This window comes from Lissotriton helveticus, chromosome 8 (assembly GCF_964261635.1).
Source record: "Lissotriton helveticus chromosome 8, aLisHel1.1, whole genome shotgun sequence".
In the NCBI taxonomy this organism is placed as follows: domain Eukaryota; kingdom Metazoa; phylum Chordata; class Amphibia; order Caudata; family Salamandridae; genus Lissotriton; species Lissotriton helveticus.
In genome coordinates, this window is record NC_136069.1 from 91,431,877 (window position 1) to 91,503,965 (window position 72,089).

Here is a 72,089-nt window from a genome sequence, read left to right on the forward strand (position 1 = left end):
AAAATTTTTGCCGAGCCGGCTCCCCGCTCGATACCTAGAATATCCACGTCCGCAGCCCGAATATTCGGGCTTTTTTGTGCATATTAGAATACTGGAATTGACAATTCCGCTGTACTTCCTTGGTTACTCCTCTATTAGGGATCTATGCCAGGTCCAAGAAAAACAGAGTCACATCACGATTTAGAGACTTGGAATTGATAGTTGAAAAACGCTTAATTACGAAAAGATGGAAGCATGCAGACCTCCCAGAGACAATCAGCTAGAAATGATCACTCACGATATGGGCGCAGGCGGAAAGTCCAACGTTGCATAGGGGGAAAACGTCGCGGCTCCGCAGATACCCCATTACGCAATCCTGGGACACATTACTCACAGCCTTCAAAACTGAGGGGAGCGGGGAGGATGATGATACCCAGCCAGCCGATATGCAACTCGCACACTAGGGATCCCAAGCCACACAGGGTATGGTATTAGTGGATGGCAGTATAAATTATTGTGAACACAATACATAGCTGATGACCGGTATAGTAGCCCCCTGCCCCTGACTACACAATTACACAAAGATGTCTCTTAAACATCCATATGGGTCCAAGTCCCACCTTAGCGCGCCACCATATTGTACTGTACAAGATACACACTTCCAGACTCAGTCGTGCAATGATTATTCTATTTGTTCTTCCTTTTTCTTTCTCAATGGCACTTTTTCTTATTTTGTTGTTAGATGTTGTAGTTTAGATAATGTATGTCTTATTGCCACATTTCCATTTATCCTCGACTCCTTTTTCTTTTGCACACTCTCCTCTTTGAAATGCTGATACAACTATGCATTAATGTCTTTTATTTATACTAATGCCATGAACACTAGACACCAATGGACGGGCTGCACCTAAATGTGCGAGCATATGGCATTGATGCTTTTATATGAAGGCTAGAAACTGGGGAGTAATAGCATGGACAGGAAGCTACACGCCATGATTCACGGGCCTTTTGGGTGCACATAGATGCATCAATGTATGTTATAAATACTCTTCTGCAACACAAAATGGATATGGAAGGTATTATTGTTGTGTTGTTTTATACAGATTTGGATTATGTTTCAGGTATCTCTGTATTGTCAAGCAATGTATGGATTGGTAAAATAAGAAAAGACCAATAAAGATATTTAAACAAAAAAAAATCTGACATTTGGTATTGGTTTCATTTATCTAAAGTGTTAGAGTAGTTTGGTCCTTGTTCAACATCCTCAAACTTGGGACGGACTCCAATACCTCCCCTCTTTCCTAGATTCCCTGCGTGTCTTCTCATACTTCCATGGCCCGCTGACACTGCTGACCTTGCAAACAAGGAAACTCAGAACGCCAATGCCCAATCTCTTTACAATAGGTACATTGATCAGGGGACAAATTTGCTTGAGGGAAAGGGTATACATAGTACGATCGTCTCGTTCACTTCACCTAAATGGTGAACCATACGGATGTATGACGTTATAACGCATACTTTTACTCCGCAGACCATTACAACGCGACTTTTACACCGCATACCGTTACAACGCATAGCGCCTTGGGGCGCTGGATAGTGGTAAGTATAATTTACTATTCTAACTCCAGTCCCCGTGGACCCTAGGGAAGGTGTTGGATAGTAAATTATACTTATTCCCTATCCTAGAGCGCCCCCCAGCGCAATGCGTTGTAATGGTATGCGGAGTAAAAGTCGCGTTGTAATGGTAGTGCGGAGTAAAAAATGCGTTGTAACAGGTGTATACCGAACCATACACTTGAGCCAACATAACTTTCGTCTTTAAATCTTTAACTTTCTTATCTTCTCTACCTTTCGCTTCCAATTTCTGGCGCTCATACTATTGGGCCATAGTCAAAAGAGAGACTGGAGAAGACGTAGTCTAAGAACTCTCACTAGCTTTTAAGCAACTAGCTATTTCCGGCATCAAATTAGCATCAAATTTATCAACAAACAAATGCTTACCCGTATCATCGGCCAGTGACTTACCACTAAATTCATTATAGTCTCCTCAAACCTCGTAAAGAAATCAGAGACGAACTCATCCTTTTTCTGTTTACAAGATGCTAATGTAGTCCAATCTATTTTCTTGGGGGGTATAAGAGTTTTTAACTTAGTTACAATAGCTTTCGGAAGATCTAATATCTCCTGTGGAGGTTTCTGCGCAGGCTCCCTTTCCGCATCTATTTCTTCCAAACGTTTTTAAGTATCACCATTTGCCACATTATCGTCTACTTTACGTATCGTTCTCCACATATCAGGAGGCAAAATCAGCCCAAAGAACATGTCAATATCTGCTAAAATCATAGTGCAGGAGCTAATAGCTCCTCCCACCTCCTCATAGAAGGCAGCAGGATTTTTCTGAGGATCAGGCAAAGCAGCTTTAAGAGCCATTATATCTGCTGTACTCCAAGGAGTATAAACCCAGTTTTATATAAATTTACCTTTTGCATCAACCGAAGTTTTATCATCATCTGTTCCCTGACCATTCGGAAGAACATATAGTGGCGCTGGTTCACGCATTGGTTTCATAGCGGACTCACTCACAGCGGGTGTCTTTGTGTCCACTGGAGCCTTCATTGTTTCTGTCTGGCACTGAACCTGCTCTGCAGCGTTATCCTTTTTAGCTAAATGTTGTTCCTTCTGTAAACGCAAGGTCTCATCTCGTACTTTAACCAACTGTTGAATCATATTAGATAAGCCTGAAAAAGGGAAAGTCCCCTCTGTTAATCGTTTATAATCAGAATTTATATCATCTAGCAATGTTTCATTAGAAATATGCCGTTAACCATATATTACCTCCCAAGCAAATTTCTCTACAAAATAAAACTGCTCTAGTGCTGACCACTGTTGAACCATAGTTACAAGAAGTGTTGCAGTCTGAAAACAGCAACCTTCCTCTCTGGCAGTAGTTTTTATTGTTTCTTTTACTTCTGTAGTTAAGGCAGAGCGAGTTTGTCGTCCACTTTGCTCATATTTGTCCCTCCGGAGGACAAATGCTCCTCGTCAGAACTCTCCTGCTCATTGGCACTAGAAAATACATGCTGAGTTGGAGGTTGTTCTAATAGGATGCAATCATCCTGAGGTTTATTAAGTATAGGAAAAACAGAGCGCCTAATAGGATATTGGCCATTTATCACTAATCAACGCTCCCTATCTTCAAATTTTTTATTTTCCTAAACTCTTAATTTTTTTATTCTAGCGCTTTTTGATATATCGTTTTCTGTTGTTGTTATTCTGCTATAGCTTCTGCTCTTTTTGCTCCTTCTAGCACTTCTTTCTCCCATACAAGCACACAATCAAACATATCCTGTCGACTTTTCCATTTAAATAAACACTGCTCTACATGTTGAATCTCTGTAAGATAGAGTGACCCATTTAATGGTCATTGTAGGTCAGACTCTTTCTTTGTGTATTTGTTCCACAGTGTGCCATACATTATGGAAGAAATACCATATTTAATGCCCATATCCCTGTTAGATGTCCCTTCTGGTGGACCCGGCTGGCTACTTTACAAACTGATTGTGGAACCACCCAAGCAGCAACACCACCCACGGAGTGTGAAGCAACAGAAATCGTACGGATATCTCAAAACAGTATGACCCACAAGGTTACTCTACAATGTCATTTGGAATCGCTTTGTTTTTGCTTGTAATCTTGAATATGCTTTCCTTTTTCCTCCCGCAAATCTTATGTTGTTCCAGAATTGATTCTGTTTACTACGTCCTTTTTGAGGACTTGAGTTATATACCTACTCGATTTCCGTTTGAGGTAAGCGGCCTTTGACCTTGTGGGTCATACTGTTTTGAGATATCCGTACGATTTCTGTTGCTTCACACCCTCATCCGGGTAGACCTTTAGTCTTATACCCTCCCCTTGTTATTTTATCCAGAGTCTCCACACACAGACGTTACGTCCGTTTCCACTGGTCCTTGGCCCTGTCGGGTCAGAAGTATCACCGATAGAGCGGTGAGATTTAATCTTATTTACGGGACGGGCTTCTATTACAAGACTTACTTTAGAGATACACAGCCTCTTGCTCTCAGAGGCCAGGAGAGTCATGGATCTTTCTTTTAATTTGTGTCTTACAGACCTCTCAATTTGTACCTGTTTCGGTACAGGTATGGCCTGCTAGTTTTCATATATAAATTTTTCTGGCAAACAGGTCACTATAATCACGATCACTCTATCACCGTGTTTCACCAGGCACATTCCTTGTCTGTTAATTTCGATCAACATATAACCACTTCTTCACCTAAGCACCCTACTCACAGCTATTCAATTCTTTCTTTTTCTCCTTTTTTCCCCTCTACCATCTTGTTGGCATTTATTTCTTCAGAACACTATAGTTCTTTATCCTTCAGGATAATAATACTATTTTAGCTCTTTTTATTCGCACTTTCCTTTCTTGACTATAACCCACGGTACTTGTGTGTATATTTTCCCTTTGGACATTTTTAAGAGATCATTATGTGTGAGTTATGATTGTTTTTATACTATACAAAGGTACTTTCCTTATGTTTTTCCACCCAGCCCTGAAGAGTCGTAGGCAGACTGTGCCATACGTGACAAAACACGTGTTGGCTGGTCTTTCCAAATCAGAACAATAAAAGACACAACACCAATGCTGGATCCTACCTGTTACATATCATTTACTTGTGTTGTTTACTAGCTTTTGTCTTTACAAACACTGTCTACCAAGATTACTCTATTATATGTTATTTTCTGAGTGTGCATGGGCATTGTGTTTAGTACATTGCCAAGTACTGACTCTGTTAGTACTTGTTTTTTGGGGTATTATAGGGCTTTTTTCCCTCGCCCTTCCTGCACCTCGCCACAATAGACACCTTATACGTTGATTACTAGCGTTACTTTTAAGCTGTGCGCCACCTCCTAAAAACCCTCGCTCTGTTTCATACCACCCACGGAGTGTGCTGAGAACAGACATGCTTCAAATATATGTAAAATATTACTGTTTCAAATGATCATTTCAAATGGAGAAAAATCTCCACATTACCTGCCTTCACTCTGCAAAGTACGAATCAAACAAACAAAACAGATTTTTGGCCAAAACAAATCAAAGTTGTCACTTTAATGACCTTACCAAACGACGTCTACAACACCAACTCCGACCTGCCAATCTCTGGTCGACCTAATGGTCACTACAAAGGACACTCCAAAGGATAGCCCCAGTCGAGACCGATCATCACCCTCAGGGTCAATATCGGAAAAGTCAGAAAAGTCACGTCGGTCTGCAAAGACAAGGGTCCCCTCATGCAGGGTACCTCCTCAGTAAAGTTTCAGTCCTCCGTCAAGACCACTCCTTCGGACGTCCGCATCTCTGATGGGGCCCCACGTGTTAGGTGCCATCTGTGGAAATTTGCTTTATGCATAAGCACACGGGTGCAGGGGCCACCCTCTAGTCCATTGGTCCGTAGACCAACAAATTTTAGATCGGCACTGGAGTCGGAACAATACCAACGTTTATTAATCACTCATGATCCACATCCACGCAACACTCTGAAGCGTTGCAGGAGGTAGCACAATGAATACACAAACATCAAGCTTTTTATACAGTCTTTGTTGCAATGCAAGCATGCAGCCATATATGAAATCAACAAGTTTAAACACAGGAATAGCTATTGACAAATAAGGACAGATGGATGAGCACATGGTCAGCAAATTGGGAGGGGGAGCAAAATGTTTACAACAGCAGTAAATGGTTGACAGTTGACATCTAAAACCAGGTGTTGTACTCGCAACTACAAAACCCTTTCCCAGCATGTATGGCACTTTAGCCATGTCCGGAGAGGTCAACTAGAGTTGATGACACAAGCAGAATGAAAAGCGGACAGCAGGAGACAAGTGAATCATGAAGCACACAAAATGGACGCTGCCGCTAAAATGGTTGGCGCTTATGCCAACATTAGTTTCACGTGTTTTTCACAGCGGTACATTCAGACGGTTAATTTCCACTACCACGGCGGTTGGAATACTTTTCTGACAACCATCCTAATCGACCCCTAAGTTATGTATGGGAGGTGGCCACAACTCCCTTTTGTAGGATACCTATTGCCCTGCCTACATCTGCTTGTGCTTGGCTCAGCAGTAGGAGGGCAGAATCTTGTGTTTGGTCGGCAACAGTCATAGTTTGTGGTCCGGGGCTAGAAGAATGGTACCAGGAGCACTGAGTGCCACCCGGAGGAGCTTTACAGTGCATGGAATCATACATCCCACACTGTTGATGGTGTGGAGGTATGATTCCAACATGTACAATACCAAACACGACAGGGTTCATTGAAGCCAGTTTAGAGATGGTTATCTCTTAATGACGCATGGCCACTCCATGTAGCTTACTTTCTGCTGCATTTACAACCCGGGACAATGGACTCTAAATGTTTTAGGGGTGTCCTGCTGATGCAGGGGCAGCCTCACATTCAGAACCGATCACCCTGCCTCCAGGGTTGATAGGCCTGCCTTAGGGGTGACTGGTAAGTTTTAAGAGCAGTGACCTCGATATAAGGAAACCTTTCATAATTGGTGCTAGCACCAGCTTACACAGGCTGCAATGGAAGGCCTGTAGTTGCAGTTTGAGTGGACCCTCATGGATGGCATAATACATGCTGCACCCCATGGGAGACACCTGTTGTGCCTATGCCCTGGGTACCTTAGTACCACATACTAAGGACTTAGCATGGAACACCAGTAGCCAATCTGGAGTGTACCTAAGTACTCACCATGTCCAATTTAGGGAGAAAGCAAGGAGAGTAGGCCTGATTAGCAGGATCCCAGTCAGACTAGTCGGTAAAACATAATGACACCAGCAAAAAGTAGGGGTGATCATGAAAGCAGATCCTACTTTCCAACAAGAACTGAGAGGTAGAACAATACTTCCTCCAGATGACAATGAAACATTGGCAATATAACAAAGAGAAAAGGAACACATGCTGGTAAAAAGAAGAGATAATACCTGAACAGTTCAAGCTGGAGACCTGCTTCCGCTTAAAGATCCAGGGGCAGATTTACAAGCCCCTTACGCCTCTTTTACTCCACTGTTGCGTCTCTTTTGTGACACAGTAGTGGCGCAAAGCCAGCGCCATGCTGCGGGGTATTTACAACATGTGGGCATTCAGGCGCGGGGGCGTTCTGGCGCACGAACGCCTTCTAAAAGTGGCTGAGTGAAATCTACAAGATTTCACTCAGTCACTTTTAAGGCCAAGCTGCGTCAAAACCCTGCGCCTGCTTGAAGCAGGGGTAAGGATTGATGCAGCATGTTGTGAATAGGGGCACCCCGAGCCTTGCTGGAGCTGCGCAGCGCTTTGAATTAAATGAGAATATAAATGCATGAGTTAAAATTCTTTGTTTTCTATAAATCTATTTGCATTAAAAAAATAAATGAGTGAATAAAAACAGGTTATGCTAGGAGAATTTTCTTTAAATGAAAATTAGATAAATTATAGAATAATTTTTTACTAGCAGATCCATTGACAAATAATGGTGGTGTGTCTGAATGAATTGTCTTGTTGATAAAACCATGGTAAAACAAAAATCTGCAGATGTACATATTATAAATAGTTAGTTTAATTTAGACACTCTGCTATGATCCAGCAGCTCTCCTTTGAGTTTCACCAATCCATGAAGTAGAAGAGAAAGTGTGTAAGAGTGACTTGCAGTGTTATGGGCCCCTCTGATTAGTAAATGTGTGATATATCACTTCAGGGAAAGGTGACGAGGTCTTTAGAAATTATTTCTGGAGTAGCGCTGCATCAGTAATTTACTTGGTAGCAGAGCATTGGTTGCTATAGAATTAGCTAGGATAATGTATAGAGACATGTATACAGGATTTGATGTACAGAATTATGACTAACTTCTGTTGAGTTCGTATTACGTTATATGTAATCCTGAAAAGGCTTCCTGAAAGTGTGGGAAGCTGGTTACTCTGTCTGCAGGCAGAGGAAGTGAAGCAAGTGAAGTCGCACATTACATAGTCTGTTTCAAAAAGTAGTGTTATTGTCGTATATCACAGTGGTATCATCGCATATCACAGGTTTAGGGACTTTGGGCCAGATATAGGTAATCCCCGATTACCGATTCTTAAATACCGAATCCTACCGATTCGGTATTTAAGAACTGGCAATCGGGATGTAGGTATATTTACCGAATTAATTACCGAATCGGTATGATTCGGTAATTAATGAATCGGTATTTACCGAGTCTGTAACTGCCATTGTTTCCTATGGGCCTTGAGGTAAATACCGATTCGGTAATTGGGGGAAATATTGAAGGGTGGCAGTGTGTCACTTTGACACCCTGTTGCACCCCTCAACTGTGCATGGGTGGACATGTTGCTGACATACATGCCCTTAGGGCATGTATGTCTGCAACATGGCACTGTGTAAAAAGCAAAAAAATATGCTTTTTAAATGGTTTTCTTAATTTACTACCAACTACTAGTTGGTGGTAAATTAAGAATTCTTAAACCCTTGTAGCACTGAAAACAGTGCTACCTACATCTGAAATTACAGAATCGGTAATTTTACCAATTCGGTATTTTACCTAATCGGTAAAATTACAGAATCGGTAAAATTACCGATTCTGTAATTTTACATGCCCCTACATACCAATGTCCAAATACCGGTCGGAAACGGCCGAAAACCGGTATTTTCGGCCGTTTCCGACCGGTATTTGGACACCTACATCTGGCCCTTTATGTGTGAAAGGGTAAATGCATAGCGAGGACAGTCTATAAAATCTTAGCCTTCAAGTACAGGGATCATTGTGTATCCTGGTTTAAAACGTACTGCTGAGAGAGTAATAGAGCTTAACCCGAGCTTGAGAGAAGGGTAAGGTAGAGGGATGGGCTACTTTATCGGCGAGTTTAAAAATTCTGTGGTAGAGATGGCGCTGTCTACTGGAAATACAGTATGGTAAACAACCTTTACAACGAAACTTTTACAACGAACTAACATTACAACGCAACTTTTACTACGCAAACTATTACAACGCATTGCTCTGGGGGGCGCTCTAGGACAGGGAACAGGTTAATTTACTATCCAATAACCTTCCCAACTATCCACTGGGACTCGAGTTGGAATAGTAAATTAAACTATTCACTATCCAGCGCCTAAAAGCATTATGCGTTGTAATGGTATGCGTTGTAAAAGTTGCGATGTAAAGGTAGGCGTTGTAAAAGTATGCGTTGTAACGTCATACATCCATACAGTATACTTGTGCGACTGAGAAAACTATCACTTTGATTTAGCGAAACAGATGAATGGAGTTGTTTTATGGAGTTACTAACCAATGAAGTTGTATAAAAGTATAAATATGGCTTCTCGATAATCCTTGTAAAGGAGGGGTCAGTCGACGCTGCAGAAACTGGAGCACTGATCACGTCAAAAGTGTCACGCAGGGATTGGTTGTCGTGACCAAGACAGAGTATCTGCTGACTGGTGCATCAGTAAAAGCAGCGAGTTATTGGTTAAGCACTAAGGGCCCGATTCACAGAACTAACTTAAGACAAAATCCTAAACTTACTACTTTTGGTATTCACAGAAGTTAGGATTTTGTCTTAAGACAGACTTAAGACAGACTTAAGACAGACTTAAGTTAGGATTCTGTCTTAAGTCTGTCTTAAGTCTGTCTTAAGACAAACTTAATACAAACTTAAGACAAAATCCTAACTTCTGTGAATACCAAAAGTAGTAAGTTTAGGATTTTCTCTTAAGTTAGTTCTGTGAATCGGGCCCTAAGACAACGTATCTTGTTTTAATTGGTGCGATAGTGTGAACCGCGCTGTGATAGGCTGGTGTTATGAAGCAGTATACGGAAGAGTGCACAATCTTTTGGAAGACAGGAAATTATCAGAAAAAATTAGTTTTATTATGGAAAAGAAAAGGATAAACCTTCATGGTTTAAGAGATTGAAAAACGTATTCAAGAAAGACAAGGCGATAGAGAGGGAAAATTGCTTCCTCCGCCAAAAATGCCTGCTTCTTACATGATGACGAAATATGGCTATCATACATGCATTTGGCTAGAGAATTGGGCTAGGTGTCCCAGAAATGATGGTGCGCTAGCATTTCCAGAAGTAGGATCTTTTCATTTGGCAGTTTTACGAAGTTTGAGAGAAAAGATGAAGAAGCTTGAACCGAGACCTAGACCAACTCAATTTGAAGCCCTAGTTGAGTGGGAAGATGAGATGTATGAATTGGAGGAAGAAAGTTTGAAGATTTCAAAGGACCAAGAGGCAGATTGCGAGGATTATGGAAAGAAACTCACGAGAGTAGAATGGGTCGCAAATCGGCCTACCTCATTAATATTAATGAGGCAGGTCGCAATTTGCGACCCATTAGGGATCTCAAAAATCACAGGGATGGTGGCCTGCTGGCATCAGTACACCACTATGTCTGTGATTTATTTTAAATAAAGCAATCTTTTTTTTAAATGCAGCCAATTTTCCTTAAAGGAAAATGGGTTGTATTTAAAAATCAAAAATGTGCAGTTTTCTTCATTTTTTAAGAGCACGCAGTAGTCCGTGGGACCACTGCGCGTTCTTAAAAAGCATTTTTATGAGCATTCACAAAGGAAGGGACACCTACCTGTTTGCGAATGGGTTACCACTGACTTGAATATGGTGGTAAAATGTGAATGTTTTGCGACTGAATTTCAGTCGCAAAATATTCCAACATACCGCTGCAATTCAATATTAGGACGGGACCTCCTAAACACGCCCCTTCCTAATATCGAATTGGTATGTATTTGCCGTTCCAAATTACGATTCGGTAACATGTTATCGAATCACAAATTGGAATTCATACATACCAAAAAACATTTTACTGGTCTCAAACGGCCCAATTCTGAAAATCAACCATTTGCGAACGGTAAAATGCATGATTCATGTGGCCCATAATGCAGATCAGTATGGATGACATGATTCCTTGCAGCTCTCATTGTCATGTAACATTTCCTTACATTGATTTACACATGTGTATGATTTATTATCTCTGTGTACTGTGTGTGAAAAGTGTGCTCTGACACAATACATTGGGGTTATAGAGAGATGAGGTGCACCGATGGAGGGAGGTAGCGAGGGAATCCATGGAGGAGGAGGTCATGGGCAGTGGGGCAGAGTGCCAACAAAGATTGCCATATTGGGTGCCCCTAATGCAAAACTCAGCCCTCGGCGTTTGTTTGATCTGCCCTGAATGCAGAAAGTGACACACGGTGCCAATCACCCATTCACATTTAATTTTCCATGGTGCCAAGTCACCTGACTTACCTCTTTACTTAGATCACTGTGAACGCTCCAAACTAAGGGGCATATTACCAACAAGTAGCGATATTTATCGTTAAATAGACTTTGCGATGATTTTTTAATCGCTGCCTAACGCTGCATATGTTAGCGGAGAAAACATGCTATTAGCAACGTTTTTCTCCATTGTGCTAAAATCTCCAGCGATATCGGCGAAATGCGTGAATATCGCTGAGAATACAGCGATATTCACGCATTAACGACAACATGCTCTTAGCCATGTTATCCACCTCCCATTGGATAACATGGCTAAGAACTGGTCTGGGCAGGCGTTAGTTGTTGGCGATAGCGGGAATATTTCCATCGCTACGCCTGCCTTGCTAATAGGCGATAGCGACGTTAGCGACTGCTTTCAGTCGCTAACAGGTTGGGTACACCCACTTTGCATGTCATTAGCGATAAATATCGATGACATGCAAAGCGGGCCCCAAACCGCTTGCTATCGCCTAAAAGCTGTCACTAACATCAGTTAGCGACAGCTTGCTAATAGAGCGATAGAATTATTGCCGCTTAGCGGCCAAAAACGGCCGCTAAACCAGCGATAATTGCCTATCGCCACCCTTGGTAATATACCCCTCAGTTTTTTATTGTTCATTCAAATGGCCTGAACGGATGAAAATAATATACAGCTACCAAAAAAACACACTGTGAAATGGAAACCAGGCCTGCTCCATAAGGTGAACTATAACCATTGGTAAAATAAAAAGAAACGATCTTTAAAAAGCATATTTGATCCTGCAGTTATCGAAAAAACCTATATATTATAACTCTGAAAGCTACAAGATTTTAAAATAAAGCTTCTTAAATACAAATTCCACATGCACCTAATGGCACACTCCGGTTGTATATTTCATCACATTCCACATTTTACAATTCGTGCCTGGCAAATTTGACATAGTGGTATGCACATTTTGACTAACATCCACACTCTCTTCTCTGCCGTCATATGAGAAACCTCAGCTGATTCTAGCTTTTTATCCAATATCACTGTGCATTCTGGAACTTGCAGTGTTGTTGCTTGTGGTGTGCCTGTTCTTTGTATGAAGGAAGCTTGCACAGACCTTGCCTCTGCTATGCCTATTATGCACCAGGACAGCATGCATTACAGCTATGTGTGCTATTTCTCTTTTGTCTGAAGAAACTTACGTTTGTGCTGCTTGTGCATAACCTGCACGAAGACATTTTCTCTCCTTTCAAATGCTGCTACCTGCTAAATACATTCTGTATGTGTGTGAATGAAGGTTTCACTACTGCTACCTATGAACAGCTTCTTGTGAATGTGAGAAACTTGAACTGCTCCTGTTGATGCTGTGCCTGTTTGAGTGAGAAGTTTGCTCTATTGCGGCTTTGGCTATTGCATTCTATTGCAAGTTTTAAAAATAATCCTACAAAACTTAGGCATAGTGTCATAAATAACCCATTGAGGAGAAGTATATGACAACATTTAGGGTGTAGGAGGTAAGACTCAAGAATGGGGACATAGAAATGCTAACAAAATAAAGAAGGAAGAGAGAAGGGAAGGAATAGTGAAGGAAAAGGAACAATGAAGTGGAGGTAAAATGAGAGAAAATGATTGGGGAAATTAAAAGTGAGAGGAAGAAAAAAGAAAAAGAATGGAAAAGACCTGTATGGAAGAGAATGAAAGGAATGGGGTAACACATGAGAAAGAAAGCATACGATAATGGAAAGCAAAATGGATATAAGAAAGGGGGTAATAACTAAGAAATACAAAATGAGTAAGAATTCGGAAAGGAAAATGAAAGTAACAAAAATACACAGCGAAAGGAAGGGACTGGAAAAGAACAAAAGTTGGAGGAAAAAAGTAAGGGGCAGAAAGAATAGAAAGAGTAAGACCAAAGGCTGAACAATGGCACAGAGTTTGATCAGGAGCCTGAGCCCATGAGCGAAAGACTGTGCAAGAGTAGGTGGTAAGTCCGAAAGGGAGAGCAATATACATTGCAAAGTGATAAGTAGTTTAGACTCGATCTGCATGGATGTTACATGATGAGTGAAGTTATGGAATGTGAAGGAAAGATGACACAAGTGTAAAATATAGAAGTAAAAAGGGTAAGGAGTAAGGGAAGCTGAAGTTGAGTGAGCTGAAAGGATACATTTGGAGTAATAAAAGTGAGACAGAAACAAGAAGCAAGTAGGTGCATGGGAATGAGGGAAGTATCTGTGAAGGAAACAAGTGTGATATGACTTTGGAAATCAAGAGAGGTAAAGATGGAGGTAGTTCACAAACTGGGGATGCAGTAGCAAGAAGATGATAGACAGTGATGAGAGTAGGGGTGAAAGGTGATAGTGAGAGAATGAGAAGAATAAAGTGAAAAGTACGAGATGAACTAAAGAGAGATAATTAGTGGTCAAAGGAAAAATTCAATGTTAGATGGAGGGATGGTATAGATACTAGAGAATGTGGTGTGTGCAAGTTTAAGGTAAATATGAGAAGGGAGAGGAAAAGTGTTAGGGTGGCAATAAAACTGGCAAAGATAGAGGTGAGTGCGAGAGGTTAGAGGTATAGGTTAGAGAATGAGAAAATCAGAGTTGAAGGTAAGCAGCAAATTGGAAGAGATAGAGTGACCTAATGGGAGACAAAGAAACACAGGAGAAATAGACGAGAGGGAGAAATTGTTAGAACAAGTAGGGGGAAGTGTGGAGGGTCATCACAGCAGCATGAAAATGAGGGACACATGCTTGTGTTTGAAGAGGAACCTCAAAGAAATTGATTAAAGCGGAGGAAAGAAGTGGAATTAATAGAACTGGGAGAGAGAAGAGACAAGGAAGGGGTGGACATGGAAATTGGGAATGATAGAAATATGAGTGACAAAGGTAAATGACAGGAGTGCTAGTGGGAGGAAGGCCAAATTATGCTGGAGAAGGCTAGCAGTGCAGGAGGAGTAAGAGATTGGGTGAACTGTTAAAAGTAGAGACGGTGTTGAAAGAATGAGGGCTAAAGATTAGAGGCTGTCTGGGAATGATTGATTGAGAAATGTGAGAGATTAAAATGACTGGTAACATGGAATTTTCAATAGCACAAAGGCACCACTTTTGGTCACTACTAACTTTGAAATGGTTAGTCCTACGACTGCCCTTCATGTCACCAAAAGCTGCTTTAATATACCCTAATGTCTTTCTGACTGCAGAATTTGTTGATCTCCTTAAAGCCATTCTTATCAGTGAAAATCCTGTCATACCTTTGAGGTAGGTTATGAGGGTGAGGTACTGTAAACCAGCGGGTGGTAGTAGAGTGATCGAATAAGGGGGCACCCTTGCTGTACATTGCAGGGGGCCCCCTAAGGTTTTGTTACGCCAATGGCTGGAAGAGATATTAAATAGGAGACCACCACCATATCAACCAGGTTCTATATGGACTACTCCAAATGCTCCACAAATAGAGGATAGATTTAATAAAAGCGCAAAACAATTTTCAAATTTTAGAGACCTTCCAGAAAGATTAGAAATGAGATATGATTCAAACACACCAGTGATAGAAACTAGACTTACTGGTACTCCTAAGCAAAATGATGAAATTCGAAGAAGTGTAGCAAGAGTAGAAAGACAAATTGAAGAAAAACCAAGTACTTCTGAATATATACGTTCTACAAATGAATTAACCGAAAAGATACATGAATTTACTAAAAATATAGAAGCCGTAACAGTCCCAGTGACAATAGGTCCTGTAATCCAGTGTTTGAAAATCAGAAAATAAAAGAACCGACTTTGACGATTCAAAGAGTTTACAAAAAGCAAGAGAAAAGATTTATCCTGATTTGTCTGAAATTAGGCGCACAAGTAACACAATACCGCCTGATTTAACTTTTAATCAGAGCTTGTCGTATAAATTTCCAACCGGAGCAGAATCTGACTCTCCGACACCCGAAAGAAGTGTAACACAAACCCCAGTAGGACCATCGGAACAAGAATTAAGTGATTGGCTTAAAACTCTGAAAGTAAAATATCCTGAACCTAAAGTATTAGATGTGGCTAGATTAAAAGCTGACATGGAAGAATTAATTATTGGAACAATTGGAACTGATAGACTAAAAACATATCAAAACGATGAATTAATGTTCATGTGCAAAAGTATTACTTGGAAAGCTACATCTGTACATGACCAACTGGAGGGGTTGGCTAATGAATTTGATGTAGATTTTGCAAAGAATAAAACATTACAGAAATCTTGCAGAGTAGATTTTTCAGAAAAAGACATTGAAAATATGAATACTGCAGGAAGATTAACCCAAATAAAAGAGCTAATTGTTTTACTAAGAAAAAGGAGAGATGTGAATAAATGGAAAGTAAAATGGGAAAAGAAAAAAGAAGAAGCCAGTGATAAATCTACATTAGCGTTCCCAGTGAGAGAAAGAGAGACAGTAGTAAATGAATTTCCTATGAGAGAAATACCAGGACGAGGATATGTACATGTTCCTTGGTCTAGACAGGACATATTATCATTTACTAATGATTTCCCCAGATTGAGAGAAAAAGCAGCAGAATGGTATCGACAGGTAGATCGATTTGTAAAAGTTTCAAAGGTACTATGGGAAGCTCTAGATGGATTGTTTGACATAGTAGTACCAGCAGATTTATGGTCTGAGTGCAAAATAACAGTGAACTGGCCGAACACTGAATATCCTCGAGACAGAGTGACCGGTGCTCCTTCACCTGAAGTGATGCGTAAATATGAACAAGTAATAGTGTTTTTGAAGAATAAAATTCCACCAAAAGAGACAGACTGGGTTAAAATATACAAGACTTTGCAAGAACCGAAAGAATCAGTACATGCATTTTATGAGAGACTGTTGTTAGTATTTAAACAATATAGTGGATATGAGGAGCTGAGCGAAAAAGATATGAGTAATTTTGTGTATCGATTTGTGTTCGGATTAAGACCAGAAATAGGAGACTTGATTAAGCATAATTTGATGGGAGGGCAGTCATGTTCTGTGGAGGAGGTACTGAGACATGCTAAATATTGCAGTGATGAAATTGAAGTTAAGCAGAGAAAGCTCAAAGAGAAAGCAATGTGGGCACAATTGAAGGTAGCAGAACATCAAGTAGCACAATTGGAAAATAAAAATACAGATGCGAGTCAAGGAAAATTAAAAGGAAGTCTCAATAAAACTAAATTAGTAGGGGGCGTGGCTAAAGCAGCCAACATAGAGGACGCGGCTTAGCAGAGCTCCGTCCCGCCGTTCAATTATCCGTTAAAATATCCTTCCTCCCCCGCACCCGAGCATATCCCGATATTGTGCGGTGCAGCGGAGGAGGACCGACAGGCACGGAGCGAGTTGGAGCCAAATTGCAGACTCGGAAGGTACCGCATCGCCTCTACAGAAAGAGCGGCCTGCCGGGGAGAGTGGTGCCGGGGACCTCGAGTTTGGAGGCGCCCGGAGTGGAGGAGGACCGACGGCGGCTTCATTTGCGCGGCCCCTGCGGCGCCGCTGGATAGATCGGAACCGTGGCAGAGGGTCCAGATAGGGGCCGCGCTGCCGAGACTGGAGTATTGGCCGCCAGATTGGCCGGAGGCGGAGGCGGCGACCCAGAGGGACGACTGGGGCCCGGAGGTGACGTGTGCACGACGGCGGACCCCTGAGGCTACGGAGACAGCCGAGAACTGTGACCGGAGCGGAGGGGCGAGTACAGATTCCCCGGCGGTCGGGTCGGATCGCGGGAAACGAGACCTCACGTGGGTGAATGTGCCTCTCCTTGCGGTGGGTAGCGACGGGGGCGCCCTGGGCCGAGCCATTGGGACTAATTGCCTGTATCTAGAGCACTATCGGGGCTGTGTTGGCGCTGAGTGCTCCGAGAGACACATTGTGAACTGGTGGCGAGCTTCGCTGAACCGACTCATCGGCTATAGGTGACCAACGCTGGGCCCTGATAAACAGACGCTGAAGCCCCCTGGCATACAGACGCAAACTTGAGAACTGTGGTGAGCCTACGGGGAAGGTGCCAGGGGCAGACATTGGGAGTCGTGGTTTGCGGTGGGGGCCTGGATCGCGGGTCGCCTGACAGTCTATGCCTGGAGATCGGGTGATGTGTGGCTGCCAGGCCCTGGAGAACGATATCTAAAGGAGGGGGGCCCAAGGTGGCGTGAGTCTGGAGCCACGAAGGACGCAGGAAGTGTCCCGTAGACGGTGAACCGTGACCAGAGGCGGGAGCGGCAGCTGAGCCTCCAAACAGGGGACTATTGGCAAATTCACTGGCCCGAGTGGGAACTCCGGGGCCTCGGGAAGCCATCAGGCCCAGAGTCCGGATAATGCAGCTCTCCTAGCTGCGATCACCCAATCTAGAGACATGTTAGATGCCAAAATAGGGGCCGTTGGGTCGGACGTTACGCTGCTGCGTCAAGACGTGCGGAATGCGGTGGCCCGTATTACAGACGCGGAAGCCCGGATCACTGGAGTGGAAGAAGATATGGTGATCTTAAGGAAAAAAGTGGCCAACATGGAAGGTATACAGAAGGGCCTGGCGCTCAGGGCTGAGGATGCCGAAGGACGGGCTCGGCGCAACAACCTACGATTTGTTGGCTTTCTGGAAGACTGCGAAAAGGGCAACATGGAGGCCTTTCTCACAGAGTGGTTGGAGGGCTGGCTCCCGCCGGAGTCCCTCTCCCGCTGCTTTGTCATTGAACGGGCTCATAGAGCGCTAACTCAGAAGCTGCCGGTTGGCGAGCGCCCGCGGCCGGTAATAGCCAGACTTCTTAATTATCATGATCGGGACACAATACTGAAGCAAGCCCGTTTGAAAGAGCCCCTCATGTACGATAATCAGCGGATCATGATATTCCCAGACTATACAAAACTGGTACAGCAACAGAGGCAGTCCTTTACAGCGGCCAAAGCCCGCCTGAGAAACCTAAAAATTCAATATGCCCTGCTTTACCCGGCTCGCTTACGGGTGGTCTTTCAGTCACGTACTCAATTCTTTAACTCTCCTGAAGAAGTGTTTGCCTGGACTTATGAGACAGTACGAGTTAGACCACATACCCCGTCGGCCCGAGACTCGGATTCATCCTCCTCGACGGTGCCGCCGCGGACCCCCAGATGTTCACGAAGCAGAAGCAACTGGAGGTCTTGCTCGTTGAAACGCTCTCCTGCTAAAGGGGGGAACACAGTGGAGGCTGCACCACCGGACGCTCCGAAGGTGGATCCGTGAGGGGTGATGGCACACAGGTTACCCCCTCAATGCTGAATCGTGCACCGCAGCAATGGCAAGTGACAGACATTGATGGCCTGGCTGGAGATGAGGTACGCCTTCAGGGGCACCACTACTGTGCGACAGACTATAGACATACAGACATGGGATGTGGGTTGGGTGGGGAGGGATGGACTAAAATGCAGACAAGTGCCTCAAGTTAGGGGAGGTTCGATCTTTTAGGGGATCAGTTGGGGTGTTATTGGGGTTGTTGGTGGGGCTCCATTGGGATAGACGGTCTCAGGTCTCCCGTTGGGTCTAGAGATGTTCTATACCGCGACAGGTACTTCAACGTTGCTGAGGTATGGGGTGGGGGAAAGTCGGGGGATTGAGGACAAGTTGGGGCACAGTTTGCTGAGTGGGGTGGTTTTGGGGCAGGGGAGGGGGAAGGGGGGACTGAAGACTAAAGGGTGGGGGGAAAGAGTTGCTTTGCACATGGTTGTCTCGAATGATGCTGTTGGCGCGTCCAAGCACAGAATGTCCATTGCTGCATACGCTGCTGCGTTTACGCTTAGATGGCGGTTGAAAACATTGAGCAAAGGCCCACTGGGGCCTTAATGAAAATGATGAGCTGGAATGTGAGGGGCATGCTTGATAAGATTAAGAGGAGTGCAGTGCTATGGCTGGGGAAGAGAGAGAAGTTGGATGTCCTCCTATTACAAGAAACACACTTACTGGATAAAAAAGCACTGGGTCTGCAGCTATATGACTATGACCAGGTCTATCATGCGGGATTTGTGAGGGGATCTAGGGGGGTAGCGATTTTGATGCACCGTAGGTTGTCCTATACCCATAAGAGACAGTGGACCGACCCACAGGGTAGATATGTTTTTATACAGGGGACGATAGGCACTGAGACATTAGTAATTGGGAGTGTCTACGCCCCGCCCCCGCTCCAATGGGCACTGATAGAGAAACTGTTTACTGTATGGGCTGAAATTCCAGAGGGACTGGCAGTGATCGGAGGGGACTGGAATGATGTCATGCACTGCTGTCTTGATCGGCTCTGGCCGGGGGGCAACCCCACTGCAGATACTCCCACCAAACTGAGCGATATGGTGCGGGGCATGGGCTGGGTGGATACATGGCGATACCTCCACTCCTACGAAAGAGAATACTCCTATGTTTCGGCGGTCCACCACTCGTTTTCGAGACTTGACTATGTATTTGTCCCTGCTGATGTGGTAAGGAGAGTTGCCTCGGTGTCCATACTGCCGCGGGGTCTCTCTGACCACTCTCCGGTTGTGATTGAAGTCACATTAGACAAGAGGAGGCAGCCATTTCGGTGGCGCCTTTCCGCCTGAAACTTGCAGCAGGAAGCCTACCAGCAGCATATGGGGGCGGCTATTGCTCGCTATTGGGAGGAGAATTTGGGTACGGTGGCGGACGTGAGAACGGCTTGGGAGGCCCTGAAACCCACACTGCGTGGAGTAGATATAGCAGCGCGCCGGAAGCGGAAAGAGGAGATAGTGAAGGCAGCAGCGACAGTAGAGCTGCTAGAAACTCAATGCGAGGCTGCGAGTCACCAGGAGGGAGTGGGGCGGCTGCTTCTGGCACAGCAATCGTACGCGTCCCTATTACTGGACGAGGCTCGGCAGGTCTGGTTGGCAACCAGAAGTAGAATATATCAATGGGGCGACAAGTCCAGTACAATGCGCCACCGGCTCTGCCAGAGCACGTTTCAGGCGCATGAGCTGCCAGGCCTTAAAGATGACACCGGGGCCTCCATTTCAGACCCGAAGGAGCTGGCAGATAGCTTTGCTCGCTACCTCGCGGCCCAATATGCTCTGCAGGAATCCCTCCCGGCACTGAACGTTGACAAATTCATAACTGACCTTCCACCTCGTGCACTCCCAGATGACGTGCGGGAGCGGCTTGAGACCCCACTATCGGCGGAGGAACTAGGTACAGCCCTGGGGGAGCTTAATACCGGCAAGGCCCCCGGGCCTAATGGGTTCCCAAGAGAGTTTTTTAAACGATATCATCTCCAGCTGGGGCCCCACTAAAGGGCTGCCCTGGAGACGGCGATAGAAGATGTCCTCCTGCCAGCAGACTGGAGGCATGCAGAAATTGTAGTGTTCTGCAAACCTGGACGGCCCCCGGACCGCCACGAGTCCTACCGTCCAATCTCGCTCTTAAATATAGAGGCCAAAATCTTGGCCAAGGCCCTTGCAAATCGACTACTTCCGTATATCACGGACCTAATCCACCCAGACCAGGCCGGCTTTATGCCCCAGAGAGCGACGAGGCACAACATTAGGCACGCGCACGTGGCGGTAGAGGCGATGAGTAGGACAGGGGATCAAGCGGCGCTGCTACTGGCAGATATTGACAAGGCCTTTGACTCCCTGAGCTGGACCTATCTATTCGTGCTCCTTCCGCGTCTAAATCTAGGGCCGCATTTTATGTCTTATATTCGACTGCTATACACCGACCTGACGGCCATGGTGAGAGTGGCGGGAGAGACATCGTCGGCCTTCCCAATAGGGCAGGGTACCTGACAGGGGTGCCCCCTCTCGCCGTACCTGTTCGCCCTGGCTATGGAGCCGTTAGCTGCATGGGTCCGATTAGATGCGCAGCTGCTAGGCTTTGAGTGGGTGGCGGGACCTTCAGATAGAATCGCATTATATGCGGATGATGTTCTGTTCTTCCTTACAAATGTGAATCGGTCCGGGCCGCGGGTCCTTGAGATTATGAGAATTTTTGAGGAAGCACCGGGACTATACCTGAATCTACGGAAGTCCACGCTTTGGATGCTGGGCGATTGCTCCGGGATAGGGACATGGGCATCGGTGCTGCAGATGGCGGCTGGGGGTCTCAAATACCTAGGGGTGTTTTTGACGGCCTCGCCGGCTATTGCTTGGGAGCGTAATATCGTTCCGGTGTGGGACAAAGTACATGAGGAGATGAAATGCTGGTCCCGTATGCCCCTTAATATTTACGGCAGGTCAGCTATATTTAAGATGGTTGCCCTCCCCCGCATGCTTTACCAGTTACAGAATCACCCGTACCCGATCAGATCGCAATGGTTCAAACAGGTTAACTCCACTCTGGGCCATTTTTATGGGCCGGGGGAGCGTCAAGAGTGGCTTTACGTACCTGTTTTTTGTCTACATATTGTGGGGGGTTGGCAACGTCAGATATATTGTCATATTACCAAGCATCACATCTCGTGGTATTAAACGACTGGTGGTATGGAGACAGGGGGCCCCCGGCCTACGCCCTTGAGAGGTACGTGATGGACCCGGATACGCTACACACTATTTTGTACTCGGCACGGTTGAAAAGGGAGCTGCCAAGGGCAACGCAGGTGGTTTTTCAGCTCTGGCGACAAGCACTGAGTCGCATGGGATGGTGGGGGAAGCTAACGAGGGAGACCCAACTCTGGAATAATGGGCAGCTGCCGACGCTGGCGTCGCTGCGGGGCTTCAGAGGCTGGGACTCGATAGGAATTTCTGCACTGGGGCATGTCTTGAAGGGCACAACGCTTAAATCTTTTCAAGAACTTATCGAATAATTCAGTATGCCCCGCACACAGTTCTTTAGATATCTACAGTTAAGGCATGCCCTCACACCCATACTAGAAGGACTAGATACCTTGCCAGAATTTAGCCCAATAGAAGCGAAGGTGTTCATGGGGGACCTGGGGGAGAAGAAAATATCCTGTATATATCAGACCCTGGTCACACACTGCTCTTCGGATCTGAAGCCTCTATGGGATTGATGGGTGAGAGATGTGGGGGAACTGGAAGAGGAGGATTGGCGTGAAGCTCTTGAATCCCCTAGGGGGGCGGCTATTGCCGTGCGCCTGCGCCTAATACAGTTTAAGTACTTACACCGTACCTACTATACCAGAGAGAGATTGTGGAAGGCTGGCCTGATTGAGTCTCCAATGTGTTTGAGATGTAGCCATGAGATAGGTGACCTCCTGCACACAGTGTGGGGCTGTAGTGGCCTGGTGAGATTTTGGACTGGAGTATGGAACTGTCTGTCGGGAGTGCTGGGGTGGGACCTCCCTCGTACTCCAAAATTGGGGCTACTACACGTCCTGGAAGGGGTAGGAGGTAACATTTACAAAAGACATTTGCTCCTGCTGGGCCTTACGGTGGCAAAGAGGGATGTTGCTCAGGCCTGGAAGGACCACAGGGCCCCCACGGTGGTTGGATGAAAAAGAGGGCTTGACTTTTGCATGGGATTGGAACGACCAGTGTTCGAAGCCAGAGGCTGTCCCAGAAAACATTATAGAATATGGAAAAGGTGGGCGGACTACAGGGGCCTGTGGCTTGAGCCCCCAGCACCGGCGGGAGGTATGGAGGAGCAGGTGTGATGGACATATGGAGGCTAAGATGTATAGACGGTTTTGTATATAACTATTCTATGCAGTATCGGAGAGACGTTGTGCAAAGTGGGGGAGAGAGGGGGGAGAGAGGGCTTGGGGTGGTTGGGGAAAGGGGTGGGGGTTGGGAGGGAAGTTCTTTATTGATAAATAAATCACTGATTCTGATGTACTGTACTTGCTGCAGCTTCTCCGGGGTACGGAGTGCTGTGTCTTCCATGCGATTTCTCAATAAAAAGAGTTGTTAAAAAAACTAAATTAGTAGTGAACATGGAGGAGCTAAAAAAAGTACCCTTGTCATAATTGTGGCAGGATAGGGCATTGGAAGAAAGACTTCCACACAGTGTAAATCTACATTGATACCGTGCAGAGACAGGATTCAGCGGAGGTGAGCAGGTAAACCGATCGCCCAGAGTGAATGTGAGTCCTCAGTATTGATTACAAGAGGAAGGCGGGAGTGAGTCAGATGATCGTTTCTGAGGGTGCCTGAGAGAGGAAGAAGAGTGTGTGTTTGGAGCTACTCTTGAGGTAGATCAGTCTGGTTCGTTTGTGAATGGAAAAGTGAATGATGGAAAAGTAACTTTCCTAGTGGACACTGGTGTGACCCGTTCTCCTGTTAGATCAGTGCAAGTTCAACATCTTCCTCTCTCGGGAGAGCAGATCCAAGTTGTTGGTGTAGCTAATAGGCAAATTAAAACCTCCTTAACAAAACCAGTTGAAGTAGAAATTGGAAATTTCAAAGACATGCACCGATTTGTGGTGTGTGATAGTAGCCCCGTAAATCTGTTAGGCAGAGACATTCTATGTAAGATGAACTGTGCCATATATTGTTCACCAGATGGCATAGAGCTCCAAACCCCAGATGAAGATAGCTTATATAAAATGACCATGTCAATGATAGAATCCGAAAATAATGAATTATTTCCTGTGTTTGATAGGGAAGAGATACCTACTGAACTGAAAGAAACAGTAAAAGAGCAAGTGTGGGATTTTACAGGAGAAGAGATTGGATTAATGAAAGATGTAGATCCTGTGAAAGTTTATGTAACGCAAACATTCTCCAATATTTAATGACAGCAGAAGTCATTGAAGCAATAACACCGATAATAAAAAAAATTATTGAACAAGGCATTCTGAGAGAAATAGAGAGCGGTCCTTGTAAATCACCAATAATGGGATTGAAAAAGCCAAATGGAACATTTAGGATTGTGCAAGACCTTAGAAAAATTAATAAGATCGTTATCCCATGTTGTCCGATTGTACCGAATCCAGCTGTGTTTCTATATCAGATTCCACATGATGCAGAATGGTATACCGTCATTGATTTGTGCAATGTATTCTTTACGGTTCTATTACACCCAGAAAGCCAGACAATATTTGCGTTCCGGTTCGGAGATCGCATTTTGGCATGGTGCAGAATTCCTCAGGGGTATACTGAAAGTCCATCCATTTTCAATTAGCGGTTAAAGAAATTATTAGAAGGTTTGAGCATGCCTGGAGAATCTGTATTGGTTCAGTATATTGATGACCTGCTAGTGCCATCAAAGACAAAAGATTAATGCATATCAAATACTGTTGCATTGTTGAACTATTTGGCAGAGGAGGGACATAAAGTGTCCCCATCGAAATTACAATTTTGTCAGAAAGAAGTGCAATATTTAGGTCATAAGATTGCTAAAGGAACTAGACAAGTCACCGCAGAGAGAATCAAAATGATACAAGGAATGCAACCACGAAAGACACAAAGACAAGTTAGAATGTTCCTAGGAATGGTGGGTTACTGTATACAGTGGATTAGTGGATTCTCACTAATAGCAAAACCCTTGCAGAGGTTAACAAAAGCAGACATCAAAGACCCTATTGTACTAAATAAAAACTAAAATGGAAGCATTTGAACAGCTAAAAACAAGCTTATGTGAAGCTCCAGCGTTAGGGATGCCTGACTATGAAAAAGAGTTTGAGCTGTATTGCAGTGAGCGAGAAGGATGTGCATTGTCAGTATTAATTCAGAGACATGGAAAACTGAGGAAACTAATTGCATATTTTTAAGCTGTTTTGGATCCAGTTACAAAGGCTTTGCCAGGTTGTTTGAAAGCAGTAGCATCTACAAGTGTGAGTTTGGAACAGAGTGAAGAAATAGCGATGAGATTTCCTTTGAGGGTATATATACCTCATTCTGTAGAGACTCTTCTTACTAGGACAAAAACACAGTACCTTACTAACAACAGGATGACAAAATACGAGAAACAATTCTAGGTGACAATCTCCCGATGTGTGAACATAAACCCATCCACATTGTTACCTGATGCTATGGAAGCTGAAGTAAGAAATGAGGTTGATCATAAATGTTTGGATGTTCTTGAGTATTGTGCCAAACCAAGACCTGACATTAGAGATGAGCCATTGCCTGAATCTGATTATGTGATGTTTGTCAATGGTTCGTGCCTGAGAACAGAGGAGGGTGCTTTGAGTGCTGCGTATGCTATATGTACGGTAGCAGATGTCCTGGAAGCATCGTGTCTGAAAGGAATTCATTCTGCTCAAATAGCGGAATTGATTGCTTTAATTCGAGCATGTGAACTAAGAAAGGAAATAAGAGTTACCATAGAGACTGGCAGTCAGTATGGATTTAGGGTTTTCCATGATTATGGGCAATTTTGGTCCCAAAAAGATTATTTGACTTCTGTGGGATCCCCCATCAGAAACGCTGAGTTTGTAAAAATGTTTATTGATGCTATTCAATTGCCTGATATAATTGCAGTGGTTAAGGGCCCGATTCACAGAACTAACTTAAGACAAAATCCTAAACTTACTACTTATGGTATTCACAGAAGTTAGGATTTTGTCTTAAGTTTGTCTTAAGACAAATTTAAGACAGACTTAAGACAGACTTAAGTTAGGATTTTGTCTTAAGTCTGTTTTAAGTCTGTCTTAAGTCTGTCTTAAGACAAAATCCTAACTTCTGTGAATACCAAAAGTAGTAAGTTTAGGATTTTGTCTTAAGTTAGTTCTGTGAATCGGGCCCATAAATGTGCCGCCCACAAGAAGGGAGACGATTATATAACCAGAGGCAATAGGTATGTTGATTCCATTGCAAAATACTGTGCTAGAAATCTTGCATCCATAAATCGGGACAGAAAAGAGGAACATGTTTCAAGTCCTTTAATGCTAACCACAGTAGTTGAGACTTGGCAGGAAGTGAGACAGATGCAGGAAGAAGCTAGTGAAGAGGAGAAAAATATTTGACTAAAAGCAGGGTGTAGACAAAGAGAAGAAGATGAAATCTGGGTATACAAAGATGAAAGACCAGTAATGCCTGATAGCATGATTTCAAATATGGCCCGAATGTACCATGGTCAAGCTCATGTTGGGAGGGACGCCATGATTAGATTGTTCAGACAAACATGGTATAATCCTAAATTCAGAATTATTGCTGAAAGCCTGTGCCAGAGGTGTCTGGTTATGTCAGCAGTTTAATCCAAGGAGAAAGAAAATTGTGAGCTTGGGAACCATAGGTCGGGAGGGAGGTCCTTTTACACGAATGCAGTTAGATTTCATCGAGCTGCCACCTTGTAATAGACTCAGATATGTACTGGTGATTATTTGTCTGTTCTCTCTGTGGGTCGAAGCCTTCCCTACCAGGAGAAACGATGGAGTAACTGTTGCAAAACTACTTTTGCGTGAGATTATACCACATAATGTTTTTCCAGTGACAATTGAAACAGATCGTGGAACTCATTTCCAGAATGAGTTATTTCAAATGATTTGTGAAGCACTGGACATTCGTCAGAAACTACATTGTGCTTACAGACCAGAGGCTTCAGGGGTAGTTGAACAAGTGAATGGAACAATAAAAAACAGAATCGCAAAAATGTGTTTGGCAACAGGACTGAAATGGCCGGACGCATTGCCACTTGTTCTGATGACCTTAAGAAGTATACCTGATAAAAAGACTGGCCTGAGTCCACATGAGATTTTGATGGGAAGAGTGATGAGACAAGCATTTGTACCCGTTGATAAACTGTTAACTATTAATGATGACATCATACTGGATTACTGCAAAAATCTGTCTGACGTGGTAACTTCTGTGTTCCATCAGGTGGGAAATTAGTCAAACATGAAAGAGAAACATCCAGCTCATGATCTAGTCTCTGGAGATTGGGTTCGAATAAAGGTACATCTAGGACCAAACTGCTTAGTGCCTTGCTGGCAAAGGCCAAGACAAGTCATTTTGGTCAGCACAACTGCAGTTAAATTTACTGGAGTAAAAAGATGGGTGCATGCCAGCCACACCATCCGTGTGGCTGAACTTGAAGATCCACACGACGAAGGTGAAAGCACAACTGATTCTGATTCTGAAGGAGAACCAGAAAGAAATCCAGATGCTGAAGCTCGACAAGAACGTCGACATCTGGAGGTATCGGATGCTAGTCCTGCATCTGAAGGAGAAGGTGAAACTGTTGAAATACCAAATGTTGAAGATCGACCTGAAAGTCGAGATTTGGTAAGAACTGATACGGGTAAGGACATTAAGCAAAGTGAAAATATAACTGGTAATCAAGAGAATACTGAAGAGCAGTCAGAAAGCTCTGGAAGCAGGAACCAAAATCCTGACACTGGAAAGGCGGAAATAACTCACGACAAGGATGAGATTCCAAGTGCCAGTTATGGAGATGTTTCTAACAGAGTGAAACTGCTAGGTAAATAAAAACCTGATTTTGAGAAAGATACAGACATTATAAAGTTCATCATAACTGAAACTGTTGAAAATACTGAAAGTGAAACTGATGACAGTGGAGATGAAACCCAATTGAGAAAGAGTTCAAGGAAAAGAGCCTGGAGAGTGGAACATAACACTACAGAACCAAAGATAAAGAGAGATAATTGGCCTAAAGAAAGTCATGGACTGAAATTCAAATTGGTTAAAAAAGCAAGAAAACCAGAAGATCAAGTAAATGAGATAACAAGTCAGAAAGAATTGTTGGGAAAAAGAATAGATGTTGTTCAAAGGCCAAAAACAGTAAGGAGACCAAACCAGAAATACAAATCACCTGAATGGACTTACATGATTTTGCATCCTATTGAGGAAGTAAACAGCAGCCAAGAGAACCTGAATTTCACAAATCAGGAAAAACAAAGTGAGTAAAGAACCGAGACTCAAAGAAAGAAAGGAGATATTTGATCTAAAATCGTAAGATAAAAGGTGAGACTTGAAAAACTGGTATAAGGAAAACACTTAGGGGGTCATTAGGATGGGGGCGGACCTTGTCCGCCCGCCACCCTAACAGAGATCGGGACCGCCCGCCATAAGGGCAGGGGTCCCGTAGGGGGAATTAGGATGTGCCCGCCACAGTGGCGGGCACATCCTACATATATATCATTGTGGCGGGCGGTGCACTCAGCACCGCCCGCCGCAATGATTAACATGTCAGCACGCATTTGCATATGCAAAGCGGCAGGCACTGCACGGTGCCTGATGCCTTGCATATGCAAATGTGGGGGGTACCATAGGTACCCCAATGTCACCCTTCACTTCTGCCATCACCTGGGGGCCCCGCAGGGGGCCCCCGCAGCAATCGCCGCCTGCCTTTCCGTGGCAGCATTGCCGCCACGGAAAGGCCTCTACATATTGCCATTGTAATATGGCTGGGGGTGTCCATTGGACACCGCCACCATATTAATCTATTACCGCCGCGGTCGGGAGTACAAAGAATTGTAAAAATCGCTGTGAAAAAAAACAAAAAAATGGCTACTAATGATGTAACTACGAAATGTTCTATTTTTAGAAAATGGTGTAAAATGTGGCTAATATGTACAGGACTATTAATATTAGTATGGTTGATTTTAGGTATTATTATTCCCTTTAGAGAAAATTTTGAGAAAATGAAACCAAATGGGACTATGGATGGGAGAAGTAATGAATTAAAACCTGATAAAGTACATGTGTATAAGCCAGAGATTCATCGGGATAGGTTGATTAGCGACTTCTACAAGAATACTTTTTCAAGATTATTATCTGAGTATGTTGAAACTATGGATGCTAGTGACTGTTATGTTTGTGTAAAATTGCCCGCATCAGTGTCAGAGGGGGGGACTTACCACCACCTTCCACTTACATATGGAATTAAATGCAGTGTAATAGCAAGTTTGTTTTACCAAACAGGAAAATTAGAATATTATTATTCAAATTCTGATGTTTTTGCAACATTGAAAGTCATAAATGCAATGAACAAAGTTAAACCTGCAAAAGTTATGGGAGGATTTTTCTTAGTAACTCAAAAATGGACTCATGAATATGCTTTTAGACATGATTTGACTTGTAAAATGAGGAATGAAGAAAAAGCATTTTTAGATATGGTTGAGGAGAGAAGAATAGTATATAACAGACATGAAAAGATGAAGCATACTAAATCAACATTTTTGGAATCAGAAGATGAAAAATTGGATGGAAGAAATATAATTGTAGCCATAAACATAGATACCCCATCATTAGGAAAATGTTGTATTCGTAGAGACAATACTGTGTATGAAAATTATTTTGTGGGAGCGAGTCAATGTGAAGACACCTATCGTATAATAGGGGGTTGGGGATTTAAAGGAGGAAAAGATACAATTTTTCCTGGGATTTATTTTATTTGTGGGAACAAAGGGGCATATTACCAACCAATAGAGATAATTTTTGTCTCTAACTTGTTTAGAGACAAAAATCATCGCCACAAATCGGCGATTTTTATCACAGATAAACCTTGCTATTAGCAAGGTTTATCGCAAATGCGATAAAAAACGGCCGCAATGCATGAATATCGCTGAAAAGTCAGCGATATTCATGCATTATCGAGCAAATGCTCTTAGCCATGTTATCCACCTCCCATTGGATAACATGGCTAAGAACTGCTCAGGGGCAGGTGTTAGCTTTTGGAGATATTCGCGCTTAGCGCGAATATCTCCAAAAGTTGGTAATAGGAGATAGCGATGTTAGCGGCTGTTTTCAGTCGCTAACATCTTGGCACGCCCACTTTGCATGTCATTAGTGATAAATATCACTGACATGCAAAGCGGGGCCCAAGATGGTCACAATCTCCTATTAGCTGTCGCTAACTGGTGTTAGCGACAGATTGGTAATAGGGAGATAATTTTCTCACCGCTTTCTTGGCTTTTAAAGCCAAAAAAGCGGAGATAAAGCCCCTTGATAATATGCCCCAAAGCTTATTACAAATTGCTAGATCATTGGTATGGCACTTGTTATGTAGGCCTGATCTTTCCTAAAATTTTCCATGTAGATAGAGGTACTAATGGAATACATGAAATAGGTAAACCTTTAAGTCGTAGAAAAAGAGACAGTGTAGCAGAAATAATAGGTGACATTTTTGGAGCACTGATACCAATAGTGGGGATATCTTTTAAAGCAAACAAAATTTGGATCTTGGAGTTACAAAAATGTCCATCTTGTTTTAGGCCGCAAAGGCCTAAACGAGAACTATCATAGAAACAAACACAGTTTAACGTTAATTATTGAATTATAACCTTTCTGTTTACCTCCTCCCTTACTAAGGTATCCCTGTTAGTTATTACCTAGCAAATAAAGCCACATATATATGCGTGATTTACTCACCTGTCTTCATGTTTTTGCCACAAATAAACAAACAGAAAGCACATTCATGCCGCTCCATACTGCACTTCAATCTTGTTTTGTCTTTGTTAAAGGACACGAGTAAACTAGAAATAATAATGAAAATGGTGAAATTCATTGAGCTGACTGTGAGGAAATCAAACAATAAAATGATGCGGTTATGCTCATCCGCCCCTTGGACTGACCAATCAGAACTATTGAGAACCCCATATATTTCAGAATTCAGATAGTTTAGTTAGTGAAAAAGGGTATAAAAGAGTACGTTCGAACTTAAGAAAAAACTCTCTTTTCCGATTTCCATCTGCGTATCCTGACATGCTGCCGGAATTCTGAATGAATCCTGAGGCGTAAGAATCTTGGGGCCTCATTTATGAAAAGTGACACATCGCTGCGTGAAAACAGCGATGCGTCACTTTTCACTGCACCCTCCTTGCGAGACCAATGATGCGTCATATTTACAGTATGACGCATCATGGTGCAAGGAGTTACAGATACGTCAGTATTTCTGACGTATCTGTAAGCGCAAAAGTCACGCATTGCTGGAATGTGTCACAAAAGTGACGCAACTCCAGCAATGCGTCCTTTCACATGGGGAAAGACCCATGTGAAAGGGCTTGCATCAGTCTTACGCCGGCTGTGAGGCAGGCGCAAGATTTTGATGCAACAGCATCCTAAAAGTGACGCAGTGAAATCTCATAGATTTCACTGCGTCACTATTACGAGGCTTTTTGCGGGGGAACGCCCCCTCTGCATACATTATACCTAACGCAGGTATAATGTAACGCAGGGTTTTAAAAAGTGACGCATCACTTTGTAAATAGTGCGCAACAGGAGTCATTTTTTACGCCGCCGATGCGTCACAAAAAGTGACGCATCGGAAGCGCAAAACTGACGCAAGTCCTCATAAATGAGGCCCTTGAAGTTTTTCTGAACTCAAATTTTTTTTTTTCAGAACAAATTTTATTGTCGTCGAATTGCATATAAGACACTGTCCCTCAAAACATCGAAGGACTAGCGAGCAGAGAATAAGTCATCGCGTACATTCAATTCAAGCAACATTTGATATTAACCCTCCCAATATCCAACCCACTCCCCTCTTCCCGGATCCCACCCCCATCCCCGCACAGTGTCTACATAGTCCATACTCGGCAATTAGCAAATCAGTAATAGTGTGTACTCCTTTTCACCCCGGGTTCACTAGCAATCGTACTTCATCAATGTCTTGTGGTGCAGGTTGTTCCAGCCACAGCCCTCTATAGTCCACCCATCTCCCCCATATCTTAAAATGCTTACGGGGACAGCCCCTGGCCTCGAACACCGGACGCTCCAGCCCCATGCAAAATTCCAACCCCCTCTTCCACACTTCCAGCAAAGGGGCCCTGGGGTTCATCCAGGCCCGGGCAATGTCTCTTTTGGCCACAGTGAGGCCCAGAACCAGCAGATGGCGTTTATATATATTTCCCCCAACCTGTTCCTTTATATGCAGGAGGCCCAGTTGCGGCGAGCAGGGGAGGTCCCAGCCCAGCACCTCAGATAAGCAGTCCCACACTCCCATCCAAAATCTCGACAGCTTCTCGCACGACCATACCGTGTGCACAAACGTACCAGCCACCCGCTTGCACCGCAAGCACTCAGGGAAGGCAATTAAACCAGCCTTCCACAGTCGTTCTCTGGTATAATAGGCTCTGTGCAGATATTGAAATTGAATGAACCTTAAACGCACTGCTATTGCCGCTCCTCTCGGGGTTTCTAGGGCCTCCCTCCAGTCTTCCTCTTCAAACGCCCCAATGTCACCTTCCCACGCTGTACGCAATCCATCAAGTGAAGAGGAGCAATGTGTAACAAGGGTTTGATAAATGTTTGAGATTTTCTTCTCCTCCAGTTCCCCCATAAACACCTTAGCCTCAAGCGGACTAAAGTCGGGCAGCGAGTCTAAGCCCACTAGGGAAGGGGACAGGGCATGTCTCAGCTGCAGATACTTGAAAAATTGGGTCCGTAGCATAGTATATTCTTCGCTCAGTGCTTGGAACGACTTGAAAGTCGTGCCCTGCATGACGTGTCCCAAAGTGGAGATGCCGATAGCATCCCAGCCCCGGAACCCCGCAAGGATGCCAAGGCCGGCAGCCGTCCGTTCTGCCACAGTGGCATCTCCTTCGTTAGCCTATTCCACCACCCCATGCGGCGTAGAGCCCCACGCCACACTCGGAAGACCACCTGGGTGACCACGGGAAGCCTCTTCCTGACGGGCGCCGAATACAGGATGGTATGTAGGGTGTCCGGATCCATCATGTAGTGCTCTAGGGCATAGGCCGGGTCACCCCGGTCCCCATACCACCATTCATTTAGCACCAGCAAGTGAGATGCTTGGTAGTAGGACAGGATGTCCGAGGTGGCCAGTCCCCCACAGTGAGTGGAGAGAAAGCAAGTACGAAGAGCCACTCTCGCCCCTCCACCGGCCCAGAGAAACTGGCTCAACGCCGAGTTCACTTGTCGAAACCACTGTGGCGCTATGGGATACGGGTAGCTCTGCAGCTGGTACAGGAGGCGTGGAAGGGCCACCATTTTAAAGATCGCCGAGCGACCATATATATTTAGCGGCATTCTGGACCATGTTTTAAAATCAGATCGCACGCGATCCCAGACCGGCATCACGTTACGTGCCCAAGCTATACCTGGTATATCGGTCAGAAAGACGCCCAGGTATTTGATACCGCCAACCGCCTCCTGCAGAGCCGATGCCCAGGTGTCCCTCCTCTCACGATCCCCCAGCACCCACAGCGTGGATTTCTGCACGTTTAAGCGTAGGCCTGAGACCTCCCCAAATATACGCATTATCTCAAGAACTCTAGGACCCGACCTATCTATATCGGTAAGAAAGAAGAGGACATCGTCGGCATAGAGTGCAATACGATCAGAGTGGCCCATGTCCCATTCAAGTCCCCGCAGCTGTGCATCAATCCGCACCCACGCCGCCAGCGGCTCCATGGCCAAAGCAAATAAGTAGGGTGAGAGAGGGCAGCCCTGCCTGGTACCCCTGCCGATGGAAAAGGGGTTCAATACTGCTCCCGCCACTCTCACCGACGCCGTCAGGTCTGTGTATAGCAATTGTAAGTAGGAGAGGAAGCGCGGCCCAAGGTTCAGGCGGGACAGAAGCGCCCTGAGATAGACCCAACTCAAGGAATCAAATGCTCTATCTATGTCTGCCAGAAGGAGCGCCGTTTGAATTCCGAAGGTTCGGGCCACCTCCACCACCACCTGCGCGCGATGAATATTGCGTCTCGTCGCCCTATGGGGCATGAAGCCAGCCTGGTCTGGGTGAACTAGGTCCGTAATATAGGGGAGGAGGCGATTGGCCAGGGCTTTCACCAAGAGCTTTGCTTCAAAATTTAAAAGCGATATCGGCCGGTATGAAGAGTGGTGTTCGGGGGGCCTCCCGGGCTTACAAAAGACCACAATTTCGGCGTGGCGCCAGTCCGCTGGAAGGCGACCCCGTTCCCGGGCCGCCTCTAGCGCCTTTCTGTATCGTGCCCCCAGTTGGAGGTGAAAAATCTTCATAAATTCACATGGGAACCCGTTAGGTCCAGAGCCTTCCCGGTGTTCAGCTCCCCCAGCGCCGTATCTAACTCCTCCAGTGATAGAGGGAGTTCCAATCGGTCGCGACCCTCGTCCGAAAGCACGCGAGGCGGAAGGTCCGCCAAGAAGTTGTCAATGTCCTCCGCTGGGATAGCATCCTGGGGGGCATAAAGAGTTGCGTAATATTGCGCGAAGCTGGCTGCCAGGTCCTCCGGGGCTGTCATAGGGCCCCCCATCACATCGCTCAGTCCCGGTAGGGACTGCGCCCGGAAGGTATGTTGGCAGAGTCTGTGGAGCATGGTACTGGATTTATCCCCCCACTGATAAATTCTACTTTGCGTAGCCAACCACAGTTGGCGTGCCTCATTTAGCAACAGGGATGTATAGGATTGCTGCGCCAGCAGCAACTGTCCGACCACCTCAGCTGAGTCGCCAGTACTACTCTCCCCCTCCAGGTCTTGGACCCGTCCCGCTGCCCCCTCCAAGTCCCTCCTACGAGTCCTGCGGGTTTCCGCGCACCAGGCAATGTCAACTCCCCGGACCACGGGTTTTAGAGCTTCCCACAGGATAACGGCATCAGTTTCGGGCACATCGTTATCTTCCCAGTAGTGGGAAATGGCTTCTCGAATATGCGACCGGTAGCTGTCTTGTTGTAGGTGCCACATGACAGGCGCCATCGAAAGGGCTGTCGCTTCCTATCTAAGTAAAGATTCAGCGTCGCAGGGGAGTGGTCGGATATGCCGCGTGGGAGTAGGGATGTAGAGGCCACCCTCCCTATCCAAGGGGAGGGAATGAACAGATAGTCTAGTCTAGAGAATGATCGATGCATGGCAGAAACATAGGAATATTCGCGTATCTGAGCATGTTGGTATCGCCATGAATCAATCCATCCCATCCCCCGCACCATGCCGCTCAGTTTCGTGGGGGCGTCTACTGAGAGCCCTCCACTGGGCCTGTATCGGTCCAGCCGTCCATCCATCACATCATTCCAGTCGCCACCCACGATTGCCAATACGTTCGGGATATCAAACAACTTTTCAATGAGCGCCTCCTGCAGGGGGCGTGGGGCATACACGCTACCAAAGACCATCGGCTCATCTCCAACCATACCTTTGACAAATACATATCTACCATGGGCATCAATCCATTGCGTCTCATGCACATAGGGGAGCCTACGATGCACCTGAACTGCCACTCCTCGAGACCCCCTCGCAAAGCCTGCATGAAACACTTGCTCATAGCCATACCGCTGCAAACTAAGGGTTTTGGTACCCTGGAGGTGTGTCTCTTGCAAAAGGAGGACATCCGCCCGCTCCCTCTTCCCCAGCTGCAAGACCGCCCCTGGTTTTATTTTGTCCAACATTCCCCGGACATTCCAACTCACCACACGTATCATCACCTGGGTCTGGCTCGTTCCCTGAACATCAGCCATTATCAATAGGGAGGAAAAGCAAGGCCATGGGCTCTCGGAGCCACACACACACACATTTATGCAGCCGAATTCGCACAGATACTGTGACCAATCCAACTACCCCCTCAACAGCACTCCTACCCCCCACCCCCCCACCCCACCCCACCCACCAGTACCCACGCCCCCCCGTCCTCTTCCCTCCCCCCAGGCCCAACTACCCTCAAAACACCCCCACCTACCCCCACTCCATACCTCAGCAACACTGAAGTACCTGTCGCGGTATAGGTCGTCCCCGGCCCCCAACGGGAGGTCCGAGACCCACTATCCCAATGGATCCCCAAGAACTACCCAAGCAATGTCAACGCACCCCCCAACAACTAAACCCTACCCAACCAAGGGGCTATGTCCGCCCTCGTAAAGCCATCCCCCAACCAGCGCCCCTAAACCCCAACAAAGTTACTTGTTCAGCCGAAGTTCCAATTGGCTATCTGCAAAGGGTGTCCATGTTCAGGAGGAGTGTAGATACCCCACTAAGTTTCCGTCTGAGGCCTGCCACAACCCTCGGAGGCTATGATGCAGGATTGTGGGAGTCAGTAGCCTCAGCAGCGGCATCCCCTGGAGGAGGATTCTTCTTATTGCAGGATCTCCAGTTACTCCTGCTACTTGACCGCCGGGGGGTCCGAGGGGGCCTCGCTGTAGAGGATGTGTCCGAATCCCGACCCGGGGGAGTATGCACCCTGATCTGGACTGTCTCATCTGTCCAGGCAAATACTTCCTCCGGAGTATTGAAGAATTGAGTCTTGGACTGGAAAACCACGCGCAGGCGGGCAGGGTAGAGCAGAACATACTGGATGTTTAGGCCCTGTAGTCGTGCCTTGGCCTCGGTGAAGGATTGGCGCTGTTGCTGATCCAGCCTGGTGTAGTCCGGGAATATCAGGATTCGGTGGCTTTCAAACAGCGGAGAATCCTTCATGCGCGCCTGTCGCAGGATCGTGTCACGGTCGTGATAGTTAAGCAGTCTGGCTATCACTGGTCCCGGCGGCGGTTTTTGGGGCAGAGCCTGGTGCGCGCGTTCCACTACAAAGCAGCGCGACAGGGAGTCTGCAGGGAGCCACCCCTCCAGCCAGTGGGTCAGGAAGGCCTCCATGTCGCCCTTCTCGCAGCCCTTCGGAAATCCCACAAAGTGTAGATTATTTCTTCGAGCGCGCCCTTCAGCATCCTCAGCCCGTAGGGCAAGGCCCTTCTGGATACCCTCCATATTGGCCACCTTCTTTTTCAGGGTCGCGACGTCGTCCTCCACTCCTGTGATTCTCATCTCTGCTTCCGTAATGCGAGCCACCGCATTACGTAGGTCCTGGCGCAGTAAAGTAACATCGGCTCCAACCGCCCCAATTTTTGCGTCCAGCGTGTCCCTGGATTGGGTTATCGCCACCATGAGGGTGGCGTTGTCAGGGCCGGACACTGGGGGGCTCCCCGCTGCTCCCGCATTTCCAGCCGGCCCGGTGAATCTGTCTATAGTGCCTTGCCTTGAAGTGTGCCCACCGGTATTGCCCCTCGTCATAGTGGTCCGTAGGTGACGGTGCCCAGTTCAGGGCGCCTCGGGAGCAGTGATCTGGGTGTGGACCTCCACCGCCAGGCCAGTTCACGCGCCCGTCGGCGTCGTGTCGCCCCCTCGCACCAGTGGCACCACTTTGGGGTAGTGCCCCCCTTAAAGTCCAGGCCGGCAGGTGCACAGCGTTGGGTGTCGGGTCCGCTGCGACCGCACCGTCTTGTAGGTGGCGCTCCAAGGGCACCGCCACCAGTCCGCCAAGTACCACTAACTCGGGGTCAGGCCCCACAGTTCAATCGACTGCTTGGACGGCCCGCCTCCACCGCCCAGCGCCACCGCAGCGACCCCAGCCGATCCCCACTGCACTATTTGTCTGCAAATTCTCTGCCCGTGGCCCCAGAAGGGTCCGTTAGTGGCCCCGCGGCGGCGCGGAACCGGGCGAAGGCCCCAACACACCGTGCACACAACTCCACCCGGGCGCTGCGGGCAATCTCATCCGCGGGCCCACGCTTCCCCACAGGGAGCGCCACAATCATCTGCAGGAGTCCAGGAAAGGGGGGGAGGATAGATGATCCGTCGTGCCCCCAGCTCCGTAGTGTCTCCCCCGGTCCGATGCGACCGCCGGATGGGACACACGCGACCTTGCTGCCGTGGCGCCAGGCTCAGCTCCTTTCCCTGGCTGCGCTGTGGAGCGCGCTGCAGAGGCGTACCCACCGGAAGTGCCAGACCGCCCACTGCTCCCAGGCCACACCGGCCACGCCGCATTTCCGCCCGGCTGGTAGGGAAATCGAGGCCCCGGCCTCGCATGCGTTAGTAGGCCTCACCGCCTCGGGACCCAGATCTCTGCCCAGCCGCCGACCTCAGCTTCTAAAATGCGGCCGGAGGATCACAGCCGGTTCCGATTGCCAATTCACTCCAAATCGGGCGTCTTATGGTCGGGGAGACGCAGGATATTTGCCGGATACCTGCTCGGCAGGACGGAGCTCGCCTAGGCTGCGTCTGCCATGTTCACCGCCGTAGCCACGCCCCCCTGAACTCTAAATTTTAATTGATTGAGAACAGAGGGGCATATTATCAAGGGGGTTTATCTCCACTTTTATGGCTTTAAAAGCCAAGAAAGCGGAGATAAAATGATCTCCTTATTACCTAGCTGTCGCTAACACCATTTAGCGACAGCTAGTAGGAGATAGCGACCATCTTGGGCCCCGCTTTGCATGTCAGTGAAATGTATCACTAATGACATACAAAGTGGGCGTGCCAAGATGTTAGCGACTGGAAACAGTCGCTAACATCGCTATCTCCTATTACCAACTTTTGGAGATATTCGCGCTAAGCGCGAATATCTCCAAAAGCTAACACCTGCCCCTGAGCAGTTCTTAGCCATGTTATCCAATGGTAGGTGGATAACATGGCTAAGAGCATTAGCTCGGTAATGCATGAATATCGCTGACTTTTCAGCGATATTCATGCATTTCGGGCAATTTTTATCGCTTAGGAGATAAACCTTGATAATAGCAAGATTCCTAAGCGATAAAAATCGCCGCAGCACGGCGATAAAAATATCGCCGCTAAGCCAACATAGCGATAATTATCGCTAGTTGTTGGTAATATGCCCCAGAGTTCTTAGATGAGGTTAATAGCTAGAGAGAATAGAGAGATGAACTTTAGGAACTATTATGTCTTTTGCTAATATTCGTGTCCTATAATCTTAATAATAATGTGTTTATTTTCCTGAGCTTTGAATTAAATGAGAATATAAATGCATGAGTTAAAATTATTTCTTTTCTATAAATCTATTTGCATAAAAAATAAATGAGTGATTAAATACAGGTTATGCTAGGAGAATTTTCTTTAAATAAAAATTGGATAAATGAAGAATTAAGCTGGTCTTGTTCATCCTTAGCCTAATTTTTTACTAGCAGATCCATTGACAAATAATGGCGGTGTGTCTGAATAAATTGTCTCGTTGATAAAACCATGGTAAAACAAAAAACTGCAGATGTACATATTGTAAATAGTTAGTTTAATTTAGACACTCCGCTATGATCCAGCAGCTCTCCCTTGAGTTTCACCAATCCATGAAGTAGAAGAGAAAGTGTGTAAGAGTGACTTGCAGTGTTATGGGCCCCACTGATGAGTAAATGTGTGATTTATTACTTCAGGGAAAGGTGACGAGGTCTTTAGAAATTATTTCCGGAGTAGCGCTGCATCAGTAATTTACTTGGTAGCAGAGCATTGGTTGCTATAGAATTAGCTAGCATAATGTATAGAGCAATGTATACAGGATTTGATGTACAGAATTATGACTAACATCTGTTGAGTTCGTATTACATTATATGTAGTCCAGAAAAGGCTTCCGGAAAGTGTGGGAAGCTGGTTACTCTGTCTGCAGGCAGAAGAAGTGTGGCAAGTGAAGTCGCACATTACATAGTCTGTTTCAAAAAGTAGTGGTATTGTCGTATATCACAGTGGTATCGTCGCATATCACAGGTTTAGGGACTTTGGGGCATATTATCAAGGGATTTATCTCCACTTTTTTGGCTTTAAAAGCCAAGAAAGCGGAGATAAAATTATCTCCCTATCAGCAACAGGGTGCTAACATGCAAATTCGCGATGGAAAAAGAAATGCGTTAGTGACTTTTTAAAGTCGCTAACGCATTGATCGCGGGCTTGGTAATATACCCCTGAGTTTTATTATGGAGAAGAAAAGGAGTAACCTTCATGGTTTAAGAGATTGAAAAACATATTCAAGAAAGACAAGGCGATAGAGAGGGACAATTGCTTCCTCCGCCAAAAACGCCTGCTTCTTACAATATGGCTATCATACATGCATTTGGCTAGAGAATTGGGCTAGATATACCAGAAATGATGGTGCGCTAGCATTCCCAGAAGTAGGATCTTTTAATTCGGCAGTTTTGCGAAATTTGAGAGAAAAGATGATGAATCTTGAACCGAGACCTAGACCAACTCAATTTGAAGCACTAGTTGAGTGGGAAGATGAGATGTATGAATTGGAGCAAGAAAGTTTGAAGATTTCAGAGGACCAAGAGGCAGATTGCGAGGATTATGGAAAGAAACTCATGAGAGTAGAATGTGGAGAAAGGTTGGAAAATCCTCGAGGAATAAGAGGTAGATTACGTGGATTATGGGGAGAAACACATGAGAGTAGAATGCGAAGATGGAGAAATGCTGACATGGTGATGGAATGTATCTGGTTAGATTAGCAGGTGAAATAGAAGGGCGGAAATGCACTGAGAAAAGGAATAATGTGGAGACAGGAAGGAAAAATTATGGAGAAAGTGAATCAGAGGATACGGTGCTGGAAGCAGGGGCGTAACGGAGGCCCCCGCAGCCCCCACGGTGCGGGGGGCCTTGCACCTTACAGGTCAGAGGGGGCCCCACAGCCCCCGTGGTGCAGGGGGGCCTTGCACCTTACAGGTCAGAGGGGGGGCCCCACAAATCCAGCAGCCCACCTGCCGAGAATCTATATCATCTAAAAGAGTGCAAACATAACAAAGCAACAGAGGCTGGTCAGAGGCCTATCATTAGTGGCAGAGGTGAACAGGAAAAAAAGAATTCACAAAAGAGTACCTTTCATTTGAAAGCGAGGGGGTCTTGGAGAATTACAAAATGTTTCCCTCTTCTACTGTATTTCCAATTTGCACACACGGGGCCTCAGAGAGGAACACTGGAGAGGAAACTGGAAAGCAGTGCAGCGTTGTCTGTAAGGCAGGGGAGACAAAAGCAGTCTGCAGAGATCTTTGTGTGCCTCAAATGTTTCAAAGCACAAGAAGAACAGAAAGACAGCTCTGGTGAATAATGTAAATGTACTCGCTGCAGAGAGCTGTTTTTGTCTAGTCATGGTTTTGACTCATGAAGTAGTACATAGGGTTAATGGGCTACCTGCAAGGTTGTAACCAACAGATTTGCATTTTATAGTGATAGTTCAGTAACCTACTGCTTTTCTCACAGAGAATATTTTGGTACTTGTAGTTCGTAAGCCACAATTCTCATAATTTAGCACAATGAGCTATGTACCATTATCAAAGAGCTGCATGCAAACTGCAAGGCATAAGCTTAGAACCTTATTTTTTCCTCAAACTTTTGTTATTGTAAGGCTGCCTTTGACCTGGTCCCCCGGGGGCGCTTGTGGCAGGTACTGGCTGAACAGGGGGTCCCAAAGAACATCTTAAACATCTTGCGCATCTCCATGAGGGTAATTATGCCCAAATAAGATGGGGCCCCCAAGGACAGAAAACTTACAGAATATCGGTGAACAGGGGTGTCCAAAAGGGCTGTGTCCTAGTCCCCACCCTGTTCTCTTTATATGTGAACGGGGTGGTTGAGCACTTCCAACGAATTCCATCTGACGCACCAGCCTTGGCGGGGGAGAAAATCCCCACCCTCTTGTTCGCAGATGACACCCTCCTTATTTCTAAGACACCAATGGGCCTACAGAGCCTACTAGATAGCTTTCAGTGGTTTTGCAACAATAGAGGGTTGGTCATCAATTCTGAAAAAAACAAAGGGGCAGATTTACAAGCCCCTTGCGCCACTTTTGCGTCACTTTTCCCATGTTAAAAGTGACGCAAAAGTGGCGCAAGGGGCTTGTAAATCTGCCCCAAAGTACTTGGTGTTGAGTCCCCCGAGGAACCTCAGGACTCCACCCGTACTGAACTCTGTCCCACTAGAGAGGGTCATCACGTTTGATTACTTGGGTATCCGCATTTCTGATACTATACTCTGGAATACCCACGTACAAAAAATGCTCCCGAACCATAAGAGTGTAACGGGGGCAATTCTTAGAGAGCACCGTACCTCAACAAGTAGGCCCATTGCTCCTGCAATTGAGATATATAAGGCCAGAGGAGTGAGTTCAGCTCTCTACGGTGCCGAACTCTGGGTTTTTTCCAATTTTGACCAAATCACGAAATCAGAAAACAAATTCTTAAAAGAACTCATGAGGTTGCCCCCAGGGAGCCCCACAAGGCCCTTTCTGCAGGACCTTGGATGCCATTCATTGAGAGATTTGGCTAGAGTGCGACCCCTACTGTTGTGGGCCCGCCTATGGCGGACCCAGAATTGGAGGGATATGCAGCAGGGCTAAGTGAATTAATGAGCATAGATGGTTGGCATAGGATCAAATGGTTAAGATACTTAAAATCGCTCCTGTATGACCTCGGCCTCAAAGAAGCGTGGACAAATAGAACTGCTCCTCCAAAAGCAGAACTTAAGAGAGTCTATTGGTCCTGGGTTCGCACTAGGGGCCTCTTTGATCCTAGATCCGGGAGGCTATCTGATGAGTTCATGCAACATAAAAGCTCCACTTGCTATGAACAATATCTAGATGTTATCCAAAAACCCCATGACCGAGCTTTGGTCTTTGCATTTAGGGTTGGCTCGCTCCCCACTCGCGACATGACCGCCCAATGGAAGGCCCCCTACCAGACATCTGCCACCTGCCCGAATTGTGAGGCTAGTCTAGAGTCAATAGCACACATCATGTTCGTATGCCCAGCCTATAGAGTGCCACGGGAACGTTGGCTCAAGCCACTCTGCAGGGAACTGGGTACTCACAGTCACCTTGAGCGTTTCGCATTTTAAGATCTGATACGCGAGCCCTATATGTGTGTGGTTTGGCCAAATTCCTGAGCTGGGCTTGGAATATTAGATCGCGACTGATGAAAACTAATTTGTAATTATTGATGCTGCTATGAATCATCTGCACTCTAGAACTTGTACTTTCTATTTCATGCCCTATGAGTCACTTGCATTTTACTAATTGCACCTTTTCCTATTTTATATTGTATATATTACTTTTTAATGTCATTTTTAATCATTTTTATTATATGGACTTTGGTGAACCTTTTTTTATTCAGTCATCAAGAATGTATTTACTGTTTGAGAAAATGTTTTGTGCTCTTAATTATATAGCTTTTTCCAACCTGTGTATTGCAGCTTTTAAGGTATGTTTTTATCGAAATAAAGCTAATATGACTGACTGACTGACATATTATAAATAGTTAGTTTAATTTAGACACTCTACTATGATCCAGCAGCTCTCCTTTGAGTTTCACCAATCCATGAAGTAGAAGAGAAAGTGTGTCAGAGTGACTCGCAGTGTTAGGGGCCCCACTGATGAGTAAATGTGTGATCTAGGGCCCGATGTAGGTCGGTCGGTAACGGCCGAAAATCTGTATTTTCGGCCGTTACCGATCGGAATTGAGCCATCGGGATGTAGGAGCCCGAAATCCGACAAAATCTGTGATATTACCGAATCGGTAAAGTTACCGAATCGGTAGAATTCCGATTCGGAAAAAATAAGGGATCTGAAAAATCTCCGAATCGGTAGAATACCGAATCCGTAAAGGCAGCGATTCAGTATAATTACCGATTCGGTGATAATCCGAATCGTTGTGGAAAACTGAAGATTGAGATGTAGGTAAGCACTGAAATACCGAATTTGCTTCAAATTCGGTATTTCAGATTCGGTAATTACCATGGATTGGAATCAGGTGGTAACCAGGTGCAACCTATAAAAATGGACCCAAAATGCAGTTCTTCTTGCAACATGGCAGCTTTCTATGTCATAGCAAGACGGCTACGGCTACAGCAGGAAGGAGAGAGGGAATGGCAGAGACAGGAGCAGGTGCAGGTGTACATAGAGAGGATCACCTTGAGCATGCTCACAGATGCAGAGATCCTACAGAGGTACAGGCTGGACTCTGAGACCATCTTAGACCTCATTAGGGACCTCCAACCCCTGTTGCAGCACCCCGCCCCAAGGGCACACGCAATCCCTGTGCATGTGCAGGTGCTATGCTGCCTACACCTGCTGGCGTCTGGCAGCTATCAAAGTGTAGTTGCTGTGGCAGGAGGGGTGACCCAGAGCAGCCTGTCAAGGTTCTTTCACAAGTTCCTTGACACCATGATCCAGAGGATGGACCAGTACATTTCCTTCCCTGCAACCCATGCAGAACTGGTACAGACTAAAGCAGACTTCTACCAGATGGCAAGATTCCCCCACATCATTGGCTGCATAGACGGCACACACATTCCAATTTGCCCCCCTGTTGACACGGAATACGTATACCGCAATCGGAAGTCACGGCACACCATAAATGTGCAGGTGATTTGCAATGCCAAGTGTGTCATCACTGACCTGGTTGCGAAGTTTCCGGGGAGTACCCACGACTCCTATATCTTCCAGAGTAGCGGAATTTATGCACGGCTGATGGCAGGGGAATTCAGTGAAGGATACCTCCTAGGTAAGACACAGTGTCAGACCCCCATAACCTAAATAGCAGTGTGAAGTACATGTATGCATGTGAGTAATGTTACCCCTTTTCCTTCTAGGCGACAGTGCATATGCCCTCCGCTCGTTCATTCTCACCCCCTACCTGAACCCCTCAACACCCAGCCAAAGGAGGTATAACCGTGCCCACAAAAGCACGAGGATTGTAGTGGAAAGGACCTTTGGCATCTGGAAGAGCAGGTTCAGATGCCTGCACAAGAGCGGAGGTGCAAGGCAATATACCCCCATCACCTGCTGCAAGATAATTGCTGTCTGTGCAATGTTGCACAACCTTGCAGTCAGGAAAGGCACTGAGTTGTCCGACTACGAGGACCCTGACGATGACAATGCTGTGCCACTACCACAACCTGCTGGAGTGTCTGCACCAAGTGACGGCAGATACAGGCGTGAGGAGATAACAGACAACTATTTCTGAGTGAGTACAGATGCACAGACAGGTCAATGTATGTTTTCAAAAAAGAAATTTAATAATGTTGCAACAACGTTACTGCACTGATGTGCAACAAAAGAAAAGGTAAACAAGATGTGGTTAAATGTCAATTGTCCGGGTTGCCTCACCCGCCCTGGCAGTCTTATTTCTTGCTGCGCTTAGCAGCCCCACTAGGATGTGGCTCACCCCCTTCTGTATGACCAGCAGCCTCAGCTGAGCGCCTGCTGCTCCGGCGCGGCTCAGACACTGCGCTGGCCGGGCTGCTGCGGCTGCTGCTGTCCCTCGCCCAGGCCCAGGGCGGGATTAACAACTGTGTTCGATATGAGTAGTGTCTCCATGGCGGTGGTAATGCGGGCCATGCCCCTAGTCACCTCTGCCATGTTCTGGGTGAGGCTGGCCTCCATGTTTGCCCCACGTTGGCATAGCTGGGCGGTTGCAGCAGCAAGGCGGTTGATAGACCTATTCTGCACGCGGGCATCCCTGCGGCGACAGTGCTCGTGTTCATCCATTTTATTGCAGAGCTGGGTGATGGCAGTGGTCATTCGCCCAAGACCTGTTACAATGTCCTTGTTGCTATCAACAAATGTTTTGAATCCCTGTGCCATCTCCCCCATCTGCAGGTTGTGCAGCCGCAACTGGCGATGGCAGGCCAAGATTGATTTTGCCTGCATCCTCTGGATACTGACCATACTGCCCTCCAGCCCTAGGAACACGCTGCCCTCCTGTGCTGGAAGTGCACTGCTGGATGCACGTGGCCTCCGGGGATTGCTGCTGCCCTGCTGTGTCTGCTGGGGTGCCACAGGTGTTACAGGGTTTTGTGCTGGAGCCTGACCCGCTGCTCCCTCCATGAGGTTTAATGGAGCAACAATTATCCTCCTGGCAGGAGATGTGGCAGGTGCAGGGGGGCTCTGTGGTGGTGAGTGCTCCGGGGAGAACTGCAATGGGGGCGTCTGAGACAGAGACAGTCAGGGGGAGTGTGGAAATGTGAGGGAATGTCCAGTGTCTTCCTCATTGCCCAGGGCACTGCTGTTGTCCTCCTCCTGTGTATGTACACTGGTGCTTGGCACTCCCACCACACTGGCTGATGGTGCTGGAGCTGGTGCTTGAGTAGCTGCTGCTCCCCCGCCTGATGGTGCCCCTAGGTATAAAGAAGCATTTGTCAACTGAGTGCTAATGTATTACAGTCACTACTATTAAAGCATTGCACATTTCATTACAAATACTTTGATGCAGTATTACAGTTCTTTTTATTATGCTTCTGCAGTGGCATTTTTGGGTACTTTTGCTGACTACATTTAGCATGATGCATTGCTCATGTCTGTTGCTAGCAGTACTGGGCTGGGGTTTGGCTGTGCATTGGGTCTAAAGGGGAGGTGTCTGGTAGGGTGTGTCAAGTTGCGCATGCTTCTTACCTGTAGCTGTAGCTCTGGATGAGCTATCCAGGTCCCCAATTCCCACGACACTCTCGCTCTCAATGGTAGTCGCCACAAGTTCCTACAGGTCAGTGAGGGGTGGCGCCCGGTTCTTGCCTCCACCAGTTAGTCCAGCCTGCTTGTGCAGCTCGGCCAGTTTCCTCTTTGTGAGGCTGCGGATGTCGTAGAACCTCTTTTTGAGGTCGTCCTGGCTCCTGTGGGTGACACCAACAGCGTTTACTCTTTCCCCAATTTCAATCCACAGCTTCCTCTTAGTGCTCTCTGGAACAGTGAGGGACAGCCTTCCATACAGCTGCCTGTGTACCCTCACCACATCCTCCACCAACACTTGCAGCTCCATGGTGCTGAATTTGGTCTTCCGCTTGCGCTCTGCCTTCTGCCTCTCAGAGCTGCTTGCCATGTTTCACAGGGATCTGGATACTGCTACCACTGCTGCTCACTGTGGATGCTCAGCTCAGGCTGCCTCTCCAGAAAGTTCTGATGAGTTGCACCTGCCTGGGTTGCCACACCCTGCTAGGGTGGGGGAGGGTGCTTCTACCTCATTGGCTGATGTCTTTAGTTTCAGTTTCCTTGCTCGACGAATCGGCATTTACCGATTCGGTAAATACGGATTCGGATTATACCGAATCGGCTACTACCGAATCGGTAAATACCGATTCGGTATTTATAATGCGTTCCTATTGGCCTTTTGGCCCATGGGGTGTATTGCTATTAGCGATTCGGTATTTACCGATTCGGTAGTGGCCGAATCGGTCTATACCGAATCGGTACTTGCCGAATCGGTACGTATCGACTCACGATACCGATTGCTACCGATTCTGTAATTTTCAGATTTTTTTTATCTACATATCATTTTCCGATTTTGAAATACCGATTCGGTACGAATCGGTATTTTAAAATCGGTAAATGCGTTTTACCTACATCGGGCCCCTAGTACTTCAGGGAAAGGTGACGAGGTCTTTAGAATTTATTTTCCGAGTAGCGCTGCATCAGTACCTGTTCTGATTTCTGTGCTGTGGGTTGGCTCCTCCCTTTTACTCCTCTGTATTTTGCCCCATGAGCAAATATATATACAAATTTTGTCCCATAATGGAGGATTGGGTCAATTATGAAGAGGATGACACCATATATGAGGAGGAAGTGACAAACCCTTCCATCGAGGATAACATTGTTGAGGCCCTGGATGCTTCGGTCCAGGAGTTGGTCAACAAGGCCCTGGAGAAAACAGTTCCGGGAACTGTGCAGCAGGCGCTTGCTACTGCATTGAAACTAACTAAACAATTGGAAAAAAGTGCTATACGTCATGGTTTCACTGCTCCTGCAGGGACTCACAAGGACGTCTTGGCTTCCGAACCTCAGTCTAAGTCCTGGCCTCACTCTTCTACTTTGTCCTCATTGCCTGTCCCTCACACTGGCAGATCCAAGACCCCGGACACTGATACTGAAACGGACACAACGTCTACTGACACTCCTAAGAAGAGGACCAGGAAGTCCAAGAATGTGGAACCCCCACAAACTATATCTACTCCCTTCAATTTCAATCCAGCTGACATTGTGCACCCAAGGTCTTCGGACTGGTTGCCAGCTCCTGAGGTTGCCTCATACCTGCATGACAATCTGCGCAGAAGCTTTGACAAAGAGGTGCGGAACAAACTCCGCTCAGAGTGTCCCAGACCAGATATCTCTGACAAAGTAGCAGAAACCCTGGCTATTGACTCCAGTCTCTTAACTTTTCTAAAAAAGTTTGCTAAATACCCAAAGAAAGGTATTGACCGCACCTAGCGAGGATGCCAGGACAAGCTCCTAGATGTAGTGGCCTCCTTGGCAAAGATATTCGAAATGGCGCTAGAGGCGCAGGAATCTGGTATCGCAGTGGATCCCCATGTCTTGGCAGGATGGACCCAGAGGGCGATATGCCTCTTGGGTAATGCAAACTGCGCCATCTCCACGGAGCACCGTAAATCCCTACTTATGGGGATGGATTCCAACCTCACGGAGTTGGTGGCAGCAGGAGCAGGTCCTTTGGCGGACAGCAATCTCTTTGGGGAACGTGTCGTAAAAACGTGGCCAAATACGTGGGTACCTTCACGACTCTTGACAAGGCCCAGTCGGGTATCAAGAGAGTCTTTCAGGCTAGTGTTTTCACCAGGGCCGGACGAGGCAGAGGACGCTCGTTTGGCTGTCAATCTTCCAAGGTCCTCAGAGAGGTGACTTCGGTCGAGGCAGGGGTGAGTGGGACACAGTGGGGCACATTCTACGCCACCAGACAACGCTTCAACAAGAGGCGTTTCAACAGAGGAGCATATCGTGGAGGCTTCCAAGCCCCAGAATCTTCAGGTGAGTGCTCCAGACACATTCCCACTTCCCTTGGGGCAGGTCATACTCAGTTTTTCTATCACAATTGTGTTCAATTGTCTCAGGATGCTTGGATATTACAGACAATTCAGGGTTTTCATCTAGATTTCTTTCAGATTCCTTATCAGGACAGACGGCCCAGACAGCTTTCTTTTTCCCAAACAGAGTGCGCTTTTATAGATTCAGAAATCGAAGGATTGCTGTAGAAACACGTAATTGCATTTTGTGACGAGGGCTATTTTTCTGGTACAGAAGAAAGGCGGAGGTTACAGGTTGGTACTCAATTTGAAAGACTTCAATCATTACATGACTTACAAGCATTTCAAGATGGAGGGTATCCATCTGTTGGCGGGTCTCCTGAAACAAGGGGACTGGATGGTCCGTCTTGGCCTGAAGGACGCCTACTTGTTCATTCCAATTTTTCCTCCACATCGCCTTTTCCTGCAATTTCAATGGCGGGATAGATGGTTCGAATATTTGGACCTTCCTTTCGGTCTCTCCTCAGCACCATGGTGCTTCACCAAAGTGCTGAAGCCAGTGAAAGCTTACCTCAGAGAACAAGGGGTTTACATGATAGTGTACTTAGACGATATACTGATCATGGCGCAGTCTTTGACCGTGGCGGTTCAGTATTTGCGCATGACCAGTTGAGCCTTCACTGCTCCAAACTTCGGGATATCAAAAAAGAGCTGCATTCCCTGTTATCCAAACAGACGGTCTCACTGAGCGTGATTGCCAGAATAGTGGGCCTGTTGGCGTCATCCATACAAGCGATATTTCCAGGGCCTCTTCTTTATCGAGCCTCTTCTTTATCGAGCCGTTCAAAGGTTGAAGATTCAACCTCTGCAGAAAGGACTCTCCTACGCGGACCTGGCCCCTCTATCATCAGAGGTCCGGGAGGAGATTCAGTGGTGGCTGGCCCACATGGATGCGTGGAACGGTAGAGCCATCTTTGGCTCCCTTCCAGAGGTCATCATAGAGTCAGACGCCAGCTGCTGGGGCTGGGGGGCTCGATGTGGAAATATTTCCACAGGAGGGCGTTGGTCCCTTCGCGAATGAGACTTCCACATCAATTGTCTCGAACTTCTTGCAAGGTCATTCGCGATCCGGACTCTGTCACCCAAATAAATGTTGTGTTGCATCCTCTTGTGGATGGACAACATATCAGCAGTTCGCTACATCAACAAACTGGGAGGCACGAGGTCCTCCATGTTAGTAGAAATAGCAAAGGACTTTTGGCACTATTGCCTAAGTCACCAGATATCGGTCATAGCCGAATTTATTCCGGGCCAGTCGAACGTAGTGGTGGACTGGAACTCCCGACATATCAAGGTCTACAGCGATTGGCAACTCCAACACCAGGTAGTAAATTGGCTGCAGGCGATCTGGGGGACATGCCAGATCGACCTATTTGCGTCCAGATTGAATCAGCAAATGACCAGGTTCTTCAGCTGGAGACTGGATCCATTAGCTCTGGCGACTGATGCCTTCACTCAGGACTGGTCCCAGTCTCTGAATTATGCCTTTCCCCCCATCATATTGATTCCCCGGGTGTTCACGCAGATAATGCAACCGACGGCGGAAGTGATCCTAGTGACTCCCCTGTGGAAGTCACAGCCTTGGTTCCCTATTCTATTGGAGGCGAGCTACGACTCTCCCAGGAGAATCCCGGAGTCCCTGACAATGCTCCAGGGCCCTCATGGAGAGATGCACCCGATGATAATGTCGGGGCAGTTGTCCCTGATGGCCTGGAGACTTTCTGGCAGCGTTGGCAAAGCCCGGCTTTTCGGAACAAGCTTCAGCCTTTATCAACCAGGCTTGGGCCCCTTCCACCAGGAAGAGATACTCTTCAGCCTGGAAGGGCTGGGTTCGTTGGTGCGTGGAACAATACGTGGATCCCGTGGGGGCAGACTTACCCTGCGTTGTACATTTTCTTTCTCATTAGGCTTCCGAGGGATTGGCATATCGTTCCATTAATAATTTCTGATCCGCCATTTCGGCCGGTAATTCCCACATTTAGGGCAAACCAGTAGGGATGCATTCGTTAATATGTAAACTATAAAAGGGTATTAGAGTAGCGAATCTGCCCAAACCTTATGGGACGTCTCTCTAGTTCATTCCTTATTTAATCAAAGGCTGCAAAATAATATGTTAACATGGAAACAACTTTTGTCCAAATTGGCCATGCTCTTATGTCTCGCAGCATGTAGACGGTCATCTGACGTTAAGGCTTTGGACATTACAAGTAGAGTATTTACTCCTGAAGGAGTTTCTTTTAACATTACTTCAGAACTAAGACAATGTCTCGGAGTGTGGAATATCATGCTTTTCCTACTAACACTAAACTTTGTGTAGTTCAGTGTCTTAAGGCCTACAAGGAATGTACCAGGTCCATTCGGCCTGTTGGTGTGGTGCAATTATTAATTGCTTTGCATAAACCTTACAAACCTGTTACTGCGGCTACGATAGCCAGATGGATGAAATCTGTTATGCAAGAGGTGGATGTTGACACCCAGGTGTTTGGGGCGTATTCTCTTCGTGGCCCCATGGCCTCTAAACGTTTTATGTTGGGTTCTACTGTTCAGGAGATTATGCATTCTGTTGATTGATCTTCCTAATCTACGTTTAAGCAGTTTTATTATAAACCGGTGGGTGATATTTCCTCTGTAGTGTTTCATCAGTGTTAAACTAGAATAATACGAAGCCTCTGTTCCTGTACAAGAATAAAAAATTTAGCCAGCTATCGCGCCAAGAATTTTCAATTCTATTAAGAACACAGAGGAGTATTATCCCACCCGGTTATATTACAGTAATGTAATGTTTTACCCACCCGTTTGTTTATATTCTGTTTAAGCAGAAATTACGGGTTTCCTGACTCTCATTCTTCCAGGTTCTGAGAAGAAGACAGATTAAATATGCTTCCTGTTAAGACTACGTTATTTCCAGTTGGCTTTTTCTTCCACCTTGAAGGATATTATTATTGGATTTGAGTTATATTTGATGGACTTTTACTGTTCGAAGCAAAGAAAGAGGAGGATTTCCGGTCATGGTGGCTCTTATGGGGTCTGACAGGATGTGATGTGTTACATGTGCATCATGGGAAATGCAGTTTTATTTACATAATACTAAAGTTTCAATGGCTGCTGTGAGTGGCAATAAATCAAAGAGAAAGCATAATCATCTTCTGCCAGGTTTACCAGATCCTTCAAGTTCACATCAAACCGTGGACTAATTACACTACACTTGTTTAGTCTGCGGATAGCCAATTTTAGACTAGCAAGTGAACAACGTGTAATATTTTGATTTTTCACACTAAATATGGTCATTAAATAGATAAAATTTACAGGATAAACATAAAATGAATGCCCAGTAATTAATGACGTGTTTCTTACTCTGCTGGTGGTTCATGCAATGCATTATGTGTAAGTTGGATTTACCAGTGCTTGTTTTCAAAGTCCCTACTCGAGTTCGAAGGAGACTAAAGACTGCAATGCCACTGACGGCCAACAGAGGTCCTCAGAGGGGTTACATCGTCACGTTAGCGCTGCGCCTCCGCCTGGTCCAGTGAGAATAAGACTTGGTGAATTATTGGTCCTTCTGTTGGCACCAGAAGCGACTGCGAGTAGAGCATGGGGGATCATGGGAAATATAAGCACATTTAGTGGCGCTAGAGAGGAGCAGAGATGGGGATCAGCGCATTTCGGGGCAGATTTACAATAACTGGCACATCCCCAGGGATGCACCAGTTATTGTGCGCCATGCTGCCGCCACCATGGATGTGCCGCATATACAATGCGGCGCACCATGGGGCAAAAATGGCACAGATGCGTGACACATCTGTGCCGTAAAGGCGGCGCATTGCTGGAATTTCGTCGCAAGTACGACGCAGCTCCAACAATGCTCTGGGGAGTCCTAGTCTCACAATGCTGCATCAATCCTTAAGCCTGCTTCAAGCAGGTGCAGGGTTTTGACACAGCCTGGGCCCTAAAGTGACTGAGTGAAATGAAATCTTGTAGATTTCACTCAGCCACTTTTAGGAGGCGTTCCTGCACCGGAACGCCCCCCTGTGCAGGAACGCCTCCTTCTGGCGCAGGGCTTTACAACGTGACGCATCTGGGAGATGCGTCACGTTGTAAATACCCCGCACCATGGCGCATCTTTTGCACTGCCGCTGCATCACAAAAGTGGCGCAACGGCGGCGTAAAAGAGGCACAAGGGGCTTGTAAGTCTGCCCCTTTATTTTCAGACAAACGCAGACGTTTTACTGTTTTCTCGTTTCTAATTTAAATCACTAATACACATTAACAATTTACTGTGATAAAACCTTACCATTCTAGATAGTATTAGTCATCCGATATAATAACTTATTTGTATATTGAATAATCAGATCTCCGTATCAGCAGTGAACGTTTTCGAATTTATGGCAACTATATATATTATTTATGTACGAAATAATCAGATCTCATTGCATTTCAACACGTATGGTAAATCATGTATCAATTGATTAGTTATTAATTGTATACTGAATAATCAGATCTCCGGTATCACAAGGAGACCTTCCAAAAATGATGATTTGTGTACTATCATCAGCGCCACACGAAGTGCAGCAAACGACAGTACGCTTATATGGTATATTATTGAGGATAAATTGCGCACTCTGTGCACGGGGAACTATATATATATATCGAATAAGACAGCTAGGGCGGCCTTGTTCTAAGTCCTTTAGTACAACCAAGAGAACCAGCGTTTATGTTACAAACAGTTTGAAAATCAAAGTCCAATATTATCGATAACGATCTTTTGCTGCTGGGACAGGTCTATGCTTACACAGATGCATTATGGGTATGCCGGATTTTTCATCTCTTATATACCAATGCCTCATTTGAGATTTCCTTCAGACTAAAGGCTGCAATTTTACTGACTGCCGACAGAGGGCCGCGCTCGAGTTTACATTGTCATTTTTAGAACAACACAGACGTTTTGCTGGATTCACGTTTCGTGTACCACATTTTCTATTACGAATAAACTTTCCTACTTTGAATTAACTTTCCAAAACTGTATAGTGAGATCACATCTGATTAAACAATTTCCTAGTGTACATGATCAGAACTCCAAAAGCACCCTGACTTTTCAATAATCTTGCAAATAAACTTTAATCAACACACGTATTCCAAAAAAATCAAGTTTACCTGCTTTGTTGATTTCATGATATATTCAAATTGTTCAACGAGAACTATACATTTTTTTTCCATGGTACAGTTAGAGCGGCTTAATTCTGAGTCCTTGAATACAACCCAAAAAATCAGCTCCCATGTTACAACACATTTCAAAATCAATATCCAATAATGATCGCTAATGGTCTTTTCCTGCTGCAACAGTTCTATGCTTACACAGATGCATTCTGGGTATGCCAGCTTTGCCATTTCTCCTCCCAGTGGTTCCCAAACTTTTGACTCGTGAGGACCCCCATTGAGTCATCACTGGAAGCCGGGGATCCCCAAGCAATTTGTATGACTTAAATTTCAAACATTAAAACAGTCATTCAAAAACAATAAACACACGTGTGCACACCAAAACAAATACTCAAATTACTAAGGATTTTAGGGGCATATTAGCAAGGAACCTCGTTAAAATTATCACAGTTTTAGCGGCAGGAAACTCCTGTTAAAACGGCGATAATGGGCTTGCTAATATGCATTATAGAATTCCTATAGAAGCCCAGGTTAGATGTCCTGCATATCTAACCTGGGCTTCTATAGGAATTCTAAAACGCATATTAACAAGCCCATTATCACCTTTTTAGCGGGAGTTTCCTGCCGCTAAAACTGCGATAATTTTAACAAGGTTCCTTGCTAATATGCCCCTTACTGTTTTATATTGAAAGGATTTGCAAAAAACGTGAAGGGTAGTGCTGCATCTCCGTGACTAACTTTTAAATGGTTGGTGTTAGACCTGACATCTTTTGGCGTGGTTCTTCCCCCATCTTTTTGCCTCTGACTCATGTGTTTTGATGCTGTGCTGGATTTCGTTTTTGCTGATTTAGATGCTTTGGACACTCTGCCACTGCTGATCAGTGTCAGAGTGTAAGTGCTCCCTCTGTAAATTGTGATATTGATTGAATATACCTGATTGGCATATTTGTATCACCACGAAGTCCCTAGTAAAGTGCACTGTGTGTGCCAGGGCTGGTGATGACAGATGCTACTAGTGGGCCTGCAGCGCAGATTGCGCCACCCACATGAGTAGCCTTTAAAATGGTGACTCAGGCCTGCCAGCGCAGGGCCTGTGTGCAGTCAGTGGACTGCCCTGTCCCCCTGGCCAGTGTCTCCACTGGCTGGGCCTAACCCTTCCCTGTCTGTGCACATCAGCCACCCCTATGGAAGGCTCAAGGTACCCCCCTAGGCAGGGTGCAGTGTATAGCTAAGGTAGAGCATGTACTAGTGCAGGTCACATGCTCTGGTAGTGGGCAGCAGCCATTTTTTGTGCTCACTGCTGTAAGGCTCTCTTGCTCCATAGAGTAACAGGGAGGAGACTGGCCCATGTGATGCCAGCCTATCTCCCCATAGGAACAAGATGGGACATAAGTGAAAATTATCCCTGAACTCAGAATTTAATGACACATCTTTTAGTGAAGGGTGTTTTTAAACCCTGTGTTGGAGAATAGCACTTTTAGAAAGTGGCTGTTCTCTTGTCTAAACCTTTCTGTGTGCCTGGGTTTGTGGAATGTCTGTCTGGTCTGGATGTGACAGGGGGGTTGCAGAGCCCCCGGAGGAGAGGGTCGGAGCCAGCCCGGGGATGAAAGGGCACATCTGCTGCCCGGGAGGTGGGAGGAAGAAACGCCTGATAAGTGCTGGGCTGTGCCTGCCTCCCCCATGCTAGCTCCCTCCTGCCGGTCAACTAACACCTCTGACCCTGAAGCTGACAGGAAGAAGAAAACCAGAGACACCTCAGTACTCCGCAACCCCCAGAACTGGTTTAGACTGAACCCAGGGCCTCCATGCACAAAGACTTCAAAGGACTTCAAAGACATTGAGGGGTATAAGGAAAGGACCCCTGACTACAGAAGTGGAGATTCTGAAATTCTACAAGCAAGAAGGAACCTCGGCTGGAAGGAGGACGGCTAGAGAACTAAAGGAAGATTGCCTTGCTGTGTGCTCTAAGGGCTGACCTGTTCTGCTGTCTAACTGGAAGCTGAGGAGGAGAAAGGGACTTTGCTGTGTGCTGTGACCCTGCCTGCTTGCAACTGCCAAGACTTTGCTGTGTGCTGTGTCTACAATCTTGAATCTCCAAGGGCCTGAGAAGAGCTGCCCCCCTGTCTGCAACCCAGGGACATAAAGGTTGCCCAAGGACTACAAGACCCTGCTGTGCCCCCTGAAGCTGCTGTGTGGCGAGGAGATCGTGAAACCCTGTAGTTTGCCTGCTTAGCGCGTGGGCTGCTCTCTAATCTGCTTGAGAGTGCCGCGCTGACCCAGCCTGCTGCGGGGCCAAGATCGGCGTGTTCATCGACACGCGGGTGTGTGGGGCCGACCGGAGACTTGTGGGCCTTCCCAGTGCAAGGCGCACTGAAAACGACTGTGAGCTGTGTCACCACCGCGGCCAGGGGGCCAGGAATACCCCCCCCAAGATCGCCGATCGTTGGGGAGCTGAAGCGCCAAAGAACGAAGGCGCCGCGCTCCCATTGGTGGAGGGAGCCGAGCCCCCTCACTAACGCCGCGACGGGATTGGCCCGTGGCGGCGCAGCGTCATCAGTGGCGGTGGGCCGTGATTGGCCGAAGTAGCGGAGCGTCACGGCCTGACTGTCCCGGGAGCCGCTCTGCCATTGGCTGACTCCCGGGTGCACCAGAGGCTCGCCCAGACGCCGCGACCGGATTGGTCCCCATCCTCGGGACCCAGGGAAGTGCTGCGCGATCACCGTCGGACCCGGGAAGAAGCGACCTGCCCTCGCCGAGGGATTCCCCCGAGTGTCTCCCGCCCCGGCCTGCCGTCCCAGCCTTGAGCGCCTAGCCCGCTCCCCGCCGCTCGTTGGATTGTCGAGAGCAGGCGGGGGAGCAGGAGGGACCGGCCGGGACCGGAAGCGAGTGAGTTCTGGTGGGCGCAGGGCGCCTGGGGGCACGCAGAGGAGCGAGGTGGACCCCGGGGAAGAAAAGAGCCCCCGGGCCTCGCGAGGAAGCGCACTGGCAGCGCTTAAAGGCCAAAAGTAAGATTACACGTGGCATTGTTTTCCTTGCTCGTTTTTAAGAGCACATTTTTGTTTTCTGTAGAACAATCAGTATTACCCATTTTCAGTACTGATTCCCAAAGAGACCTGAGACTGTTTGATCTACGAACTTCCTGAAATTAAGTACCACCTTGAAGATTAACTGCAACCATTAAGATTTAAGCGCAACCTATTCTTACCAAAGTGATTATCGTGCAAATGCCTGATTTACTTGCTGAAACTAGATAAAGTTATATATTTTTATAAAAATACTTACCTGTGTGGTCTCAGTTGGTGGTGGATTGGGGATTATTGTTGTGTTAAGTGCAAATGTTATCCACATTGCCTCTGTTTAGCCTAGACTGCTCGCGCCATGCTACCTAGAGGGTGAGCAGGGGTTATCTCAGAGGGTTATTCCTTCACCCTGACTAGAAGCAAGGGTCCCTACTTGGTCTAAGGTACTTACCTCTGCCAACTAGAGACCCCCGGTTCTAACAGTTGGTTTATTTCGCAGTACAAGGCTCCTGCCAGGGCCAGACTGGAAATCCAAAGCAGCCCTGCTAAATGATTTCAGACCAGTCCCCATACAGTGCACACCAATCGCATTGTGTGAGCCTGACCACTACTTAGGGGGCTTTGGGGGGCTCTCCCCCCAAGAAAATGTAGGAAACATTTACAACACATTTATCATTATTTGTTGAATTGTATTCGCTTTTAAAGAATAATAAATGATGACCTTACTATGCACCAGGTTGCGACAATCTTTGTTGGGGTTCTAAAATGATTCCCTTATTATCACCCTCCAACAGTGCCTCTCATCTCTCCATAGCCCCTCTGTCACATGTATTTCATTTGTTTTATAGCATCTCTCATACCATTATAGAATGTCAGAGCACTTTACATCACACACACATAGGGGCAGATTTACAAGCCCTTTGCGCCACGGATGCGTCACAAAAAGTGACGCACAAGTGGCCATTTTAGTGCCCAATATTTCCAAGGCAGGAAAAGCCACCCTGCATGACATTTCCTGGTCTTGTAAATATGGCCCATTTGCACACAGCACTTTACGTGAAAAGAGCATTTCATGGGTGTTGCCGTGGGTGTTCCCATGCAACACCCATGAAACCAGACACATTTAGATTTACTAGAAATCATAAATCTGGAAATTTGTCTGAATGCTATGCCTCCACAGGGGAGGCGTAGGGAGGTGCAACGAGGAGAAATGTATTCATTTCTCCTTGTTTTTTTCCGCTTTCTATGCGTGTTGCATTCAGCAGCACGCAGAGAAAGAGGAAATCACCTCTGGTGATTGTTTATAAACAGTAAGGTATCCCTTCCTGCACATAAACAATCAGTAAAACAATGACGTTTTGCAAGTTTTATGTGTGCTAATGCAGCACACTTAGAAGTTGAAAAACACCATTTCTAATTGTTTATGTGCAGGAAGGGAGCCCTTCCTACATATAAACAATCTCCCCACAATGCAGGCATCCTTGCACCATGTAGCAAGAGTGCCTGTGCAGGAGCATGGCAGCAGTTTTTGTGCCAGCGCAGGGGGAAGCAGAGAGATGCAACATATTGTTGTAAATATGTTACATCCCTGTGTTTTGAAAATGACTCAGTGCGGCACAGCCAAATGACTTGTGGCACATACTGAGTCGCTTTCCTTGCAAATCTGCTCCATGGAGACAATGATTCATACACGTAAATCAGTATATAGAAAATGTTACATAAGGGAAATGCGACTACAAGGTGTAGGATTCACGTCATTCATGCTGGTAGGCATTTTTAAAGAGTGCTTGGTCGGAAGAAGCACAAACTCAGGATTCAGAACATCACACAGTGGTTATCATTGACATTAACAATAAAAATGTATTTCCACCCAAATAAACCTTTTTAGCAGCATCAGGATAATGAAAGACTGGGAAAAACATATGTTTCTAACTTGTACCATGCAGTTTGCAAGCAGCTCTATGATGACAGTTTATAGGTCACTGTGCTAGATTATGATTGTCACTCATGAACTGCACAGTAACAAAAGAATCTCTTTGACAAAAGCAGTAACCCACTAACCTATGCACATAAAACAGAGGGGCATATTACCAAGGCAGGCGAAATGATGTTATCGCCGCTTTTGCGGCTGTTTTCGGCCGCAAAGCGGTGATAATTTCATCGCCCTATTAGCAAGCTTAGGTGATAACGAGCGGTTTGGGACCCGCTTTGCATGTCAGCGATATTTATCGCTAATGACATGCAAAGTGAGCGTACCCAACCTGTTAGCAACTGAAAGCAGTCGCTAACATCGCTAACGCCTATAATCAACGCTGGCTTAGCGATAACAAAATTTGCACGAAGAGCAAATATTTATGAAAACTAACTCCCGCTCAGACCACTTCTTAACCTGTATATCCAATGGGAGTTGGATATTTAGGTTAAGACCCTATTGGCGTTAATGCCTGAATAGCGCTGGATTTCCAGCGATATTCACGCATTTTGCAGCTATCGCCGCATTGGAGATAAACTTTGCTAATAGCACGTTATCGCTGCGATAAAATCCGGTGATGCGCGGCGATAACAAAAATTTCGCTAAGCTTATTTAGCGATAAATATTGCTAGTTGTTGATAATATGCCCCTTGGTGTACAATAGAAGGGCACAGAAATGCAAAACGCAGGCGTAGTGTTGGAAATATTCGAGCTAAGTGCGAATATCTCCAAAAACTAACGCCTGCTCAGACCAGTTCTTAGCCATTATATCCAATGGGAGGTGGATATAATGACTAAGTCCCTGTTAGCGATAATGCGTGAATATTGCTGTATTCTCAGCGATATTCACGGATTTTGCCTCTATCGCCTTGAATTTTATCGCTTTTGAGATAAACGTTGCTAATAGCACGTTATCTCAGCGATGAAATCCGGTGATGCGCGGCGGAAAAAAAATTGCCGCTAAGCCTACATAGCGATAAATATCGCTATTTGTTGATAATATGCCCCTTAGTTTTATGTTGAAGTGGAAACCGAGGTTATGAATTGCACCTCGACGTTTAGCAGTGTGACGGCTAGTAACACTATCACTGCCAAAACAATGTACCTCCCGGTAGGGTGTGGGCTCTGAGCTCCTACCTAGATATGTTTCCTTAATGTTTTATAATTTGGACAAGCAAAGCAGCCTATGTGCCTCGCAGGGCTAAACGTAGCTGCCAGTGCCACATGACCTCATCTCGACTTACATCCTTTCAGACCAGTGGTCGAAGTGCATTGAAAACAAGTTATACTCACTTTCACCGAACCAAAGCTGTGCACAAAAAAATCAGCCAGGCTCTCTTTAGAGCCTTTACGGTAATCTTTCCAAAAGCATCCCAGCCACCTCTTCCTGTGTCGGGAACATTGGGGCATATTATCAAGGACCGGTGTTAAAATTATCGCCGTTTTCTCAGCAGGAAACTGCAGATAAAACGGCGATAATGGGCTTGATAATACGCCCTTGTTAATTCCCATAGAAGCCCATGTTAACACAAGAACATGGGCTTCCATGGGAATTAACAAGGGTGTATTATCAAGCCCATTATCGCTGTTTTATTGGCAGTTTCCGGCCGATAAAACGGCGATAATTTTAACGCCGGTCCTTGATAATATGCCCCATTGTTTTACAATCACAGAGACGTCACAATGTCAATAAAATGAGTTTCCCCACTCTGTTACACAGGTAGGTACAAGGGCCAGCAGTAGAGATCGCCATGGCTCTCTAGTACCTGGATTTATGAGGTGTGACTGATACGGCCGATGTCTCGGTACAAGGCCAGATCTGTGCATAATGACGTGAGGCATACTTAAAGATAAAGCGCATCCTCTGGAAGCAGTAGGATTTGCGGGCTATATTAGTGTGGCTCTTTTACCGGGCACGTGTTTGGTAAAGAGAGAGTCACCTCGTGAGGCGCGCCGTGGAGAATAAAAGAAAGGCACATCTGCCGTAACTACAGATAAAGCAAGGCTTCGGACTTTGTGTGTCACTGAGCATGTACTGGGCTGCAGGCAGGATAAAACTATTTAAGAAAATAGTGCTCTGAAGCTATAATTAAAACCTACTGGGTAACAACACATGTAACAGGGGGTGTCCTCATGGGAGGTTACAATTAGAGAAAAGGAGGGACTACTAAGCCTAACGACCAATGACAAGCCACCATGTACGAAGGACAGTGACAGGAGACAAATACAAAACGGGCAGAAAGTAGGCAGAGCTTCTTGCCCAAATCCTGAGTACAGCATGTCTCAAAGAGATAGCGCGAGCGCTGCCTAGGCGAGACCTAAAAACTCTCACTTTCGATAAATTCTTCACAATACAGTGTATAATTTGATGTGCTAAAGTAAAAAGCTTCCAAGTGTTGTTAAAAGTACACTTTTTAAATTGTGAAAATGTCTTATAATCTAACACAATGTTGCACGATGCGCATTCCAAATGTTTTAATGGCTCAGCGAAAGACCTGACCTTTGCTTAGGCTCTGGCTTGGCTCACACTGTTATTTTGTTGGTTTGTCCTCCTCCATTGTATCCTATGTAAATCGCTTAGTGGGGAACTTTTCTGTTTTAGAGATTATTTTGTTATTTGCGATAACCTAGTCACAATCCTAATATAGCACAGTCGGGTAGGGGCAGGCACCAAAGACCTGCACATAAACTAAAAGACATAGCTTTAGCACCTTGTCTTTGTACTAAATCTTTTGTTATTCCATAGTGTCTTCTGGGTTTCTTTAGATAATAATACAGTCTTAATATCTAAGGCAAGCACTGCATAACGTTTTAAATCCTGACTTCTTGTTTCTCCAGACCAGGTGCTTTTAACATGTAATGCCTACCGCTCTGGATGACGTGACTCTTACGGGGAACGTCCTTTTCAATGCAAACTTTACCACGCAGTGCTTTTACAACGCAGGCTTTACAACGAAAACCATTACAACGCATTGCACTGGGGGGCGCTCTAGGATAAGTAATAGTTCTAATTTACTATCCAACACCTTCCCTACTATCCACGGGGACTGGAGTTGGAATAGGAAATTAAACTATTCACTATCCAGCACCCCCCAAAGCAATGCGTTGTAATGGCTTGCGTGGTAAAACCTGCGTTGTAACAGCATGCGTGGTAAAAGCATGCGTTGTAACAACGTACATCCGACTCTTACACCTTGCAGCCCCTCATTGTCTTTGGTAACATTGCCTGTATATCGATTTATACACTTCTATAATTCATTATCTCTAAATATTATGTTTGTGTGATGTAAAGCACTCTGAAATCCCGCATTATGATGATTAGCTCTATAAAAGTAAAGAAAATTGGTAAGTGCTATTTACATAGTTACTGTAATAACTTCTATTGATCTGAGATTGTTGTAAAACTTGCACATTTCTGACATACAGAGGTGGAACAAAGTCAAAAATGTTGCTCTAAAGCATTGTGTCTTCAAAGCACTTGTTTAGTTATAGTAAGCTGAGTGTCCTTGTTTTTCTCCAATGCTTTGACATCTAGGCGTGAGGCTCCACACAGCACTAAACCAGATGAATATCCAAAAAAGGAAGTCTGATGGACCTTTAAGTGAGCCCTTTGTTTTGGGCCTAGCTAGTTGTGAAATTAAGAACCCCCCTCTTTTCCTACAGGTTGCTGCTATGAAACCGAAGCAGACAATGTGCAACTTTTACCAAATGAGTCCTAGTGTCAGCAAATTACACTGGGACAAAGTCAACATATTTCACTGATTCTGGACGGGATCCCTGATCAGGCTCAACAGTAGCTGCCAAATCCGCTGGATGCCGCTCATTTTTCTGCACAGTTAAAAGGAACGGCGTTCAAATAGAGAGGGTGAAAACTGGTGCTTAAGAGGAAAGAGTCTATGTGGGATATAAAAACTGAGGGGCAGATTTACAAGGAACTGACGCATCGGCATGGATCCGTCAGTTTCCTTGCTCCAGTCCCAAATGTCCTTGCACCACTATGGATGCACTGGGCCTCATTTATGAAAAGTGACGCATCGCTGCGTGAAAACAGCGATGCGTCACTTTTCACTGCGTCCTCATTGCGACACCAATGATGCGTCATATTTACAGTATGACGCATCATGTCGCAAGGAAGTACAGATATGTCAGTATTTCTGACGTATCTGTAAGCGCAAAGTGACGCAACTCCAGCAATGCGTCCTTTCACTTGGGGAAAGCCCCATGTGAAAGGGCTTGCGTCAGTCTTAAGCCTGCTGTGAGGCAGGCGCACGATTTTGACGCAACAGCGTCCTAAAAGTGACGCAGTGAAATCTCATAGAGTTCACTGCGTCACTATTACGATGATTTTTGTGGGGGAACGCCCCCTCTGCATTCATTATACCTGACGCAAGTATAATGTAGCGCAGGGGTTTACAAAGTGACGCATCTGCTCAGATGCGTCACTTTGTAAATAGTGCGCAACAGGTGGCATGTTTTACGCCGCCGATGCGTCACAAAAAGTGACGCATCGGAAGCGCAAAACTGACGCAAGGCCTCATAAATGAGGCCCACTGTATTTATTTCCATGGCGCAAGTATTAGCTGATGCGTCAGAAATGCTGATGCACCTGTTGGCACAAAAGTGACTCACTGCTGGAGTTACTCATGAAAGTGATGCAACTCCAGCAACGTGCCATAACAGATAGGTGAGTCCCATACAAAAAGCCCTGCGTCATTCTTTACACCTGGTCTGAACAGGCGTAGGGATATTGACGCAGTGAAGGCGTAGAATGACAAAATGAAATTTTATAAATATAACTGTGTCAGTTCTACATGGCTTTTTGCATTGGAAACGCCAAGCCTAAATACATTTTACCTGGCTCAGGTATAATGTGACGCAGTGTTAGAAAGGCGATCCCGGGGGAGGCAGAAGATGTCTGACTGACCACCCCTAGGTTCACCCCTCCTTCTGGAAGTGGCCGAGCGTTGTCGAGAGGCCTCCTGGGTGAGGGTCCTCTCCTATAATCGTACAGCAGAGCAATCACACCACTACAAATGGACACCACACAAGAGGATAAGTTCTTAGGTTTTATCAGTAATAAAGGTTGATTATATTCAGCAATATATACAAGCGGATCGAGGGATCCGTAAAGTCTCGTAAACAGTGAACAGGGTAGCGGGACAGTCTCTGTACTGGTTGGGCATAGGGATACCCTGCGCTCAGCTCTCAATCCTCGAGCCGGGGGGTTCCAGGAGGTCGAGCCGCGGCAGCGCCAGCAGGGCTCGGAAGGTGGTCTTAACGAAGAGGGGCCGTGGCAGCGCCAGCAGGCTCCAAAGGTGGTTCAGCAAAGATGGACAGCGGCAGCGCCACCAGGCTCCAAAGGTGGTTCACCGAAGATGGACCGCGGCAGCGCCAGCAGGCTCCAAAGATGGTTTCAGCGAAGATGGACCGCGGCAGCGCCAGCAGGCTCCAAAGATGGTTTCAGCAAAGATGGACCGCGGCAGCGCCAGCAGGCTCCAAAGATGGTCTCAGGATTCAGGGTAACGAGATCTTCTCGGGGTCAGCCGCGACAGCGTCAGCAGGGCTCTCGACTCCAGGATACAACTCCCGTCCTGATCCAGGGCTAGCCCAGATATAGGACTGGAGTCCTTTGATGTCCGGACCCTCTCGCCTGGGGGTCAGAGGGGCCGGGATGGTGGTGTCCAGACACCCAGCAGGGGGGTGGAGCCAGCGCCCAGGGGGGCCGGAGGGCGATCGATACCAGGCGTCCGGGGACGGCTGGAGGGCCATCGAAACTCCCCTCCTCTTGGATCCGTTGAGTGGCCACTCTACCACCTGGGGGGATCGTGGTGCTTCGATGTCGGGGCTTCGCTGGGGCCTTGGCCGGGGTCGGGCCGAGGCCACGTGCTCGGGACGTGATGGGCCCAAGATGGAGTCGGGCCTGAAATGGTGGTCCGGAGTGGTAGCCGGACCTGCAGCGTTGGGGCGTGCAGGGTTCGCCGTGTTCCAGGGGGGAGAGCCGTGGTTTGCTAGGGTGGTTGCTCTCGTCGGGAGTTTGTGTAGAGTAGCGCCAAGGGGCGACCGTGGATCGATGAAGGGCCGATGTCGTCCTGGGCCCGCCGTGCGGGAGGGGTAGGACCACGCCATGAGGCCGGGTCCAACACGCAGGGCTTTACAACGTGACGCATCTCCCTAGATGTGTCACGTTGTAAATTGACCTCATTGTTTGCGGCACCGTTGCATCAAAAAAAGTGATGCAATGGCAGCGCAAGGAGGCACAAGGGGCTTGTAAGTCGGCCCCTCAGTATTTCAGAAAAGGTCTGACGAGAAAAGGGACCCTACAGCCCTTGCCTCTCCTCGCCTAGAGGGCATGCAAAAATGCCCCTGAGCCAGCTTCTGGCTGCACATGCATAGCAGTGCTTTAATTTACAATTGGCATTTATGTGACCCTTGGTTTGCACGCTTTCCAGAGAGGCCTAGAATTGGATGTGCATTTAGACTGAATATGTTAATGACCAACTGGCGGGCACTGTGAGAAACTCTTACTGCCATCATCCTGAGGTTTCTCATTTTTTCCCATTATCAACGCCCGCCCACAATCTGAAATCACCCAGAGAGTCAGGTCACAATTTGTACTATGTTAGGGTAGCATGTAGTATGAGAACTACAAAAACACATTATCTGGGAAAAGGAAATTCTCTTAGGGATTGCAGGATGAAGTGAAATATGTGAAATGGATGACATGGATTGCTTTAAAAGTTTAATAGTTATCGTTGAGCAATAAAGTTAAGACCATGAAGGTGCATACTTAAAACTAGGGATGGGTGGAACTTGCAGAGTTTGACTTCACAGAGTTACATAAAAACTCTGCGAGATTCTGTGGAGTTCCGCCAACGTTTATGCTGTAAATTAGTGCCGGGAGCGTGTTCTGCGCTGAAAATCAGTGCAAACTGCACCATGATGTCCACCAAAGGGCACATCTACTAGAGTTGATTTTGTTGTAGCTCGAGTAGATTTTCTATTTAAGTGGCAGCCTTCTGACCGTGAACGGTCGCAACTGCCCTCATTAGAAAAATCTTGCAGGATGTCGTCGTAGCGTCTGGAAATCGTGCTATGGGCCGCTAAATCTCACTCGCACTTACTTACTTACTTGCCATCTTACGGTTCTGGAGCTGTGCATGAGAATAAAACATTCTGCCACATGTCGATTGGCGGAACTTGGATGGAACTTAGAATTAAGGGGTCACACAAAGTCACCAAATTTCGGCCAATTGTGGAGGCTGAGAGCATTTTTCACCCAGCCCTGTGTAAAGACATGGGGCCTCATTTATGAGAAATGACGCATCGCTGCTTGAAAGCAGCGATGTGTCACTTCTCAGTGCACACTCCTTGCGACATACCTGATGCGTCATATTTAATGTATGACACATCATGTCGCAAGGGGTTACAGATACGTTAGTATTTCTGAAGTATCTGTAAGCGCAAAAGTGACGCATTGCTGGAGTGTGTCACAAAAGTGACACAACTCCAGCAATGCGCCCTTTCACATGGGACAAGCCCCATGTGAAAGGGCTTGCGTCAGTCTTACGCCTGCTGTGAGGCAGGCGCAAGATTTTGACGCAACGGCGTTCTAGTAGTGACGCAGTGAAATCTCATAGATTTCACTGCGTCACTTCTACGAAGCTTTTTGCGGGGGAACGCCCCCTGCATACATTATACCTGATGCAGGTATAATGTAGCGCAGGGGTTTACAAAGTGACGCATCTGCTTAGATGCGTCACTTTGTAAATAGTGCACAACAGGAGGCATGTTTTACGTCGCCGATGTGTCACAAAAAGTGACGCATCGGAAGCGCAAAACTGACGCAAGGCAAGGCCTCATAAATGAGGCCCCTGGGTGGGTGATTCGTGCACAGGAGCTGCACAGCCTCTTAAGATTGCCCAGGTTGGCAGTGGTGTAATAGCAGGACAGCGCTAAGGATGAAGGGGAATGGAGTGGGATTGGACAAGAAGAGTGATGACAGTATCAACATAGGGGAGAGAGTGTTAGTGTTCAGATGTTGGGAAAGTATGTCAGCAAGAACCCTGGGAAAAGTAGTCTTATTCCATCCAGCTCCAACATGCAGGCATTCATCTGGATCCCAAGCAAACCCATCTGTTGCTTGCAAAGGCTGGGAGCTTTATTCAAGTGTTCACTGCAACACAAGGGCAAGAACAAAAGTCCTCTATAAGTCCTACTACCAAAGTAAGCGGTCAAGGTAAAAGACTTTGGAGGCAACTCTGGGAACTGATCATTATACGTTTGGGGGCCAACCAGGCTGAAATCATGCGGATGCAACGTATCCAGAATGCAGCAGCCAGAGCCCTTGTGGGGCTTCCAAGGTTCTGTTCTGCTGAGAGCACCATCCGCTCGCTCCATTGGCTTCCGGTTACACAGAGGATCTATTTTAAGACCCTTTGTCTGTCATTCAAGATTCTCAGGATGGCCTCCCAGCCGATTCTTAACAATCTCTTGAAGTTCTATGTTCCCTCGCGCGCTCTGAGATCCTTGAGCCAAAATCTGGTTGTGATCCCTCGATTTAGATTGAGTAGAGCCGGAGGTCGTTCCTTTCGAGTTCTGGCGGCTAAGCTGTGGAATTCTTTACCTTCCCGCATTCGAGAAATTGATGAGCTGTTGAGCTTTGGGAAAGCTATTAAAACTCATTTGTTCTCTCATCCCTTTTAAACTCCTCTTCAGTATATCTCTCCCACTGTTTTGATGTGTTGTGTGTGATGACCTTACCAGAAGCGCCGGGACGCCCCTTGGCTGGGGCAGCTGTGCGCTATAAAAATGTTATTAACATAACATAACATAACATAAGTGACTGTGGGGCATATTAGCAAGGAACCTCGTTAAAATTTTCGTCGTTTTAGCAGCAGGAAACTGCCACTAAAACGGCGATAATGGGCTTGATAATATGCATTATAGAATTCCAATAGAAGGCCAGGTTAGATGTGCAGGACATCTAACCTGGGCTTCTATTGGAATTCTATAACACATATTAGCAAGCCCATTATCGCCGTTTTAGCGGCGGCGATAATTTTAACGAGGTTCCTTGCTATTATGCCCCTGTCTCTTTTCCGGCCTCTTCAGTACATTTTAACTCAAAGGATGGGGGTTTAATGTCTTACTGCAGCAACTATCACACAGGACATTTCTAATCTTTGAAAGTTTTCACACTGTCGCTTCACATTTACGTACACTTTTGTTTGCAGGAAAACTGCTTTTCAAATTGCCTCAATGTTTATTTTTACTATTGTCCCATATTGGTATTTGTAAAATAGTTTTTTAGGTTGAATGTTTCGACAAATAGATAGAATGCAAACGTTGCCCCATTGAAGTTGGCACCTGCACCCTTGATCCTTTGGGGCGCTGTAGAGCCTACTGTTGCACTCATCTTCAACTTGCGAGCTGAGATCTGCTCTTTGATCGGGCTGGTGGTGCTGTGGTCCAGACTAGCATGGCAACCCCGGGGGATGGTGAGACACAAGCCCGGAGATAGAGCTACGCAGTCACTAGGGAGATGGAGCCGTTGCGGCCAACCTCATACTTCAGTGGTACCGCAGACAGCCCCCACTACATGCCCGGACGTTGAGAGGGCCCTCAAGAGATACTCCTGCCCAAGCAGAGTCCGACCCCAGTGGCAGAATCCAAAATAGTAACCGGGAACGCATAGGCGCTCAGAACACGCCTGTGTCACTACAAGCACTGTGCTCATGAAAAGGCAATGCCTGCCATACTGTAGAGCAGGGCTTTAAGTGGGCCGGGTCTCAAGGGGTCTGAGCCAGGCGTGCAACACCCACTGCACTCAAAGGGCTTCAGCCCCCCTGTTGTGTGTGGCAGACCAGGATGAGACAGCTTCCCGGGCACACGCACACACAGCCGCACCCGAGCAATTCACAGGTCTTTAAAAGACCATTTGCATGTTAATGAGTCTTTGGTGTTGTTTCACCCCTTCTAAGAGCCCCTGCAGCTCCACTCTGCCTATTGCTTAAAGTTTCAGCCCCCCACCGAAATTTTTTCTTAGTCTCCCCCGAAATGTGGCTCTAGTCTAGTTGCGCCTCTGATCTGAGCACAGGCAGTTTTTTAAAGGGGGCCTCAAAACGGGTCTTTATCGGGCTCTGTTTTGAGCCCTGGCACAGGCAGTCCGTTTTTTTCCCAGACTACAGTGACCATTTGCTGTCACTGCAGTCCGGAAAAAAGTGCCAGGGCACAAAACAGCCCGATAGAAACAGCAGGCACATGGATGTGCGCCTCCCACACTGCTCACTTCTCACTAGTGGAGAAGTTACGGCATGACGTCGTGCCAGGTGAGCGTTGTGTGGGGAAGGCAAATCCTTTAAAGAGTCATTTTCTTTCTGGATTTCCCTTCTCTTTCTGAAGCGCAAGAGCAGCAACATTGTGGTAGGGTCACCAGGGCTTTAATTGGAAGCTTTTTCAATATTATATGTAACAAGCCATAGTTGCAGCTTATTTATCTTATGCAACTAATAACCATTGACAAAGCCAATAGTCCTGACTTGTTGTAGGTATGATGTTACTTGTTGTCTCACATATCTGGATGCAATGACAGAAACCACAAAATACAAGTCATGCGGCACAATATGCTAAACACTGATTTCTAGCGCAAGTTTGTTAAAGCCACGCCCCTAATTGCACTGGCCTGGCCCCTTTGAGAGACCCCTCCCCCACACAGTTTTTTCATCCCACTTAAAGCCCTGCAGGAGAGCCATATTTATTTATTATATAGTGCTTGGGGCTCGGAACTTGAGCTCACCCGAAGCAGCGTCTGCGTTAGATGTGCAGTGAGGAACCGACACGCTGTTCAAGTAAGAAGTCGAATCGAGCCCTGGAAAATCAGTTTACGCCACACCACTTTCAAATGTCACCAGCCGCCCCTGGTGGGAGCTCCTGAATATGCCAATGTAACACCCTGGGCCTTATGCACATACACTGCTCTGGACCTTGGCAAAGGGTGAGAGGTGCAGCCCTGAGTGATGGAGGACCACAATTGCTGAAATGTGACTGCTGGATCAGCTGCCTTGGGCACTCTTTGCTGTAATTGACTATACAAAGTAAGTTGCTGAAGCAGGGGCCCCTGTACTCCAATACACGGGGAGTAACTTGTATGACAGGCATCCCATTATCATCCTTAACGCCAGTGAGACAATGTGCTGCACTGCTGCATGACTCTAAACTATTGAGAAATTGTGGTGAGAGGCCTGAGCAGGGGGCTTATTTTTTTCTAATTTTCATCTCCTTTTCCTTCCCCCCTTGGATACTATATACCGGACTATAGACCATATAGACTGGATTTTTGACACTGCTGTAACTTATCTGAAGGGGTGTAAGTGGTGGTGAAGCACACGGTGTAGTGCGTACCCCGCCCTTTTTTTATTTTGGACCAGACCCCAGGGAGTAGGCCACAGGTGCTCCTTAACTTAACAACGACATGTTGTAGGGGCCGTACCCCTGCTGTTAGGCCACAGCCATCAAGGACCTCATAGTGTGACCAGTGGCAGGGAACCCAATGGTGGATGGGAGGCCGATGTTGTCAGAGTCCCTCTATCTGACTGCGCCACTGATACCAGCTTGGAGACTAGCAGATGCTGGCACGACAGCACTTCATGCATGATGGGGAAAGACAAAAGTGTTAAAGCTGCACAGTCATCTAAATGTGATCAATACATCATACCTAGCTAGGGTTCACAGGGGTTGATACTGGGGAAGCGATCTGACCCAGACACCGGGGCACAGACACTGGTCACAAAGGAAATCCTTGGCTGCTATACAGGGGTCCAGAGCCACACTGGAGACTAAGATGGGCATGATAGCCATCAACATCCACCACCTCCGGTTGGACCTCCATAAAGTTGCAGAATGGGAAACATCCTTTACCACGCGGATTTTACTCCGCAAGGCTTTAACAACGCGTCCATTACAACGCAAGTCGTAACCACGACTTGCGCTGGAGGGTGGTAGAGGATTAAGAATAGTATATTTACTATTCCAACACCTTCCCTAGTGTCCACGGGGACTGGTGTTAGAATAGTAAATTATACTATTCTCAATCCGCACCCCCAACGCAAGTCGTGGTTACGACTTGCGTTGTAAGGGACGCGTTGTTAAAGCACGCGTTGTGACGGTACATGTCGTACCGTCATACATCCTTGCAGAATGAGTCACGAGTACTGAGGAGGACGTCACCACCCTCAAGAAGGAAATAAAGTTGCTTCAGGCTACAGTAGCGGGCCTCAAATGTAGAGCAACACAAATGCATAGAGGACGCTGAGGGATGTTCCAGAATAAACAACATATGCCTAATAGGATTCCTGGAATGGGCAGAGGGTATCTCAGTGGAGCTTCTCCTGGAGGGCTGGATACTTAACACGCTTAAGCCCAAACGACTCTCCAAATTCTTCACAATCGAACGTGTGCACATAGCTTTGGCAGCGACACCCCTGAGCTCTAATAGGCCGATTATTCAAATACAGGGATTGGGATGTAATCCTACAACATATGTGTGCGCATTGCCCTCCCAGACTTGAGGACAAACCAATACTCATTTTCCATTACTATACAAAGAGGGTCCGGGATCTTCAAAATAACTTTCTGCAGATTAAAAAATTGGTACAAGAACACAATATTAAGTACAGTCTGATATTTCTGGCCAAACTCGTGATCCAACATAAAGGTCAGTTTTATGAACCATCACACGCAGAGGTGGACTGGCTCAGGTCCTTGGGCCAAAGTCAAGAACGTTGAGTCTTTAGTGGTGAGAACCAAGACAGCGAGGTGTGAGCCTCTCGAATAGAAACAAGGTGGGATCAGCAAACCTTTTTGAGACTCCTAATGCATAAGGAGGTGGACGTAACCTGGTCTGCCAATATGGGACATTACAAAATGAGCCGATGGTTTTGGTAACCCTTTTCCCTATTATACATGTTACCAGATACCCTGAGTGATAGTACTAATGCAGGGTAAACAAACGAGATCCAGCTGTGACTGATGGGTTTGTACTGATAACAGGTTAAGACTATATAGTTGACCGTACGGATTTTCGAGGAGGGCGGAGCCACTGTCTGCTGTTTGTTGGTGCTCCTTGATTATTATTATTATTATTATTAATAATATTATTATTATTATTGTTAAGCCAAAATGTGATCATTCTATTAAAAGTTTCTTTCTGCTTCACAACTGGGAGAGGTCTGGAGTCCAACCTCCTCTGAATTGATAAGTGCTTTCCCTGGTCTTGCGATTCGTAGAGTTCTTGGTGACTTGGGCAGTATCCACACCTAGGGTTGTTCTAGTTCTTTAGCTGAGA